Source organism: Cajanus cajan, chromosome 8, assembly GCF_000230855.2.
Source record: "Cajanus cajan strain Asha chromosome 8, NIPB_CcT2T_4, whole genome shotgun sequence".
In the NCBI taxonomy this organism is placed as follows: domain Eukaryota; kingdom Viridiplantae; phylum Streptophyta; class Magnoliopsida; order Fabales; family Fabaceae; genus Cajanus; species Cajanus cajan.
This window is the reverse complement of record NC_138524.1, coordinates 8,589,045-8,661,133: the sequence shown is the minus strand read 5'-3', so window position 1 is coordinate 8,661,133 and position 72,089 is coordinate 8,589,045. Positions and strand designations below refer to the sequence as shown.

Genomic DNA, 72,089 nt, shown 5'->3' with positions numbered 1-72,089 from the left:
ACCTCCAAGTACCGCACACCCTCCAGTACATAGTCAGAGACTACATCTCTAACTAGATACTTTACTCAAATTGGTCATTCAACCATAATATGGATCGACTATTTCCATGTCGCCCACACAGTACTAAGCGATTCAACTTTAAAACAACTTTCAACTTATCACCTTAGTACTATGTATCTCAACATAGGACATATATCTTCACCATATGTCCCTAACTTTTCAACTTTACAACAATAGACACCATGACAACTTTACAACAATAAACATCTGGCCACTTGTAAATGGTATAGTTCGGCCTGGCCCCTATACCGTGGTCGCTTTGTACACGTGTGCCTCGACCTTGCCCACACACGGGATCAACTAAGTCCCAGAGGAGAACAACACAACGTCCACTCCAAGGGACAACTTCCCAAGGAGAGTTTTTCAACAAATTGGGCTCTTAGAGCACCACAACTATCTCAATCCACACAATGGGATGAGCAACTTCGAAAACATCTCCCCTAGTCCTAGTGATCAACAACTCATCATCACAGCTTAATCAGCTTAACAATTTAAACAACATACAACTTTTCAGCAATAGACATCTTAACAACTTTACAGCAATAGGCATCTTAGCAACAATAGACAACTTACAACAATACAACAATAGGCATTATATATCAGCTTGACAACTTCTTATTCAATCATACAACTATGCAACTTTAATAATTTTAACAACATGCAAACAACTTAATTAAACAACTATAGTCATTACAATATCAACTTAATGCAACTTAACAACTTTATAAACAACTTCAGTAATATACAACATATTTAAAATTCATCTATCATATCAACTTACATAATATAAACAACATAAATCAACTTAAGTACCTAACAACTCAACTATTTCAACAAAAGAACACCATGCATAAAGCTTCCCTGACTCTCCTGAAATTAAACAACCTACATTCTAGCTTCCCTCACCTGAAGATTGGCTCAAAATAGCCAAAATGGCCTGTTCCGAATCCAGAACGGCCCGTTCTGCACCCCTTCATCATGTACAAAAATCACATGCAAAACGGCCCGTTCTGAAATAAAAACGGCCCGTTCTGGGACTCATCCAGAACGGCCCGTTCTCCATCCAGAACGACCCGTTCTCCATCCAGAACGACCCGTTCTCCCTCCAGAACGCCCCATTTTGGGATTTGGAACGGCCCGTTCTCAACTACGTTTTACAAGTCAATTTAATAGTTTGGAACGGTCCGTTCCAGTTTGGGAACGACCCGTTCTGGGTTACTAAATCACCCATATTGGGCTTTTGGGCCTTCTGAAACAACTTGCTACGTTACAGTAGTTCTTTTCATTGTTTAATTTAAGTTATTAATAAAAATAATTAATTTTATATGTACATACATAATACACAATAAATCTTACATGCATTAAATTTTTAACAAATAATCTCTTAATTAATGATTTAGTTTACTTATTTTACCTTCCTCATTTCACTACAACAAATGTTACATATAGTGACATACAAAAAGTGTCACTATAGGTACAATATATATATGTATATGTATATGTCTATTTGACATATAGTTACACACAATTTTAGTGTTGATTTTGGATGAGATTTAACAACATATTTTGTATGTCACTATAATCTATACCCATATTTTTTTAATAATATACTAACATATATTGTAGTTATTGTGTGAGTAAAAATAATTTTTAGTAACATATATAATGTCACTGTAGGGTGTGTATCACTATATGCCAATTTTGTTGTAGTGATGGTTTTTATCCACACATGAAAGTTTAAAGAAATTAACCCCATAAGGAATTTTTATGAGGCTGAAAACAAGTTAATATTGTAAATTTATTCACCTATACTCGTATATACACATTCTTTACAATAAAGTTAATTAAACACACAACTTGTGTCGCATGTTTCGTAGAAATTTAATGTACAGAGTTTATTTTTCACTTTCTCTCCCATGTTTCGTAGAAATTTCACTTTCTCATCTTAATTATTGCGAGGTCTAACGCGATGGGCTGGTAAGACACGTTAATTATGGAGCAATTTATTTAGTAAAAAATTTGTATTTAATATTTTTCATGTGTAAAAAAATCGTTAAATTAGTGACAATTATATTACTGCAAGTTAAATTAACTTTAGTTCAATAAACTAAAAGATACTTTAGCAAGGAAAAAAAAAAGTTCTTGCCAAATTTTTTTTGCACAAATTCCACATTATAAGAACTTAATTACAAAATAAATAAAAAATTGAAGGACTTAATTAGAAATTTTTGCAGCTTAAAGATCTAATTAAAAAATCTTAAAAAGTTCATGTATGAAATGATGTATTAAACTTAAATTTTTTTTAAGTTTTCAATTATTCTTATTTTATTTTTATCCATATTTTTTTTATCACATATCTATTCAATTTTAAAATAATTTTATATAATAATTTAAATTATGTATCATAAATTTAATATATATTCCAAAATTTAAAAGTATTTATTAATTTTCAATTATAATTAAATTTATCATTTTGAAAGATTAAAATTATAAATAAAAAAAACCAGAGGGAGAAAAAAATAGAACGAGATGAATAACGAAATGGAAAGTGATAAAAAAAAAATACTAGACATATTTTGCTATCAACAATAATCAGAAAACATTAATATTTTGGAAAATAATTTTAGAAAGGGAAGAAGGGAAGACGATAAGGAATGAAATAGAGTGGACAGAAGAGGACAGTTATCTAAATGGATCTTGCTGTAACTGTATCACTTCCCTGCTTCTCTCAGACTCACACTAGTAAGATTTTTTTCTTCTTATTTTCGCAAATTAAATAGATACTATTATTATGCTTCTAAAATCTAAAATTATTTCTCATCAACCCTGGCTTCTCGTACTTGCTCATTTATTTATTTATATGAAATTTCATATACCAAGTAGTTAGTTAATTTTGGTGTGGGTTGAAGGGTGTGTTTTTACTTAGCGGTTATTCTGTTCGGTGGAACCACCGTTCCAATTCTTTGTGGGTTGGTGTAGTTCACGTTCACCATTTTCATATCAACACGAATATTTGTGCCAACTGTTAAGGGAATTTAGAGTTTGGTCTCAACTATTAAGATAGAAAAACAAGAATAAACACAACTTAATACATGTTAGAAAAACACAACATTGAGTTTCAATTGGAAACTACTATGTTTACTTGAAAAGGCTTGCTTGTAATGATCATCAAGACACTCACTGTGCTAAATTTGTTGTAGGCCCATTTCCTTTTCTGATGGCATTGACTGTTAATAATTAATATTACAGAAATTTAAAAGATCTTTGTAATTTTATGCTTGTGATGCTTTATGGCTATCTGGGTGTTGATGATGTAAAATAGAAAGGGAAAGTTGTATTTGCTAGTCTCATCACTTGATTCCTTGAATAGATGTGAAGTTACAATTGCAAAGAAGGAGAATATCCACAGTTTCCTCTGCACTGGCTGAGACTGCAGCTTCAATGGCAGTTGCTGTAACTGTTGTTGGAGCAGCAGCTACTCTTCTTGTAAAGAGATCCAAAACGTCTGAGTCAACACAGGTCAGTAACTAACAAAACCAGCTTGCTTTTTCCAAGCAAGAACATGATAATCTTTGGAATGCTTCTATTGTTCAAGTACTAATTCTGTTTTACTAAAGAAAGTTCTTGGAACAATTAAAAATTAATAATGTTGATCTTTCATGTCATTTGACAACTTGGTAATTGCATTCTCCAAGTTGGTTTATGCTTCTCACTTCATTTTTTTAAGATAGCATAGATCATTCATTGATGCCATTATTGCCAGAATTGGGCAAGAAAAAAAGAACAGTGATTAAATTGTGTTTATGTACTGAAATTCTAACTGTTTATCTAAATTAAGTTCTTCTCTTGAAATTAAAGATTCAATTCAAAGCCTGTGAAGATTGTGGAGGTTCTGGTATATGTTCTGAATGCAAAGGTGAAGGATTTGTTCTTAGGAAACGTTCTGATGAAAGTGCTGAGAAGGCAAGAGTTCAAGCTAAGAATATGGCAACTCGATTCACGGCCGGGTATGATTTTCTCATATGTATTTTCCTTTAATATCTAGGATATGTTTGGATAAACTTTTCTAAATGTACTTTTAGGAGAAAAGAATAAGAAAAAATGAAATAATTTTCTTTATAAATTAAAATTAGTTTATACATAAACTAATTTATAAAAGTTCTTCTATATTAGTTTCTTCAAAAAAAAAAAAATTAACATACATAAATAAGTTTTAACTTACTGAGAAACTTATTTTAGTTTTTTTTTATAAAAAATTTCTCCTAAAAATGTTTTTAGAGAAGTTTATGCAAACAAATCCTTAATTTTTGAGTTTAGCCATTCAACTCAATTATTTATACCAGGCTTCCAAAGAAGTGGAGCTATTGTACAAAGTGCTCTTCTGGTCGATCCTGTTCAACCTGTGGTGGCACTGGGAAGTTAAGTTACTAGTTTAGCACTACATGTTGTCTACACAGTTCAAAGAAAGTTCATCAGCATTACACATGCTCTTGTTGAAATCACTGTTTAGAATGAGGCAACATAATGAACTCAAGCTGATGAGTGATTTACATCACTTGTTTTCCTTGACCTACTCTGCATGAAGCAAATATTTTGTGTATATGAATTTCAATGGCTGAGTATAGCATACTTTTGTAGCATTTCCGGAACTAAAAAGGTGTTGAGTTTAAACGGATCATGTAGGTTCTAGATACAATAGGATTTGAATTTTATTTACGGTCAACAATATTTGTGAAAAGAGTATTGCTATTTGCATAACACCCTGATCCCATATAACTTTTTTAAGAATTCAGATTATGCAGTACCATGTTTTTTGCAAGTATCTTTTCCTTATAAAAATATTGAAGATGAGTTCTCATTTATGTTCTTATGTTTATTTTTCTTGATATTTCTGAGATTTTTCCCTTTGGGTTATCAAATAATAAACAACTGAGCATAGACCACAAATAATTACATAATTAAAGATAACACAGCATAGTACGTATATGGAAATCTACAAGTACATAACAAGAATGGATGCAAATAACAGAATAGAACAGTATACTATTCAAAACTTACGCACCAAAATTATAGGAAACTGACGCCTTACTCTGTCCTGGGATCCAAATTTCCTACGGTCGATTATTTTAACATTCTCATAGTCAGAAAATCAGAACCATTAAATAAAGCTAAAATGACTCAAATTTTATTTCAATAAATTGAACCTAAAGCCTGCCCAAGAATCTAAGTTATTTACATACATGATATATAGTCGCCATATAACCATACCCTTTAAATATATTTAATCCTCATATCTGTGTGCATAAAATAGCAAGTTGGAAGATGTTTGTCTCTTAAATGAATTTTAGCACCTCAAGGTATTATATTTCGGTAACAAAAAGTAAAATCTAAGTTATTCCACATTCATTCATCCTAAGATTTTGATGTGACGAAAGCTTCAGTTTTATGTACATAACCGAATTATTCCAATAAAATTAGTAAATAGAGGAATGAAATTTGTGAGCATTCTTATTTGAGTACAGTTGTTTCAATTTGTTAGCTTATGCTGTGCTTGTTGCGTTTGTCTTCTCTATTGGAATGAAAAAGTATAATAATTTATCTGCGTACCCAAAAACAGACAATGGCTCACAAACATATATCATACTTGTAGTTTGTCTCGCTCTTCACATTGTCAAATACTAAAGTTAGTATTTGCCATCCAAAGAACATGGAATTGATTGAAACAGGAAGTAGCATACAGCATACGACAGTTAGTGGTTACCATTCTTTTTCTATAGCAGACGTAAGCATGTAACCCATCTAAGCAGAAATAAAATTTGCAAAACGTGCAATGCAACGTATGCAACATTTTGCAGTTCACACGGAACCCAAGTCAAAAGTTTATTAATTAATGTTATATATATTATTGGCATCACATTGTGTTTGTCAGACTATGCAACTTATCTTAAACAAATCTACAATAATTGAGTTGAGGAATTAGTATATCAATTTAATTACTGATTCCATTCTACTAATCAAACGTCATCAACTTAAACTAGAATACCCACCATCGAGATCTGCGTTGACGTATTCGTAATGAATTATGACATAATCACCAGCTAACAACTCCCCATCCTGAATCTGCATTTTGTTCTCTATTGTCCACGCCGAACAAGCCAGAATATTCAATACGTACACATCATAAGATGAGTGTATATATATATATATATATATATATATATATCAATTGCACGCCAAAATTCAAAACACAATACATTATTATTCTTTTACATCCTATTTTTTTTCGATAATCATAATTGATTCTTGCATATATTAACCACGTATAAACCAAATCCTACTTAAGTATAGGAATTGGTGTACATTAAACTACACCAAAATTCTAAAGTGCAAGAATCATTATCTTTCAACGTTTTTTTGTTAAAAGAAAAGTAACTTATTCAATCTGAGATTCCATTAGGTTGTGCCTCATTATTGGTGGTATTTTCTACAGCAGTAGTTATACCTTATAGTCATGCATAGCCTTAAAACTTGACTTTTGTGGAGAATTCTTCACTTCTTAAAGTGTTGAAGCTAGACATGGGATGGAGTTGTGTTTGGTGGTGTAGGGGCTGAGGCCACACGCTTACCTCTCTCAGAACGGCTATTCTCAGCAAACTTGAGACTATTCTGGTGCAAGCCCTTTTGCTTCTCTTCCTCATTCCACTCAGAGGTGTAGTAGTATTCCTCAGTGGACTTGTTGACATCTTTCGAAGGAGGGAGGAACATGCTACCCCACTGAGGGAAGTGAACAAGAGTGACAGGAAGAGTGCAACACACGATCATGACACCCATGAGGGAGATACCTGTTGCTGTGGAGAACTTCGAGGTTGAAAAAAAGATCAACTGGGTCAAGCCAGACCCAAAGTTTCCACCTGCACCAGTTAGGCCTGATATGATCCCCAGAGAACGCCTTGAGATGAAAGGAATGATGCCAAAAGTTGCACCACATGCAGCTTGAGCACCGATGGAGAAGAGGATCATGGCCAAGACTGCAATGGGAAGTGAGTTGGCACGTCCAAGCCATATGCAGAAAACACCTCCTAAGGTTTGGAGGATCCACAAAGTCCATAGCCTGCCCCTCATGCCGAACAATCTGGCTGCAACATCTGAAGTGTATCCACCGAAGGGGCGAGCCAGCAGATTTGCCATTCCAAATGAAGCAGCAATGATTCCAGCAGTGTGTAGATTCAGATTGAACCTGTTTTATATCAGTTAACTGATTAGTTATATTGTTCATTATAGCCAAAATCCTTGGTATAAATAGAACAGGACTCAGTTTCCCAAAGAAAATTTGGATTCAATACTTATGGATAAAAAAAAAAACGTGATTGAGAGGAAGACTTTAAAGTAACTGACTAGGTTCTGTGATGAAAATTAGTTAAAAGTGATGGATTATTTACATCACTAACATGCTTATCAATTTCTTTGCAAGTGCGATGTTATATGATTATGTACGTAAAATTAAACTTTGAGGCCATTAAGTTTGTTAATCATGAACTGAACTACCTGTCATAGAAATACTCAGCAATGACATTGTCGGTGGTTAATTCAACTCCCATAGAGTATCCATAGAGGAGGGCAAAAATCCATGTCCTGTAATTTGTTATGGCATACCATAACACCTGTACACAAAATGAAACCAAATGAGTGAATGAGTTAATAATTGCTTTATTTTGTTTTCTTCCAAAACTTTGCCTGATTTAATTTTTGATGGTCCTGGAAAACAAAGGAAAAATTTCTTGTGTTTTCATTTTCTATTTTAATAATAGATACTAAAAATATCACATTATTTTCATTCAATCTCCAATTTGTAAATATTTACCGAAAAAAAATAATGAGAACAATATTATTATTTTTTCTATAACTACTTAAAAAAGGGAATAAAATAAAAAAATGTAATAAATATAATTGTTAATATGAATAATGGTATTTTTAGCGTTGACATTTTTCTAAAATTGGGTTTTTATTCTAAATTTTTTAAATCAATAGCTTCTGTTCCTATAACATCTAAAGCTAACACTTTTTCCTATAGAGAGACCCAAATTTTAATATTGATTTAAAATAATATAAGAATTAAAACTAATATTTTAAAAATCATTGACAAAATAAAAAAATTAATTGTTTTGGGAACTAAAAACATCATTGAAAACATTTTCACAAATCATTTACATCTCAAGAAATTTAAGACATTCATTGTGCCCTCAAACACAGAAGAATTAAGGAGGCTAACCTTGGAGAATTTATCTTTGGCAACATCACCCTTCTTCTGCAAGGCACCAAGGTTGCCATCAGGCAAATCCTGGCCTAGGGTTAGGACCAAGATCCCCATGATGACATGCAACCAAGCAGGTACAAAGAAGGCAATCCTCCATGCAGTGAAGGGTGTAGCCCCAGCTCTCTTGATCAACTCATAGACCAAAGGCATTATGAGCTGAGTGGCCCCACCACCCATGTTCCCCCACCCTGCAGCAGTCCCATTCACAAGCCCTATGATCTTACTATTGAACATGGTGCTCATCCAGTACTGGCACGACACAAAGGTGGCCAAGGAGAACCCTATCATGAACCTCACCGCTATGTAGCCTGCAGCATCGTTCACAAACGACATGCAGAACACGGTGGGCGCAGAAAGCATGATGAGGAAGGCGCAGCCATAGCGAGGGCCGAGAAGGTCACAGACTGCACCCATTGTGAGCCTGGAGAAGATGCTGCCGGAGACGGAGGCCACGCCGGCGTTGCCTATGTCGGCTTTGGTGAGGTTGAGGTTGTCGCGAATGATGGGGACAAGAGGGGCTGCTGCGAAGGTCGAGACAAAGCATGTGAAGAAGGATATCCATGACAAGTGGAAGGTTCTCATGTGAGGGTTGGCGAGGGAGAAGAGTTTGAAGACCTTGGCTTTGTGCTCAGAGTCCACTGGTAGAGCGAAATTTGCTGTGGTGTCTGTAGGGACCGTAGGGGAAGCCACTGAGGCTACGAAGGTTTGTTCCCTTCCTGTTACTCCATGCATGGAGCTTCCTGGAGATCCCTCAATATCACCCATTTCGACTTATTATGTGTTGAGTAAGGAAATTAAAGAGAAAGAGCTTGGTGAAGTTGTGAATTTTCAACAAGGAGTGTGCTGTATTTATAGTGGGGATGTCGTTGACAATTCGCTAATTAGAGCCAATCAGATTCCCAATGGCTGCCTTCATTAATTTCACGCAATCCATTTCGCCGCATATATATACATATATATGACAAAGAGCCCGTGGTATATCTCAAAGGTTCACATATGATTCAGATGCTTAGTTACATATATCTGTCATTAATTATAAGGTGTTGGAATACAATCAAACTTACATTGAAAGAATTGATACGAGTTTATAAATACACAAAATGTCTTTATTGATATGTATGAAAAATTTTGGATGATAACTAAAAGTAAATTTATTATAATTTAGGTTCAAATTAAATAATATCATATTAATATGGAGATATGTATGTATAAGAGGAGTCTAAATTTGATGATGACTTAAAGAAAAATATTATTTATACTAATAAGATATAACTACTTTTTGTAATTTATTACTTAAAAAATATTATGTCTAGCTAGAAGTATGTGAGTAAAGACAATGAAATAAAGCACGGTGAAACACAGGTTAGGATTTGACCAAGTTATAAGTGAATAAAATTTTTTATTTTGTAAGATTAAGTTAAACTTAAAATTTGTTTTCTTGAGATGATATTAAAATTTATTCTAATAATTGTTGTTAAGCTAATCGTATCACCTACTATTAGATGTATGTCTAGTCTTGTCCTTAACTTGAGGGATATTAAAGATCTCATATTGACTAGTAATATAGTCATTATAATATGTAAATAAGATGTAATCATCATTTTATAAGTCAATTTTATAAGATTGAGTAATTTATGTTAGAACCATGAAAATAAAAAATAAAAGATATACTATTTATTAATTACTTCAAGATGAACATTGATGAACATCAATCAATATTAACAAATGATAAATTAAATTAATAAAGACTAAAATAAATAAGATAAGAGTTTAGGAAAATTTGAGTTGAAGTACACTAAGCATTATTTTTAAAGAAAAAATGTTCTCATTACATTGGTAGATTAATTATAATATGATTATCTCCCAAGATATATACGACAACCAATTAGATTAATTATATGCGACGAAAGATCTTCGTAAAAAAATATCGCTAAAAAAGAAGAAAACAATTTTATTACAAAAATAATTTCAAAGGTGAACAAATAGTATTTCATAGTTTGTTATATCTTTTTCCAAAGCAAACATTTATAGACTACACAGTATTGCACACCACAAGCCTATCAACGTCCAAAACAGAACATACAATGTCTAACAACTAACCAAATAGTAACATTTGAGCATTATAATGACATGGTCAAACTAATAAGCCATAACGGACTTAATCCTTAAAAACTATTAATAAAATTAATTAAAAATATTAAAACCTTAACATATTTTAAAAAGATAAATAAATAACTAAAATATTGTAACAAAAAAGTAATTAAATAAATATATTTAATTAAATTTTAAATTATAATAAAACTTTCAACGATTCTTCAATAATTTAAAATTTAAATAAAGAATCAAAATATATGAAAAAGTTAAAAAAAATAATTTTAATGGGACAAGACATTATTTTTTTTCGATACAAGGAATTTTCTAAGTTTGAACTTTATGCCTAATGCAATGAACTTTTGTCCGAGGAAAATAGACATGATTATCTTGAGTCATATATATCTCTCTTAGTCAAGCTTTGGAATTGGAACATAACACAAATAATATAGATGCTCATTTTGAGTTCTATTAAATGGTGTGCAATATGGTATTGCACGGGTATCTTGTTCGTGAATTTCATTTAGAGATTTATCTATATCTCGCAATGGTGACTCTACCATCACTCTCACTAAGAAAACCTTTCAAAAGGTGGCATGTGACCCTCACCCACACAATTATAGTTGTTAAGTTCATTAAAAAGGTATTTTAATTTGTTTTTACTACATAGAAAAAAAATAGATATACCTCAATCTTGTAATTGTTGCAGTTTAAAAAAATACACATCACCATAGTAATAGGAAGCAGAACATCTCTGTATAATATATAATTTTTTGGTGTTTCTTAACCAATGAACAACTTCATGTTTACCTGTTGAATTTCATTCTTAGGATTGTCATTCACATAGAGTCGAATTGGAGAAGGGAACTTATCCATTTAGTTTGATAGGTAGAATATGTCCATATCCAAGACTCCCAATTGAAGGTGCATCACTGTCTTCTTAACTAATCATTCCGTGTATAATACATGATTAATAAGTATTATTCATTTTTTATATAAATTAAAAATATTGATCATATGTCTCATTAAATTTGATTGGACCCATAATTAGGTGGTTGTTGAAGCATAGTTTTAAAAATTGGACCGGTCATCAAATCAGTTAGAGTACTTGATCAGTAGGTCAATGGTTGAATCGATAAATCACTAATTGAACCACATAATCCAATTTTTACTATTTTTTTTATAAAAAATATTCATGTTAATATATTTTATACTTTTCAATAAATTCATATCCTACTTTAAATTTCAATTTCCATCTTATTTAAAATTATCTTTATTTTTATTTTGTATAAAGAAATACATAACAAAAAAATTATATGTTAAATTTATATCACTTTATATGTGTATATTAAATTTTGTTAAAATTGAACAACAACTTGAGGGTAATCAAAGTGTTCATATTTTAGTATATTTTGAAATAAATATATTACGTCAATTTTATTTTATAAGAATGAAGTATCAAATCATCTTGAATTAATATAAAATTTTGTATATATAATCTAAGAGTAAAAAACTTTCAATTTAGCGGTTATATTTACAAAATTCATATTTAATATAAAGTTATTGAGCGGTGTAACACTTAGTAAAAGTTACACCGATATCATTTGAACCCTCCTCATTTATTAAATATTTGACTTTTATATTTTTTTCTTTAAAAAATGCATAAAAAAATATATATGTTAACAAATTTATAAAATAAAAAAAAACTATATATAAACTTGATTAAATAATATAACAAAATTTCTGTAGAAAAAATTATATAATAAAATTTTTTAATTTTTGGATTTGTCTTTTTTATTATTTATATATTTTTTAGTATATAATTAGGGGGAAATAAGATAAAATAAAAAACTTTGAGTGATGCAGGAGTGTGTACCTTAAATTTTGTAATGCAACAATTATAAAATAACAATAATAAATTCTATTATTATAATAAATAAAAAAATATTTAAAAAGTAAAAAACACGAAAAAATTGAATAAATCTCAAAAGTCTTGATATGTGTAACTTGTGTGACACATTAAATGTACTTAAAAAAATAAGAATTATAATTGTTAAAAGTCTTTGTTAATTGAGCTAATGAGAAAGGTATGGGATCCCGAATTATTTACAAGTAGTATAGGATAGAGAAAATTTTGAGTGGAAGAAAATTAAGTAAAATAATATTTTACTTCTTAAAAATCCTAAATAAATAATAAAACTTAACAATTTTAGAAATTAAAAAAAAAAATTCAACGGGTATGACCCCTTAGTACAACACATAGGTCCACCCTTGAATTCGAACCCTTTTGTAATTCTTATATATATATATGAGGAGGGTTCAAACGACACTGGTGTAACTTTTACTAAGTGTTATACCACTCAATAATTATATATTAATTTTGAATTTTGAAAATCCAACCGTTAGATTGAAAGTTCATATCTCTTAGATCATATATACAAAATTTTATATTAACCCAAGATTATTTGATACTTCATTCTCATAAAACAAAATTGACGTAATATATTCATTTCAAAATTACTAAAATATGAACACATTGTTTACCTTCAAGTTGTGGTTCAAATTTAACAAAATTTGACATATATGATCTAAGAGATATGAACTTTCAATCTAACGGTTAGATTTTCAAAATTCAAAATTAATATATAATTATTGAGTGATGTAACACTTAGTAAAAGTTACATCGGTGTCGTTTGAACCCTCCTATATATATATATAAAAGATGAATTGATTATTAATAATTACCGGGAACATTAATTAAAACCTTATCATTCTAGCGTGTTGCTTTTATCTCACTCCCATATACAATTTTTTAACTCAATTATTTTAATTAGCTCTAACATAAAGCAACGAAAAATTTAAATGCTGTGTTTTGAGGATGTTATTTTCTCACGACTAACTACTATCACAATTCACTAAGAAATGAAAAACGAGAACAGGATTTGGAGCAATCAGATAAACTTATCCAATAGTGGTTCTTAAACTTATATAACTTTTAATTTGTTTTCTATAAAATAAATTCCTTATTTTAGAAAAGTCAAATTCAATAATTACATAATATTATAGAAAAATCCATGCAATTTGTTAGAACTTAGTAATGGAAGCAAATTAATAATAATAATAATAAAAGTAAGATTAATTTTTTAAGATAGTGACACGACACATGGAGTTATTTACTTATTATATTGATACATTATTTGCACTTGTGCTTCCAAGTGTGTGACAACATTTGACGAAATTTGTTAATTCATATTAAAAAACAGAACTTAAGTGATGTAATCCAGATAGTTGGCAAGTTGTAGAGCAAAAGTTGTTGCTCCTTTGCTAACAACTTTGGGTCTGGGCCCTTATTTGGGCCTGCCAAAGCAAAGCAAGTTGCAAGTCAAACAATAATATTAACATATATAATATAAAAGTGGCTTTCACATTTACCAAAAATCATCCCTTCAAATTCTTTTAAATATACACTCATTTCAATTTCTATTTTGTAGTGAAATGAATGTAGTATGATTAATGGGGACAGAAAAGAAAGCATTGATATATGAGTTAATCACTTATACATTGTCAATATAAATTTTTTTTTATAGTGACACTAACAGTTAATTAGAGTCGTTAATAGTACATTTTTATCTACTTATTTATTAAATTAAAATAAAAAAAATACTATTAACCGTTCTAACTAATTATCAATATAAAAAATTTTATACTGACAATATATAAATGATTAACTCTTTATATATACCGTACAATACATAACCCACCCTTTAAGGAGATCCTAGGGTTCTTTCCATTATTCAAGACCATTATTACCTACCTTCCTACACTAAATTAATTAGCCTATAACTTTTCCGTACAACTTTTTATATTATTAGGTTTTCACTAGAGTATACTATATTTTTATTTCCGGTTCGATTTTTGTTATGGTTAAAAATAATTAGTAGCTATAATTTTATTTATTTTATTTTATTAGTCTTTATAATTATTATAAAATAAATATTTTGTCCTTATATTTATTTATTTTAATTTTTTTAGTGTTTTTAGTTTAACATAATTTTTTTAATCACTATCGTTATTGCATTTTTTAAGTCATAACTCTTATAGATGTCTCACAAAAAAGAATATAATAAACAGACTTATAACAATATTCCAGACTCAACTAAAATATCATGTTATTCATGTGACGACTAAATTAAAATAAGGGCCACTTATAAATATTAAAAATATACTCACAAGAACTTGTAAACTCACCGTACATTACAAGACCTTTTCAATTTTATAAGAACTTGTATTTATCAACCTTATTACAAGGATCGACAAGAATGTTTATGCAGATACTTGTGTACTTTCTTCCTTTTTCTACGGCCAGAAATACGTAGAGAATAAATTAAATGTAAATGATTATGAGAAATAATCTAAGAGAAACTCATGTGGACCCTTCTTTAGAATTTTGATAAAATAGCTACGTAAGCATCCCTAGTTCTTGTATTTTAAATCCGAGACTTTATTTTTACTGTACTTAATTACACTTTTGTCTTTTTACTATTGTCATTTTACCAATTTGGCCTCTCCAATTTTCTTTTGTCTGCGAATTTGGTTTGCTACTATTTTCAAGATAAGAAAGAGACTAAAAGAATTTTTTTTATTAAAGTGAAAGCACATGGCCTTCAATTTACACACTTAAATTAAATGATGTATGTTTAATTATTTCACTTCAATCATGTACCAATTTAATTTTAATTGTATAGTTCAACAATAATACTTGTTGATTATATAAAGAAGTACACGGTATCTCAGTTTTCTTTCTGTATATCATCCTAGCATTATGTTTAACTGTACGAAATACAAGTTTGGTTAAAAACAATTAATAAAGGGACGTATTTAAATAAAAATAGTAAGTTGGGTTAAAGTTGTACATGAAATCAAAGCACTATCAATTAAAAAAATTTATATATAGCACATTTAATAGCAATTTAATGGAAGGGAAATGATTTAGATATATTAGCCTTTAAATTCTTATCTAGTTATCCTAATTCCGAGGTACTTTAAAAATACCAAAAATTAAAATAGAAGCAATTAGCACATGGATAATGAGACAGCACTCACACAAACGATGCCCATTTAAATATCAATTTTCTTAAACAAAATTTGATTTACCTTTTATTTTCGCAGAAATGCATTTCGATTTGCTTTTATAAGTTATTAATTTTTGAATATGATTAAAAAAACTTTTGCAAAAATTAGCATTTCGGATTTTATAGATTGAAATCCGATGTTAAGCAATTTGTAATAACTAAACATTTCAAAACAATAGCTTTCTATTAATAAAATATTTATTACATAAAAAAGATAGTTTTTAAAAAAAAAAACCTTATTACTTGCCATTCTTTTTAAGTATGTAATGCAAGTGTCTGAGTCATTCTAAATCCCCACATTACCATCCTATCCATTTAACCACCACCCAAAACTCAAAATGTTTATAACCTGTAGACACAACGTTAAAACAAATTTACATATAAAAGTACAGCTGTCACCAGAATTCCAGAAACAATCTAAAGTTCATTAAAATATCATATCCAATAATTGGATTATGGAGTCTACAATAAATCATTACAAACCATCGGTGATCAAGGTTTTTAATATGCACATTAAATGCTTGTATTTCCCCTTCTTTGAACTGGTTTGTAAAGCACGACTGTAACATATTTAGAACGGAAACGATGAGTGAATCCCAAAGCCACCACAGATCTTGGAGGCTCTCTATTCTCGATGTAAAGATGATTTAGAATCACATTCTGAGGCAATGGGAGCGTTCCTGCAGTGTCTCTACTTGCAGGATAATTGAGCAAAGTGTGTTGCAGATGTGAGGGGACCACAGGTGGATCCCTTGCCTCATCTTCATTTCCAGGGTAGACATTATTGTAACTGGAATCAGGGGATTTTGGAACTTCAAATCCCACCACAGTTGCTTCATCCTGCAGGTAGATTGTATCTTTCAGACCAACTAGGCTACTACTGACAAGTAATTGATGAAATTATAAAGAATGAACCACTTGCATGATTTGCAGAGTGAGAATTGCTCATCTTGGAATTGGGGACCAACTGCTAACGGTGTGAATGCATCAATTAGAATCCAAGTGAAATTCCAATATACCTGAAGAAAGAGTAGCTTGATGTGAGTTTATTTTTCAATCTATGGAGGCAACATAAGCAAAAATACACTCTACATACACACACATACTAAATCTGCAACCAAATTAGTACTAACTCATACAACAAAATGAATTATTTGTTCTCACATGTGTGTCAGAGGGCATGTGTGCAGGGGAGAATGCTTGTGCTTTACTAAAACAGTGCATTTGTGCAAGGGGTAAGATAATTATCAAGATGGACTATCAGTATTTTATGGACAACAGATCAAATTAAGTCATTCGGTAATTGCAATCCTAACGGTAAACTGAACTACTGTTTTCATTGGTCTTAACTCTTAACACAGTACAAAGTGAATGCAGGTTAAGTTCATGATCCATAATTATATCCTAGCATAAATCTTCTAGACTGACTGACCACCCTTCTTAATGTCCTTATTGTGTATTAAAGACTATAAGGTCAGGCAAGCTCCATTCTCCCAAAATGGATTGCATGTTCAACTATGTAATAAGGACCTGACCAGTAAAATTTTCCCTAGGGCTCATTTCACTATGTCAATGATATTAAAGAAACAAGAGATTAGGTCACGGACATGCCAAACTGGATCAGCACTACAGCATTCGGAATGAGAATTAGCCAAGTGGTAAAGTGCATTATTATGAACTTGTCTCTATATCATATCATGTACATCTGTACTTGTAATCATCAACCAAAAACAAGTTCCATGTTCGCATCTTTGTAATATCCTTTAGAATTGAATCTTAACATAAATCGTCATATGCCTGACCATTGGTCAACCCCACCTCAAATAACTATCCCTCCCAAAGGTTAAAGAAATTTATGATACTCATGTACACATGAGAAAAATAATTTATTAATGGCACTACTTCAGGTGCTAAATTAGAGGCTGCTGATCTCCACTGCTTTTAATCATCCAAAAATATTTCAAAATATTACTGATTTATTAGCTTGTCTGTAACTTAGACCAAAGACCAAAGTATAGAAATTAAAATGAGGATCAGCTCATAAGAAACTCATAACACTTTAAATCAAGGAAAGATATATCATAGTAATGCAAAAACTTACAGTGTCCAATGCTTGCAAAAATTTTAAGGCAGCACGCAATTATTTCAATGCAGGGAATACATATTTTCTGACACACTCGTACAAACTCCACCTTTCCTCAGTCTATTAATACACTTATACACATTGAGTGGAATTTGATGCAGCTATAATATACGACACATTTACTCACAACATACTCCTCAGTGAATGAACTGAATCCCTAGTTACAATTTTAGTGAATGTAACCCACAATATATTATCATTTTCAGCTGAAATAATACCAAAAGTATATTAATTAAATGCCAAACCCAAACTTTCATATAATTTTAGATATCACTTCAATCCAGCAAAGGAAAATTCAGAAAAGCTAAACTCTTTAACAATGGCATATACTAAAGGCTTCACTGCAATTTTACCCTTTAAATAGGCATTTGGCTGAATGACGCTAGCATTAGAATTCTCACCAACAACGAAAACTGACCATTTGCAAATAACAGTCTGATGAAGCACCTTGCTCCACAACTAAACAAGTCGAAACCATGCAGGGAACCAATGCCAACGCAGATGGAGTTATCCAGATTCAATTCAACCACAATCCACTCAAAAGGTGGAAAAAAAAAGGAGAGGATCCGATGCACTCAATTAAAAACACAGGCAAGATACTTCATGCTAACCAACAAACAAACTACAAGAGCACATGAAAATAGCAAACCCTCCTTATAAAACAATAACAAATTACTCAGCTAAGCCTATAATTTAAAACAGCATTTTTCCCCCCAAAACGTTACTTCATTAGCAATCACACTACCAAGAATCATAAACCAAGATGCAGCTCCCACGTTTCCTTCTATTTCCCACATAATCAAAAGAAAACCAAACCGTCCCACCCATGAAGCAAAAAACAGAGCACACAGCACACATTACATAACTCATTAATATTATTTTTCCTGAAAACAAAATCCCCCAAATCGAGCATCCCAGTTCCACCAAATTCCTAATTCACAAAAACAAGAAACCCGAAAAGCGCATGAATAGTGCAGAGCACATTAAAGGGAGAAACAAGATAATCATACCACGTCGCACGAACGGTGAGATTACTGAAAGGGAATTGAGAAAACGCATGAATCACACGTGCGAGGAGAAGAAGGGACCTGCAAAGTGCAAACCCTAATGGCGATGCAAAAAGAAAGCAATGTCATGTAAATGTTGTCCGGTCACGAGGAATTTTGTTTTGTCTCTACGAGTTTAATTAAATAAATATTATACTATTAAATAATGGGTTCGGTTTTCGAGTGGTAACCATAGCTAATTTAATAATACCCCCTTTCACATCTCATTTTCTTTTTTTAGCTTCATTTTCATGCATTTATAATGTCAATCGTTAATTATTAAATATAATATCAATTTATAACCCAATGGTTATATTTGTTGCATAAATCACACGTTGTGTGAATACAGATATGATATTAGTACTAGGTACGAGTGCGGATACTGAATACGATATTAATGTAAATTTTTTTAAAAGTATATATTATACATAAATAAATTATATAAATAATAAAGAAATATAAATACACTTAATAAAAGTAGTTAAATTCTTCAATGACAAAAGAATTCATAAGAAAAAGCTACAATATATAAACGTTCATCGATCCATGTTATAACATTGATATTAAATTTTAATTTATTTTAATCTTATCATTTATTTTCATCAATTAATATATGAAAAAATTATTTGTAAACTTAGTTTATCAAGAAAAAATTAGTAACTTTTAGAAAGTTAATCCTTAAAATAATTTCAACCATTTTTTAATAATTTATGATGATCGATTTAAAATGAGTTATACTTATAATGATACATTTAAGATGTTAATAATAAAGTATACAAAACATTATATTTTTAGCATGACACAAAGATATTCAATTCGCCATTACTTAATATTATTTTACTTCTATAATAATATAATTATCGTAATTCAACAACAAAGATAAATTTATAAACAAGAAAATATTAGAATTTTAATGTACAATATTAATATAATATTATAAAAATATAACATTGATTTTTTTAATTTTTGACATGATATTTTTAATATATTTATTAACATTTAATATTTTGTATTAAATAATGACCTCCTATTAATTAATACAATAAAAATTGTTGAACATATTTTATTTGAAAGCATTAAATACATTAACTTTGTATTCAATAACTCTAACATCATTTTTTTTCAATTATGTATATTTGTAATATATGTGATAAAAAATATTTTATATTATTTTGCTGTTTTTAACCTTTATGGAGTGGGAGTTAGAATTGAGATAACTCTAATCTTAAGTTATAGATCGAAGATATAACTTAAATGCGTAAGAGTTGGTCCGAAGAGGGTTAAGGTATATGAGACATATTCTGAAAAATAAACTTCATAAGTTCATAACTCTAGAATCCTAGATGCTTTGGAACCAATAGAGTACGATCTTTGATTCAATTCCAACAAAAAATCTATTGTCTTCCCTTAATTTATAGTTGGTGTAGTAGAAGTTGATTCAAAGCTTAGAATAAGTTGAGAATCAAATGCTAGAGTTATCGTACAATGAGAGTTCAAGAATCTTGTTCTTCACCGTTTTTCCTTTATCTCCCTTTTTTTCTAGGAAGATTCGAGGTAAGGGAAATTTATAAATTGATTCTTGATGTGTTGTATGTGTTAGTTATTGTTTGGATTCCACCCAATTGTGGTTGTGTTGATTGAATTGAGAAGTGGAGTATCTTTATCTTAGGTTATTGGTTGTTGTGAATGTTTTGAAGTAAAACTGATGATCCTAGATCGTGTAACTGTTACATGTGGAATATCTTTTTTATTCTAAGTTGTTTTGCATGTCTATATGTTGATTTACTAATTGCATGTTGAATTGGCCTAAGATATTGGTTAATTTGGTTGAGAGATATGGATCTCAAGGGTGTGGAAATCACCTTCATGTTGAGCACAATTTCATGATGTCAAGCATGATGCAAGTTAGAGGCTCTTTGTCTCACTAACATAAGGCACGAAATAAATAGCACTAGGTGTGAGTTAGTTAGGGACTCTCTGACTTTGTCATGTTGGGTGTGGGATAAGGGGTGTTGGCATGAACATATCAGAGGCTCTATATCTTAATGACATCAAGCATGAGTAAGGCAATGACTCTCTATTTCATTGTCACTAGGTATGGAAGGATTGATGTTTGACATGATTAATCCAAAGGTTCTTTGTTTCATTGATGTCAAACATGGGAGAATCGCATCGAGCATAAGTTGGATTGAATGAATATAAGAAATGTATTGTTGTATGTTGCTTGCTTACATGAAGGTTGATGATGATTGAATCTAGTTCATAGTATGTTAGTTTATGTTGATGTATAATGATCAAGTATAATAAACTTGTAAAAATCTTAATTTGTTTTAAAGTTGAAAGTGGTTTCTTATTTAAAGTTGTAAGATGTCAAATATAATAAACTTGTGAGACATGTTATGTTGAGTTGTCCAGTGATATGTATAATAAACAAGTAAACAACAAACATAATAGTTGATTAACGGAACATAACACATAGAGTGTATAATGCCGATGATTAATGAAAGTGAAAGGGCAATAAATTCAGAGCGACTAACTACCATTCAAGTATTGAGCAATCAAACTTTTAAAACCAATTTCTATGGCATTAACTTGGCTTCACAATAAACCGCACAAAATAATCCTTATTTCAATTTTTACATTCTTAATTCAAAAAGGTACCCACAAAAGCATGGTGTAAAGATATTAATTTTTTCAGGTCCATACTCATTATGGGCTTAGTTTCATCCCACACGGAAACTGGTTCATTGCCCTGGACAAAATCAAAACCCACCCAAAAATTGAGTTTCAGCAAAACTAGTGTACATCACCCTTTATTAACATATTAAATTTGAAAGAAAAAAAAATACACTATACAATCATTTATAACGATTTAATTAAAAAAAAATTTATTGACTTCATTCTTAATTAAGAATTTTGAAAATATATGTGGATTACAATTTTTGGTCGAAACTACGATATCCCTTACCAGAAGCAATCCTGACAATCTTATTAAAACTGGGTAGAAACACTGAGGCAACACAATTTTCTTTCAAGTATTTGAATTACAATTTAATAACAAAAATTTGCCCATTTTTATTTATTTAATAATAGATTTCGTATAAGTTATTCTTAACTGAGTAAGCACATTATTAAATCCTAAACAAATTAAATGTGATTTTATGAATTGAATTCTAATCCCATGTTGGTTGGATTATCGGCAACGATTAGAGTTAGAGATGTTAATCGATGGAGAGTGATGAGATTCCAATCTTGCCCATGTTTCCATTAATTGCTCGCCTCTTGTCCCTTTACCGGACCTAATTAAGGAAAACTGATTTAGTTTTATTCTCACAAAAAAAAAACATTTCTTGATGATAGTTTTCTTAATTTATATAATATCTACTTTTCATCAGTTTTTAAACATATATGTTGTAAATTTTGTTGTTAAAATAGACCACCTCAACACTCAAATCATTGTTAATTTTATTGGCATGGAGCATTTTTAATTTTAAATATTAGTTATTTTATGATTGTTAATTTTTAGAGTAAAATCTAATTTTACACTTAGAACATTTTACTTTTTACTCTAAGATCTATGAGGGTTTTAAAAATGCTCTATTTTGATTTTTATTTGTCTATTTTGCTTTCATTCTCAATAGAGGAAGCCAGTGGCCTCCCATTTTTGAAAGGCAGCACCTTGAAAGTTTAGGGAGAGAGAAAATTGAATGTTGTTTATAATAATTCACACATTAAGGGCTTTGAGAGTTATTAAAGGTGAAAAAGGGTGTCACTAAAAATTGAGAATTTAGAGTTGAGAGAGTTGTCGACCAAGGTGTGAAATTGGATATTTATGAACATGGTGATATATATATATTGTAACGATCTGCCAAGTTACTGTATATAATGAATCATTACTAGTAACGAAAAAAGAAAAGCAAAATTAACTTATCTATGATTCACATGATTATATAACCTAAATATATATGCCATAATATTTACACAATAAAAGATCTGAGCATAGTATATAAAGTAAATCCTAGTTGTTGGTCAAGCGACATATTACAACAATACACAAGGATAGCTCCAAAAGATCCTCACTGTCATCCATCAATATGACCTCAAAATGAGCTCTAACAGTAATTTATCCATACTTTACTCTCATATCAAGTATGATCATAACAGTCCAACCACATAGAAACGTGCAAGAATAATCTAAAGTTTGAAGAATCAACATAATCAGTACAAAAGTAAAAAACAACAACACTATCAATATAAATAACCCAAATTTCTACAACACAGTATTAGCTTTACAACTTTCAACACAATACAACATGTTTTCAACTTGAACAACACCACATCAACACCCCAATTCATAACACAACACCACATCTCATTGCAAGTTAGCATTGCATTTGAACAACACAAACTCAATTCACGTATCATATGCACAACCCAACAATTATATGCATCATCACATATTTCAACAAAGAGATCTCTTATAACACATGCGAGCGATTTAAGTGGTTTGATCATAGTGAATCAATAATCCAATCTTTTCGATCCAACTAGATCAACAACCAATTGGATACCAATCCCTAATAGCATGATTTCTCGAATGTCACCATTTAAACTTGGAAGTCTAATATTCTTATTAGGGTAGAACAACTTGAATGTGAGTCTACTACGAAATTAGCTAGCATAACTAAGTCACCTATGAAATTAGCTCGTTAACTACTCTCCAAATATTATGCCCTTTCAATACTTAGCTAGGCATTTTAACCTTGACCTTTTATCTTAATCTAATTAAATTGCATTATATACATATGCCTCGACCTTACTCATATATGGATCAATATTGGTCGCTTATATCTGATATGTCTCGATTTAGCCCACAATTAAAGTTCTAGAGAAAACTTAACTATCCACTTCAAGGGTCAACTTCCCAAGAAGGATTTTCTAATAAACTGGGCTCTCGGAATACCACAATATACTATCCTCACAATGAGATATGCAACTTTAAAAACAACTTCTTTAATTCTAGGTCGATCAACACAATACAAATTTAATGTTAATGCATTCTTAACATAGATACTCAACTACACAGCATGCAACTCCTCTTAATTATCATCCATTTAATTAGCTATACACTATCCTAGATCAATGTATAAATATTCAACATCATAGATCAATATATAATATATATCACAACTTAATCATCATATAACACGTAATAGATCTAACTATCTTATACATGTTCACCAATTTCATCATAAGACAACCAGCTAAATTAAGGCAACCTACGTTTGATGTTATCCAAACTACGCCAAGTGCCATCGAGATAACTAGGGAGCCATTTGCCTCGTCCACACTTGACATCATACAACCTGTCCTATGTGGATTAGGTAGAGACCCCTAGGCCCTCATGTCTAGCGTGACAAAGTTCCACATCTGACCTAAGTCCAATCCAAGACGATTCTCTCTCCTCATGCTCAATGTCACTCCTTTAGTGCCTAATGCCAATCTTGGCGAATCCAATTCTCTCACCTCACGTTGGGTGCCACCAATCTTGCACCCAACGTGAGCTAGACAAAGTGCTCTTGATTGAATCATGTTCAATGCCATGAAGGCGTGTCTAGTACAATGATGAGTTCTGCACTTGCAAACTCACAGATTTTCCTCTCTACACCTGAAACTCAAACAAAGCAAACATGCAATGGTAAAAATAACCCCTACACATCATATACATCTAATTTCTAGCCACAAAAACAATATGGAACAATTATTTGATCAAAATCATCAATTTTCTTATCTAGAAAACTAGCAACCAAGAGTTCAACCATTCAATCTTCCTAATAATTCAACACAACAACATAAATGCAATCACTTAGCACTATTTCAATCACAACTTCAACAATTACTAAAAAACAAGATTTTAACTTCCCTTACCTCCAGGTCTCATAATCCAAGAGAGAGAAGAGGAAGAAGAAGGTGAAACTTTCCAAGGACTCCGCACAACATTGCACTCACTCTGATTTATCAGCTACGAAGCTTCAAATCATTACTCTAACCCTCAATAATGAGCTCCTATATATAACTCTAAGAAATTTGGGGACAAGAAGAAGTTTAGAAAAACCACAGCTCCTCTCACTATTATTTCTTTAAGTTTTTTTGAGAATTAAGTTTATGAAACTCAATTCTTAAAAAAGATCTTATATAACTTGCCCTTAGGATTAAACTGAACTTATGCCTAAAAAAAACTCTTTAAACACCTAAAACTCATAAGGAATTACTTAATTCCAAAGTTTGATAACAACTTAATAACAAATCAACACAACACAATTTTTTTAATAAAATCAACAAAACTTAATAGAGATACACACAAATATAGATATTTAATTTTCTTGATTTTAAAAATACACAAAGATGTTCTACCATTAATTTAATACATTGAGCATTAAGTTTAGATGGTGATTAGTGACGTGAAGAATGTTATTTAATTTAAATTGCTTTTTAATTGAATAAAAAATATTTTTAGTAAAATAAATGTGCTGAGAGCCTTAAAAATATAAATACAAGACATCGAGGCATGCTAAAAATAACTACGGATTCATAATATAAAATGCAGTCATTAACACCCAAAGAGCCATAGATGCATTAAAAGGTCATGAAGACACCAAAGCTTCTGAAAAAAATAAACCCAAACCACGTAACATGTAAAAAGTTAAAATAAACGAAACCACTGGTTAATATGAATCAGTCGGGTGAAATGGTTAACGAATTATGTCTTTAATAAGAATTCTCAATCATTTTTTTATAAGCAATTGTCAATCTATTCTAGAAAGGTTTAAGTAGTGGTGCAGTTGATTGAAGTTATGTTACTTTTAAGTGAAAAAGTCGTGAATAGATTACATTAAACAATTAGAATGTAAAATATATATAAATGAATGAGAAAAAATAAAATGTTGTATCGATATTCAAGGGCCCTTTTACACATGATCTTCTTTTATTTACATTAGTAATAGCAGAACCTATATATGGGAAAATCAAATCCATTTGCACTATTCTATCTTTTTAGACAAAGTTGAATACCGAAACAATAACAAACATATAAGATAGAAAATATATTTATCCAATTTTACAATGAGTCAAATTAAAAGAATACATTGATATACTCTAATCGTCCATATCATGTGGAAAAATACTTTATTTTTTATGATGCACGTTGGAAAATTTGAAAGGCAAAATCAAGTTTATGGAGCAATAATCTCATGTAGAAATTGAGGAGACTGTGGAATATCAAAGTGAAGTTGGTATAAAAGAGTGGAAGGTGATCTTCTATACGAAATGAACAAAATAACCTATATTTTTTTATATACTTTTTTTATTAAAGATATATATGCTAGTTTATATAAATACTTTAGTTTATTTTTATTAAACAACTTTCAAAACATTTATTTTTTTAATTTTTTAAACTAAACATATATGTAAAGTAAAAAAAAAAAAGATAGATAAAAATAATAATATAATAAATGGTTATAAAAGCAAAGAAAAAAGACAAAAATGTGATAAAAGAGAAAAATAAACACATATTTATTATAATCGTAACCCTATGACCGAAAGCAAGTAAAAAGAAAAGGAAAAAAGAAGAAGAAAGAAAACACGTTTATTGAAAATTTTTCTTTATTTAATATAAAAATTATTTATTCTTTATAAAAAAATATTATTTTATTTCAAAGAATGAAATAAATAGTTTTAAATTTTATTAATATTTTTAAATTTGACTAAAAATCTATCTTGAGTTTTTATTATTTTACTTTTCCAGTTAACAATTTATTTTTATATTTTATTATACACTATTGAAAATAATATAAATAAATAAATAAATAAAAATAATTTTAATTGTCACATACTTTATTTTTATTTTACTAAATAGATGAAATAAATATTTTGAATTTATCTTAAATTTTGATATAATTTTTTATATTTTTATTTAAATGTATATATATATATATATATATATATATATATTATTTTATCTCACTCTTTCCAATCCTTTTTTTTTCTTTTTCTAATCACGCAATTATTTCTTTTTCTTTTTCCTCTCACTTTCTTTCTATTATTTTCTTTCCTCAACCAAACATAGTATAAGATGGAGAACATATTTGTGTTTGGAGCAGTGTCACGTCATGCAAATTCTAAGTCCAAAATATACGTCAAGAGAGAAGTTACATACATTAGCTTATAATTTTTCAGGTTTATATATAGATCCACGTTTGATTGCTGTGACGCAAAACAAAAGAGAGGTTAAAGTTTATCTATCTATTGTCTGTGTGTATTTTAATTACCTTTGAAACCCTGGTGAGAGAATGTAGCATTAACGTTTATAAATCTATTTGAAATTAACATGCAGGGAAGATGTTTGAGTTTAGGAGATGGAGAGGAAAGTTGAATGATGGGTGTGGGGATGGTGTTAAAGAAACTGTACGGAGGGGACCACGCTAAGGGTGGAAGAAGGAGCACTCTCCATTTCACTTCACACTTGTCTTCTAAAGTTTGATGCTATGTTAAATCAGTCACCACATGGTTCGGTTACATTCACACTATGCAGCAAAACACTATGCTTTCGTACACACCAATACCATCTCATTCACATATCAAAGAAAATATTCATTCATTCATTTAAACTACCCTTCTCTCTTTCTTGCCCAATAATTGTTCTTCTTCACAAATCACAACAGTCACAATTTGGAATTGGATAAAAAAGTGAGTGTGACGGTGGTGGCTGTCAATGATCAAATTCAGCTAATCCACTCCTTAATTTTAGCAATTCGAATGCCTCTGAATTGACTAAAGATTTTATGTTTGTTTGATCCAATTGTTCTCAGATGCCAGATTTTAAGTGGTTGAATATTCGTTTCATGTATCTCCTAAGTCGTCACTTGGATGAATTATTAATCAACAGTTGTTGAGTAGATTGATGTAAATCATTTTTCTTTTCTTTTTCAAACCACACATACGTATAACAGACCACATGTTCAATCATGTAGAGGTTGGTGCTCTGCTATTGCTTGTATGTATGTATACATGGAAATTATAAAGATAACGATTCAGGTTATGTTTGTTTACGCGTAATCGCAGTTAGTTGATTTTCAAACGCCAACCCTCCATTCTATAAAGTGAAAATCCCAACCGCGAATGAAAACCGTGAGTGTTGTTTTGTCTATAACTTCAGCTTAAAAAATTAAGTTTGTAGTTACAGTCTAAACAAAAACACACTCAATCTTAAGGTTTATGTCATGGATGAATTTAATTTAATTTTCTAATTATGATTTTTAAAAGAAAAATATAGTTGTTGATTCAAAAAATTAATATTCATAAATTGATGTTGTATCTTTCAAAGCTTGCTTATATTGAAAAGTCTATTTTGACTAAAGTTGTCAATTTGGATCCGGTCAACTCGTAAATAAAGTCCGATTGAGACTTAAAAAAGATGGCTTAAATAAAATCAAGTCATTTTGATTTAGTCCGCTAAACTCAACAAGTCAAATGAACCTAAATCGAACTATACTACGGGCTTATAGATTGACTTGTTAAACTAATAAGTGAAATAATTTAAACTGCCGTCAATATAAAAATATGTAATATATATATTATAAAATAAAAGGATAAAATAAAATATAGTAATAATTGTTCATTTTTTGCGTTCCCTTATAGAGTTAAGGTTACAAACTTAAAATTAAGTTAATCGTTATGAAACTTTTGCTACTTTCGTTGCATCATTGATGACATGACCCTCATAACACGTCATCTTTATTTCTTTTGTTGAAGAAGACGAAGGCACAGTCACGCTCGTGCTTACTCACAGAATCACAATTAAAGTAAGAGAAGAGGCATTAATTATGAAGACCAAGGTACTAAAAAGAATAAGAAAACTAAGTTTAATACTTCTAAGGTATGAAATTATTATGAAAATGTTGGTCTAATTGATGGGGTGAATAAATACAAATGTAATGATTGTGAAATTGTATACATGTAAAGGTATTAGGTGTTTCATGACAATATATAGTATCAATTAATTATGTTATAATTTTTTCTTCAAGTTAGGCAAAAAAAATGATAGCCCAAAAAAATATAGGTTGGGTCAATTTATCCTAAACTGACATTTGACCTATGCAAGTCAGATCAACTCGTCATATTTGACACTTCTAGTAGCAATAGTGATGATAGTGACAATGATAATGAGAGAAGTGACAATAATCACATGCAATGATGGTTGTGACAACCACAATAATAAAGGCAACCAATGGTGTCGGTACATAATAATTTTATTTGTAATCTTTTAATCTAAATTATGTCTATCTTAATATAAAGGTTATTATTAGGTTTTCTAATATTCTCATATAAACAAATATTTTCACTAGAGTTGTTTCTTATATATATTTTTTGAAAATTTAAAATAAGTAAATTGAAACAAAACTTGATTATCACTAAGTGTGCGTAGTTGTTTTAACTTGACCAACATATGTACTGATATGCAACATTAAATATTCTAATTTTAATTTAATTTAATTTTACAAAATTAACTTATAACAACAAAAAATATTCGTGAAATTTTCATCTACATTAACGATATCATTAGTCAGTGTAGATTTCCATTATGCATTTTGTGGCACGCCTCCATATCTCCTGAAGCCCACCACCTCATGCTGTATATATATAACTAAATTGTGATGGAGCGATCTTTTACATATTTATTTATTTTGTGTGGAGGCATTATTAGGAATCATTTAGGTGCTCTTATTCTTGCATTCTCATGCAAACTATGAGCTTGTTGAGTCCTTCGAGGGGAGCTCTGGGTAATTTACTATAGCTTAAAGACTATTAATTAGAGATAATGGCATTGTGAATGAGGTGCAAGTTGAATTTGATTCAGCGGTGGCAATGAAGTTCTTGGTTACAATAGGAGTTATGTAGCCATGTGTTTGGAGAGGCAAATCAGGTGAGTGACTCTCTAGCAAAGTATGGGATGCTTAAGTATATACATGATAATTTTCAAATTTTGTACACCCTCATGCATGTGTTCAGTTTAGTTTACTTGCATATGTTTATGCTATCTCAAACTTAAATTTTGCATGTGAGTCTCATAACGTGGGTTTACACTTTATAGTGTGTAAAAGAAGAAAAAAAAGAAGAAGAAAGTTGATCCGAAAATAATGTTTGTGTGTTGATTTGATGGATGTGGGAAAAGGTAGAAACAGGAAAGGCCCAGTGGCAGCATGGGACCTGAGGTAGGCTAGGAATAAGATGGGTCACAAAGTTAGTGAACAATCATATCACATTTACTCATTGCTTCAGCCCTTGGGGACCAGGATCTGCCTAACAATTGTTAATATACAACGTAACTCCACTTTCTCTCTTACAAATTACTAATTACGTTCACCACCAATCACTAACTTTATCATCGTTATAAAGTTTTAATTCATTACCTTTGTAACATTAATTATTAAATTCGTTAGTCACATGAATTAAGTTCATTCATCATTAATTCTTAACGTGAAGAGTAATTTTTCTTTCATGATACTAAGAACTAGATTAGTTAATACTCAAGTAAATATTATCGATTTGAATAAACTGGATTCAAATATTTTAAAGGAAAGTCTTGAGTTTGATGAATTTCTTTTTATTAAGGAAAATTACCTCATCAAATATAGTTAACCATTTTTTTTATAAAATCAATAAATATTTTATATCATTAATATGATAATTCACAAAAACTAACTGATGCTTATAACTTTATATATATATATATATATATCACTTAAAAAACTACCGTCATATATTTATTTTATTTTATTTGTACTTTATACATAATTATTACAATTCTTAGAATATAGGTTTAAGCTTAACTGATATAATTTCTAGTTAATATAAAACTAGGTTTTCTTTATTACACTCAACTTGTTTAGCACTAATGAATCATATTTGAATGTTTTTTAATACATTTTTTCACGATTAAAAATATTGAATTTGGTGCATATATAACTTGTGAGTGATATTTTTTTCAATGAATATAGAATAATTAAGGTATCATTTTATATTATAAATTTAAGCTAAATTTAATTTTATAAAATTAATTTAGAAGATAAAAATCATCTCTCACTCGTATATTATTTATTAATTTTATTTTTAGATGAGGTGGAACTCAAATTTTTCTTATAATAACTATATTATAAATAAGGGTTGGGATCAGTTGAAGAGGTCATCCTCACAAAATGACTAATTGATTCACATTAATACTTATATATGGACTGCGTAATTATATCTCGAATAAATTAGGGTGGGATTTGCTAAAACTTTGGATTGTTTCTCTACTAATAATATTTGTAATAAGATTGCATATATTTTATAAGCTTTGGCAAAAGAAAAAAGAACAGTGAAAAAAGGGTCCGCAAGGTCAGATTGTACGGACTGGGTCATCCCTGACTGGAAGCTTTTCACTTTGATGAGTGCATCTGTCACACAATATTTGCAATTATAATGCTACCAGCGTCGTTATAAAATAAAGTAGAGAATAACTGACACAAAGCAGTATCGTAACTATTCATACATTTTTTAGAACTAGTTTAACATAAGTTAATCATAACTTAACAATTAAACAATTGGGTGTATAAATTTATGAGTTAATTATCTATATATTACTCGTATAAAATTTATTTATATTAATTAATTATATTTTTTAATTGTGTTAGTCTATAAGTGATTAATTTTAAATTTATTATTAACATATTTTTCTTGTATTTTATTAACATATTATTTTATTAGTTCGAACATCAAATTATATGCTTTATCAATCAATAGTAAATTCTTCTCCGATTGATACAAAACATATGATAACAATAACATTTAAAAAATATTTTTATAAATTAAATACCTATTTTATCATATATAAAATATGTAAATATATTAAGCACTACAACAATAATGAGAAGTATTTAGTTTATTAATAGGTTAGTCAGAGTAGAAGTACAATATTATAAGTTCTTGTTTCTCTCATTTGAGTAAAATTTTACTTCGTCACGCAGTCAAACTCCTTCGAAGCTTGTCGTTGGATAGTCAAGAGATTATTGAGTGCTCTAATTTTTTTATGGATATTATCATCGAGAAAACATATCTCACTAGATGACCAAGATCCTTTGTGAGTCCTCACACTAGAAAAATTTAGCCATAAAATTAATCTCTCGTTAGGTAACACATTTGTTGCTAAGTGAGATCAGAATATGAGCTACTGTTCTTCAACTCAAGAACACATTTTGGGAGCCATAAATCGATCCTGGGAGAAAGCAGGGGTTTCACCCATGGAGTAACATCTTCTCATTGGAAATGCAACCATCAATCTCTACCAACTCAACATCCAACCTTTAAATCAACATATATACATATTAAACAACTCAGATTCGCTAATAATTACAACAAGCAACATTAATACCTCTCAAAGTCAATCATTCCCCTTCCAACCCCAAAGATTGTAAACAAGGTTCAATCTTTCAACTTTCAACATCCATTCTATCCCAAACATAATCAACATGACAAAATCAACATATGCAACACAAAAAATTAAATTACAATCTTTAATGACCTTGAATCCTCTATAGATAACGACAAAAAGAAGGACGACAAATAACGAGACTTGTTGAGAGTTCGTCGTATATCAACTTCAATCTCTGATTCTCAGTTCCTTAGCTTTAAATCTCTAAACAATCACCACAACACTGCTATAACGGAAGGATTGGAATGCTCCTATAGATTAAAAAAATAAAATAATTTTTTTGGCTTCAGAACCTATCTTTCTAAAACCTATCTTAATATATGAAATTTAAGTCTTCAGAATGTTGGGATGCAAGCAAAATCTCACATCATTCAAACAAGAGGTTGGACATGAGTTTATATACACATGATTGTGTGTGGTAATCTCCAATGCATAACAAGTGGTATTAGAGCCAATGGTCTAATCAGGTGATTGGCTCGACGAGTATGATGGTTGGCAGGTAGATCCAAGTTTAGAATTCCTTGTGTTGAAAGTCTTCCTAACGGTGGGTCTATGTGAAAGAGAGTCTTCTCGGTAACATGGAGGATTAGGAGACATGTCTTGCTATCGTGAGGTCACGATGGAGCGACGGTGCAAGCACTTAGAGTGTGAGTGAGCACTATGCCACCATCGGATAATACTCGTGGATCAATAGTTTTCGCTACAAGGGATAAAGTGATTATATACTCGTGGATCATATCTGAGGATACGGTGAAAAGCCTTAAGATGAGCGGTGGTGGGAGCTGTCATGAACTGACTAAGTTGTTGTACAGCATAACTGATGTCAGGTCTGGTGTTTGTGAGATAAAGCAAGCGACCAACACCGCTCATCTTAAGGCTCTTCACTGTATCCTCAGATACATCAAAGGCAAACCAGGCCAAGGTTTGTTCTATCCTGCTTCTTCTCCCTTACAGCTTAAGGCATTCAGTGACTCTGATTGGGCAGCTTGCATTGACACACAGAAATCAATTTCTGGATATTGCATTTTTCTGGGCAATTCCCTTATTTTTTGGCGTTCAAAGAAGCAAAGCACTGTGTCTCGTTCTTCTTCCGAGGCAGAGTACAGGGCCTTAGCATCAACATCTTGTGAGATCCAATGGTTGACTTACTTGCTTACCAATCTTGTTGCCCCCTTCACTGCTCCAGCCTTACTTTTTTGTGATAGTGCCTCAGCTCGTCACATTGCTGCCAATTCTGTATTCCACGAGCGCACCAAACACATCGACATTGATTGTCATGTGATTCGTGAGCATTTGCAAAAGCACTTGCTTCATCTACTTCCCATTTCTACTATTGAGCAGCCTGCTGATCTATTTACAAAAGCTCTTGATCCATCTCCCTTCCCGCACTTACTGTCCAAGCTTGGAGTGCTTGACATACACTCCAGCTTGAAGGATGGTATTGGATGATAGCATTATTCTCAGCCCTCAGCAACCACCTCCCTTTTCCACTTAGAAGATCACAGAGAATACCTTTTCCACCTACCTATCTCAAGGACTTCCATTGCAATTTTCTTACATCATCACCTCAGTTGTCCAAAGGTATTTCTCATCCTATTTCTTCTGTTATAAATTATAACACATTGTCATCATCACATTTGCATTATGTCTTATCTCTTTCCACTCATGAAGAGCCTAAGTTTTATCATCAAGCTGTCAAGTTACAAGAATGGGTTGTTGCAATGAAGGCTGAAATTGATGCTTTGACAGCAAACAACACCTGGACCATTGTTGATTTACCTTCTGGCAAGCATCCCATTGGCTGCAAATGGGTTTATAAGATCAAATACAGATCAGATGGCTCAGTGGAAAGATACAAGGCAAGATTGGTTGCCAAAGGGTTCACGCAAACTGAGGGACTTGATTACTTTGAGACCTTTGCCCCTGTTGCAAAATTAACCACTGTCAGACTTTTATTGGATGTTGCTTCTTCTCAGAATTGGTTCTTACACCAATTAGATTTTTATCGGATGATAGCATTATTCTCAGTCCTCATCAACCACCTCTCGCATGTGCTGCCCCACGACCCGCGTGTGCTGTCCCATTCCGTACATCATTCTGTTATAAATTTGTTATAGGAATTCCGTACATCATGACGCATGTATTGCATTTTCTTTTCTTTCTTTTCCCTTTCCTTGTATATAAAGGGCCTTTTGGCCTCTTTGTTAATTGAGAGAATCTTTTCATATTTTTCACGTTCATTTTATGGTACCAGAGCTACTCATCATGAGAGCTTTGTTGCGCTCCTAACTTTTTGTTTTCACCTCCAATCTTCTGACGATGATAGACCTTGATTCTGGAGATGTCTCTTATGCTATCATCCAATAACTGAAATACAGAAATTGGTTATATATGACATTTATTCAAAAATTTGTTCACAAAATCTTCAACCAGGATTTTCAGGGTTCTAAGAAGTGGAGATCTTGACTCTTATTGTAACGTCTAGTCATATTATTATTAATCTCGATAATATACGTATATATATATATATAAATAATATTTCTAGCTAGAAAACACATGTATAGTAATAATATTATATATCATACCGTACCATAAATATTTACCATTACGTGCGTAGTTGCTTACTTTTACATATATAATACATATTTTTGGAAACATTTACAATACGTGCCTATTTACATAATCTAGTTTTCTTTTCTTTTTCTAATATAATATTTACATGGGTGGTTGAAACAAATTTACAATTAGGTTCACATGGTTGGCGAGCGGTAAAAAGAAAGTGACTATTATGGGGCCGTCGATCACGGTAGGGACTTCTTGATTTGGAGAGAAGGTAAAACTCGACACTGCTACTCCATTAAATGTGACTGCATTTGCTACCGCATCAACACTCCACGTAGTCCCAGAAAATACTGCAGAAATTACTGAAGGAAAAGGAGCTGGGATCGCTGGAACATCCATCTCTATTTATTTAATTATTTTTATGATTATATTACACAAGAAACATAAGGAGTGAGAACAATTTTTAAATAAATAATTTTAATCACATAATATGCGTAGCAATAATTAATACAAAAAAAAAATATAATATATTAATGATGATTAACATTAAAATTTGAATTATACTTGTAGTGACTAGTCAGGATAAATGAACATTATCATAATATCAACCAATAAAAGGATATTTCACCTTAATCAACAATAGGATATTTCACTTTCATTTCTTACTCATTTAAATCCCCAAGGTCAAACCTCCAGCTACAAATAATTCAAATTTTATCTTCTATGGCCATAGAATAATATTTATCTTTAAAACGAGTCAAAGACATTTTAATATAATTATGTTATAATCAATCATAAAAATAAGGCTAAAAACCTATTTTGGTCCCTTATAATCTTTTTTTGTTTCAATTTAGTCCCTCATTAATTTTTTGTCTCAATTTGGTCCTAAACTAATTAATTGGTTTCAATTTAGTCCCAAATTAATTAATTGGTTTCAATGTGGGACTTTCCGTCCAAATTGCTTTAACGGTGTTAACTTTTGGCCACGTGGACGCCACGTAGATGCATACGTGGATGCCACGTGGAGAATTTTTTTGAAAACACCTGGACCCAGAACGGCCCTTCTGAAACCGGAACGGGCCGTTCTGGGTGCACTTTTGGTGTGTTAATTTTGCATCCGGAATGGCCAGTTCCAGGTGAAAAATTAACACACCGAAAATGCAACCAGAACAGCCCGTTCCGGTTTCAGAACGGGTCGTTCCGATTTTATTTTATTTTTTTATATATAAAATATTAATAATTTTATAAAATATATATTATTAATTATATTTTAATTATGTTATTATATCTATTAAAATAAATATATTAATATTTTTTATATTTTATTTTATTATGTTTATCTTATTAATTTTTATCATTTTATTCTTTTAATCTTAAATAAGTTGCAAAAAATTATAAAGTGATATTTAAATATTTTTTCAAACAGAAAGAGAAAAAGAAAAAATTATTACTCTATTTATAAGACAATTATATTTTATAAAAATAAGTAATTTTAAAATTTTTACCATAAAAAAATATTTTTCAAAATTATTATATTTTTTAATAAAATTAATCAAGAATATTGGTTTAATTGCTTTTTTTATCACTCAAGTATTACAATTGTGCAGTTTTGTGATCTCCAAGATTTTAATTGCATAATTTTAGTCCTTAAAGAATTACAATTGCGCGATTTTGGTCCTTCAATTTTTAATTGAACAATTTTAGTCCCTCGAATATCATAATAGTATGATTTTTGTTTCTTCCATTAAAAATTAATAATTTTAATATATATATATATATATATATATAATGTTTTAAAATTAAATAATTATTTATCTATTCAAATTAACGTATATTATAATTTTCGATATTATATCAATAATATTATTAATATATTTATAGATAAACTAATAATTTGATAAATATAACTTGTTATATATTAATATACTTTTACAAAAATATAAATATATTAATTAGAAATATATATCTGATCTTATATATTTATATTTTTGTAAAAGTATATTAATATATATTAAGTTATATTTATCAAATTATTAGTTTATTTATAAATATAGTAAAAATATTAATGATATTAATTTATCAGTAATATTAAAATACTAATAATATATAAATTTTATTTATTTAGTAATAATAAATATATATCATTTGATACATTAAAAAAAATATACGTTAATTTAAAAAAACAAACAATTATATAGTTTTAAAACATTATATATATATATATATTAAAATTTTAAAATTATTAAATTCTTAATGAGAAAGACTAAAATTGCACAATTATGATATTTGAGAGATTAAAATTGTTCAATTAAAAATTGTGAGACTAAAATTACACAACTATAATCTTTTAAGGACTGAAATTACTCAATTAAAACCTTAGAGATCAAAATTGCATAATTGTAATATAAAAAACACAATTAAGTAAAGAATATTTTATTTATAGTTTTGGAACGGGCCGTTCTGAAAGCAGAACGGGCCGTTCTGCTTCACTGGTGGTGTTTTAATTTTGCAACCAGAACGGCCCGTTCCGGTTTCAGGACGGGCCGTTCCGGGTCCAGGTGTTTTCAAAAAAAATTATCATCCACGTGGATGCCACGTATGCATCTACGTGGCATCCACGTAGCCAAAAGTTAACTCCGTTTAAATTATTTGGACGGAAGTCCCACATTGAAACTAATTAATTAATTTGGGACTAAATTGAAACCTATTAATTAGTTTGGGACCAAATTGAGACCAAAAATTAATGAGGGACTAATTTGAAACAAAAAAAGATTATAAGGGACCAAAATAGGTTTTTAGCCTAAAAATAATCACGCTAAATATATTTGAGAATTTATCATTATTTAAGCTTTAAATAAATGACATATACGTAAATAAAATATATTAAGAGCACTAATTAATTAAATGACAATGATAATCATTATAAAATAATTAAACAATATAAAATATGAACATATTAATAATTATTATGGATAACAATAATCATAGGTTAAACAAATAAATGAGGTTAGGGACACCTCACTAGATAAATGTACAAAGAAAATAACATAAATAAATAAACATAATAGTAGATAAAATTTTAAGGAAACAAAGTTCTCCTCTCCCTTACCTTGGAATGTAGATTTATCGAGACTTTATTTTCTCACTTCGCTGCTTTCTCTTTTTTCTCTCTTCTCTTCCTTCTCTCTTGTTTTCTACTCTACATTCGTTACTTTGTGCCTCTCAATTTACTGTAATCGAGGCCTATTTATAGGTAAATAAGGGCTCACTCAGTTCACTGATTTGAGATAACATTCTTATCCCCGTAATAATTTAGTGTACTTGCCTATATACGTAATCAGATGAGGTGAGGTAATTCTTATTCTTATCTCTGTGCTGCTCAGTAAATTCTTATCACTGGGCTGTGCAAATTCCTTATTTCTGTGTCACGTAAATGCTTACGTTACTTTGCCACGTAAATGCTTACAACACATGCTCATTACTTTGCCACTTAACTGCATATATATTATTTTATATACATAACATTGAAATCCGCTGCATACATAACATTGAAATCCGCTGCACATTCTCAATTATAACTCGTAGCACATTCTTTTTTTTCTCCTAATTTAGGTTATATACATAACATTGAAATCCGCTGCACATTCCCAATTATAACTTGTAGCACATTCCTTTTTTTCCTAATAAATTATTGCAAATATATATATACGTTACATAGAATTGAAATCCGCTGTACATTCCCAATTATTGCATATATATATATATATATATATATATATATATATAGTTTACTAAATATAAATAAAAATAGCCTACTAGTATCTACCTATTCATTTTAAATATACAAACTAAAATTTTAAGAGTTTGATTTAAAATAATAATAATAATAATAATAAAATTATGAATATTAGATGATTCTATTTTATTAATTAGATCATAATAATTATGTAATTAGGAATAAATATTTTATAATTTTATTTCAATAAAAATTTGATATATATATTTATTCTCTATTACACACACACACACACACACACACACACATATATATATATATATATATATATATATATATATATATATATATATATATATATATATATATATATATATATATATTATAATAACTAAAATTTCAATTACTATTTTAAGAAGAGTACACTTAATAATAATATTGAGAATATTGTTATCTAAAAATTTAAGACATTACACTTATCTTACAACAACGTTATACTCCTCCATTTTTCCTTGTGAAGCTTGTGATAGTTGTAAACAACTATGTATTTATTTAGATAAATTTTTCTATAAGCAATTACATAAATTAATACCAGAGAGTTTCTACATCAGCTTTTCGATACTTGTAATGAGGAATTTTAAAATTTTAAGAAATTTGAAATTTTCAAAATTTAAATTACTTTGATTTCAATTTTTTTTGTCATTAAATATTTTATTTGAATAAATCAATTTAAATTTTTTAAAATTAATTTTTTTTAGTTTGGATAAAATGATTTAATTTTCATCATAGGTAAAATTGATTTATATATATATATATATATATATATATATATATATATATATTTTAAGATTAAACTTTATAAAAATAAATCTTTATCAAATTGTAAATATTTAATAATAACTTTTGAATATTTAATAATTTAATAATTAGAAAAGCTATTAATACTTTTTATGATACATTGAAAGAGGTGAGAAATGGAGAGAAGAAAAAAAGAAAGGAAGACAAGCAAGAGAGAGAGGGAGAAAAATAAAGTCAGAGAAGATAAGGGGAAAGGGGATAAAAAATAAATAAGTGAGAAAAAAAATTAGCTTTTCCTATTTTATTCCTATAAATGTTTCTTTTTTTAAAAACAATTACCCAAACAAATATTATAACAATAATCGTTGAGTTCTTACTGTGTTCACGGTAGCAACTTAAACTTATATAGAAGAACTGAACAAAATTTAGAAATTTTTATGCTCGGATCATTTCATAATTTCATCATAATCATTTCATAATTTCATCATAGTATTAGGTATATCACATCGTCTTTATTGCCACGTATTTCATCACCCATAAGAAGAACAAAACTAAAATGGTCTAACACCTAGAGGAAAAAAATCAACATCGCCCTCCTTGAAAACTAATGCTCATTGAAATCAATATTGGACCACTATGTTTAACATTAAAACAATGTACTTAAATAAATAAATAAATAAATAAATAAATACGTGTTGCTTCTTAAATACATTAAAAAAAAAACTATTTTCAAAATATATTAGATAAATACATGCAAAGTTCTTAATCTAATGTCGAAGTTCCATTTTCGACTTAGATATGAAATTATGATTAAGAATATTTATTTTACTCCTATAAGAACCAATTCGATAAAAAAAAAACAACAAAAAATTACACTTTTTTAATAAAAAAAGTTACTTACTTTATGAAAAAAAAAATAGTATTATTGTTATAGTTATTAAATAACATGTATTTTCAAGTTGGGTTAATTAAAATAATATAATAGTATCACGTAATATTGTTAAATTTATAAATCTTTTACAAATAATAATAAATTAAATTTATTTTACATATATATTACTTTATAATTGTGTATATGACTTATTTTTACATATTTCAATCCATTAACTGTATGTAAATTATATATTTTTATATATTTCACTATACCAGATTAACTGTGTCAATTAACTTATTAATTGAGCCTTAATGAAACCATATGTGTAACTGCCTGAGGGTACACTCGTAATCTTCAGGGGAATATGAGGACCGAACGAGAGCTCTAGGTGGATTCTTCGGAGGGGGAGGTACCTGCAAAAGATACTCCGATGCTTAAGTCAGTGTGGGCACGATTTTCTAGGGTAATGAATGAACAGTGACATACCTTGTTACGTGTGACCTATTTATAGCATCTGACATGGGCCTGAGCGTGATGGGCCCTCTCAGATATTTACCAAATTAGGTAATACGATACTAATTGGTCGTTTGGGCTTTAATCATGTACTTACCTTTCTTGATTGTGATTACTTGTTATGACTTGCTTAACCCTTCGGCAAGAGGCCGAGCCGGCTAATCAATACTAGTCGGGACGGCAAATGACCGAACCGTCTAGTCCGTATACGGCAGCCTGGATACTTCCGGTATGTTCTATGTCGGAACGGTACCTGACCGAGCCGACTCGATGAATGATGATGGTCCATATTTGCATTAACCAGACTGATGTCGGTTCTCGGCCTCATGCCGAGCCGACGTTGATGGTGATGCTTGTTCGTGGCTATGCATGGGTGTCTGACGAAATGGCACGTGTTGGCCCACGTGACCGATACGGTCTCTCCGGTACAATATGCATATTTCAATGTTGAAAAATTTGGTTTCATGTGACAATTGGACGATGTCTATCTCATCTATTTGAAGCCCTTAAAAATCGTTTACTTTTAAAGTAGATGAAATTAATTTTGGAATAAATAACATAAATTTTGGAAGCCCTTAAGAACTTGCCGCCCGAAACTCCAAACACACATTTCTCGGGGTTGAGTCTCATCTGATGTTGCCGAAGCGCCTGGAACACTTCGGCCAAGTTATGCGTATGTGCCGATACATCACTTGATTTTACCACCATATCATCAACATAAACTTCCATGCTTCGGCCGATCTGGTTGTGGAAGATTTTATTCATCAAACGTTGATATGTGGCCCCGGCATTTTTTAATCCGAACGGCATCACCCGGTAACAGTAATTGGCTGTTTCGGTGATGAATGCAGTTTTTTCTTCGTCTTGGGGGTGCATCCGGATCTGGTTGTATCCCGAGTAAGCATCCAGAAAAGACAAAAATTTGTGGCCGGATGCCCCATCGACGAGCCGATCGATGTTCGGGAGTGGGTAGGCGTCTTTTGGGTAGGCTTTATTTAAATTGGTATAATCGGTGCACATACGCCATTTCCCATTTGACTTTTTAACCATGACCACGTTAGCCAGCCAAGTCGTGTAGTGCACCTCTCGGATAAACTGAGCGTCTAGCAACTTGGTCACCTCTGCTTCGATGGCGGTTTTTCTTTCTTCCCCCGTTTTCCGGCGCCGTTGAGCAATCGGCCTAGCCTCTTTGCTAACGGAGAGTTTGTGGCACAGGAAATTGGGGTCAATGCCAGGCATATCAGATGGGTGCCAAGCGAACAAGTCTCTATTCTCGAGGACCACACGCTGAATGGCTAGGCGCTCCCCTTCGGTTAAATAGGTTCCCAAGTAAGTAACTTGGGATTTTGTCGTTCCTACTTGGAAGGGTTGTTTATCTTCAATGGGCTCTACCCTTTCCTCCTGATCGATTCGTGGATCGAGGTCGATGGCCGACTGCTGCGAAACTGAGTGCACCCTTCTCGGTTCGGTTGGCTCCTCCATTCTCGGCAACCTTAAACTACTAAAATAACATTCGCGCGCCATTTTCTGGTCAGCGTGTATGGTGACGATTCGTCCGGACTCAGCCGGGAACTTCATGGCCAGATGAGGAGTGGAGACTATGGCTCCGAGCCGATTCAAGGACGGTCGTCCTAGCAGAATATTATAAGATGTGTTGGCATGCACCACTACGTACTTGACTGGGATATCGCGGTGATCAGCTTCATCAAATCCGAACCGTGTGGACAGCTTGATATACCCCTTCGTCTTCACTCGCTCACCAGAGAACCCCACCAGTGGCTCGTTGTAGGGGACCAATTCGGATTCTGGAATACCCAACTGTTTGAACGTGTTCCAGTACAAGATATCTGCCGAGCTTCCCTGGTCTACCAACGTTTTACGCACAATGCAGTTATGGATTTCTACACTCATTACCATTGGGTCGTCTTGGTCCGGATCAATGCCTTTGAAATCGGCTTCGGTAAAGGTGATAGTAGGTAATTGCTGACGGACTGTTTCAACGGCGTGAACATGCCGAACGGCCCGTAGATGCCTCCGTTGCGATGAGGAAGATGAGCCACCGCCAGCAAATCCTCCTGCTATGGTATTGATGACTCGCCGAGGCTGTGACGAGGGTTCGACATCTCGTCTTTCTCTGGACCGGCTCCGTTCTCTATACTGACGTGGTTCCATTCTCCTTTGCTCAGGGTCATGCCGTCTTGACCGGTCTGCGTGCCGAGTTGTGTGCGGTCGGTCGATGAAACCCTGTAGCTGGCCTTGTTTGATTAGGTCTTCGATCTTGTCTTTTAAAGCCGCGCATTCTTCTGTCGAATGCCCCCGATTGCGGTGGTAGCGGCAAGATTTTGTTGTGTCGGCCCTGGGGGGGGTAGAAGCTCGTTTTGGAACGGCCAACACGTCCGAGGCCAGCGCTTGCTCTAGTATGGCTGCTCTGTTAGTGTTAAGTGGTGTGTACTGGGAATGCCTTGGGCCACGAGGGGGTCTCTCCCGAGGTACCAATTCTTTCGGGCGACCTCGGAAATTATTCTCGACTGGCCTTTCAGGCTTTGCCGCTACTTCTGCTCTAGCTTGGTTGCGGAACTCAGCTAGCTCCTCCATTTGCATATACTTATCGGCTCGTCGCCGAAGGTCATCCATGTCGGATGGTGGCTTCTTGCAAATACTGTTGGCGAAGGGACCTGGCTTCAAGGCGGTAGTCAGATGATGCAGGGCGACGGCCGGGTTTAGGTCTCGGATTTCCAGTGCCGCCTTGTTGAATCGGCTCATGAATGTCCGAAGGGATTCCTTTTTCTCCTGACGAATGCTTACCAGAGCCAACGAGGTCAGTTGGTGAGGCCTACTGGTAGCAAACTGAATTGTGAATTGGGAGGCCAATGTACTAAACGAATCAATTGAGTTGGCCGGAAGCCGAGTGAACCAACTCAGAGCTCGTCCTTTTAGCGATGTTGGGAAAATTCGACATAAGGCGGCATCATCGGTTGTGCTTAAAGTGACTTGAGTCAAGAACACATCTACGTGTTCATCGGGATCAGTGGTCCCATCGTACTTGTCGAGAGGCAACGACTTCCAATGATCAAGAAGCGCGGTGTGCATGATATTTGATGTAAAGGGATGCCGATGTGCTCCAGCCGGCATCGGCAGTATCGGCTTACTAGCTGAAGCATGAGCGGCTGGGGTGGCAATAGAGGTGTGGTTGGCAGGGGTGTGGTGTCCGTGTGAATGAAACGACCCGAGTATGGGTCGTCTCGGATGGTTTCCAGGTGGGATCTCGGTATTGGTTTTTCAGGGCAGCATTTTCTTCTCTCAACGCAGCCATTTCGGCGGCATCTCTCTCTCGCTGCTGTACCGGAGAGACCGTATCGGTCAAGTTTGTCTCCTCTACCGTTTCGGCCCCGGACTGATGCTCCTCCTCGGACTGGTGTTCAGCGTTAGTCTTCCTTGTCTTCACCATGACGTCGAAACAGTGCTGGATACGTCTTTCTCGAGAGCTATCGGTTCGGCCCCACGGTGGGCGCCAAAATGTACCTGCCTGAGGGTACACTCGTAATCTTCAGGGGAATATGAGGACCGAACGAGAGCTCTAGGTGGATTCTTCGGAGGGGGAGGTACCTGCAAAAGATACTTCGATGCTTAAGTCAGTGTGGGCACGATTTTCTAGGGTAATGAATGAACAGTGACATACCTTGTTACGTGTGACCTATTTATAGCATCTGACATGGGCCTGAGCGTGATGGGCCCTCTCAGATATTTACCAAATTAGGTAATACGATACTAATTGGTCGTTTGGGCTTTAATCATGTACTTACCTTTCTTGATTGTGATTACTTGTTATGACTTGCTTAACCCTTCGGCAAGAGGCCGAGCCGGCTAATCAATACTAGTCGGGACGGCAAATGACCGAACCGTCTAGTCCGTATACGGCAGCCTGGATACTTCCGGTATGTTCTATGTCGGAACGGTACCTGACCGAGCCGACTCGATGAATGATGATGGTCCATATTTGCATTAACCAGACTGATGTCGGTTCTCGGCCTCATGCCGAGCCGACGTTGATGGTGATGCTTGTTCGTGGCTATGCATGGGTGTCTGACGAAATGGCACGTGTTGGCCCACGTGACCGATACGGTCTCTCCGGTACAATATGCATATTTCAATATTGAAAAATTTGGTTTCATGTGACAATTGGACGATGTCTATCTCATCTATTTGAAGCCCTTAAAAATCGTTTACTTTTAAAGTAGATGAAATTAATTTTGGAATAAATAACATAAATTGTTGAACATAATTAGAATATATATATATATATATATATAAATTATTTTTAATAATAAATTTGAATTAAAATAAGAGATTTTTAACAGCATGAGATTTTTTTAAAATCTGAAAACAATTTTCAAACGTTAAAAAAAACGGGTTTAATTTTTACATATTGTATTTATAGCCTTGTCGTGTGTGTAAAATAACTATATTCTTTCTTTATATAATTCATACTTATTCTGATTTCTGAGAGTATTTTTCGAAAAAAATTGTGAGAGTATTTTGTAAGATTTTTTTTAACAAAATACTTTTACAGATTTTACTTAATTTCTTATATCTTTTAATAAATTACTTCTCTTTTTAAATTAAATTCTAATATATTTTTTTAATTATCGATAGTTAAAAATAAATTAATATTAAATATAAATTAAATTTAAATATATTTTTAGTCCCTATAAAATGAATGTTTTTTTTATTTTAGTCTCTATGAAATTTTTTTTTTATCTTTTATCTATCTACAACTGAAAATTATTGTTTTTGGCTCTTGTAAAGTAAAAAAAATTTAGTTTTGGTTTTTCTATAATATTGTTGCTTAATTTTTATCCTTCTAAAATTTGAAAACATTGATATTAATTTTTAATCTTCATATTTAATATTTAATTAAAACATATTTAAAATACTAATATAGCCCTACAAAGTACAAACATTAATAAATATATCCTATGTTGAGTTAATCTTTTATCAATATATAAATATTTAATAGTGGTAGTGTGATATATAATAGTAACGAATAAAACAATGTTTCTAATTTCGGAAAGACGAGAAATTAAAAAAAAAGAAATCTTTATAAAAATCAAAACTAAAACTCTCACATTTTACAACTAAATACATATTTAAGATGAAAAATTATGTATTTTAAATGTAAAATATATTTTATATATTTCAATATCTATTTATTAAATTTTTTCATTATAATATAATTTATATATTCAAAAATATTTATTTATTATAATTTTAAATTATATAAAATAAATATTTATTTTGTAATAATGGTACAAAGTAAAATACCAATATACTAATATATTAAAAAATATATAAGAGTTAAGTTTAACTAATTATCAATCTCGTATCAATATTTTTCTACCAATAAAAAGATATCCCTTTATTTCCTTTATTTTATGAGTAAGTTTATCTTAACTTATTTTACTTTTTAAAAAATTGAAAGTTATTTGTTCGTTTCATTAATTAAAATTGACAGATAATTATAAAAATATTTTTATATGTTAATTTGAATTAATAAAATGAAATATTAAATAATTTTTAAATTTTAAAAAAATTTACAAATTTGATCAATAAAGTAAAAATTTTAAATTCAATTATTAAATCGTTAAAATTTAATATAAAATATTATCAAAGTAAATCTATTTAAATTTAATCACTATAGGAAAATGAGAAAATAGCATTGAGAACTTATTTGGAATTCGGAATTAGATGGTAATACGAGCAGGTTGGGTGAATATATATATATATATATATATATATATATATATATAAAATATTAACTATATGTTTTATTTTTTTAGGTATTATTTTTATATATAAATACTTGATTCTTCTCATACTTGAGGCACTTCATCAATTTTTGCATATACCTTTATATATTTCTTTAAAGCACTTCTCCTTCCCCTTTACCTATTATGTCTCTTTAAGAGGGATTGATATGTTCAGATTTGGTTCACAACTGCGTTTCCTTTTCTTCTCCTAAGGGGAAAGCCTTTTCTTTCATTAGCTGGAATTGAAAAGGATGCGTTTCAATCCGTACGTTTGTTTCAGCTGTTTTCTTCGATCTAGAGTTTCTTAAAGCATGGTTTTTCTTGTTCTTTTTGGACAATTTTTTTAATTTAGTTTTTTGGTTCTCGAGGAATGAGTTCATCTGGGTAGATTCCTTCACCAAAGGGGCCTCCTAGTCGCTCTCCTTCACACAAAATCTCTTTTTTTCTTCCATCTCCTCTCCTTCATTTTTTTTATATTATTTTTTACTTTTCCGTATTTAGTATTTCATATTATTATTCCCTCTTTCCAGTTTCTCTTTGGACAATTTTCCGTTAGATTTGCCTTTTCCCTTTGTAACTTGTGGCTTTATTGAGCTATAATATGTACTTTTGGATGAGAGAATCAATATACCTATATACATAGGTTCTATATGTACATATTATAAAGATTGTTATCAGAAGTAGTTCAGTTTCGACATAAAATTTTAACCCAAATATCATTTTATTCTTATATTCATAGATTGCACTAGCATATATTCATAGATTTAGGTGTTATTATAAGTTTAGTTGCATGGAGAGATTGAGATATACAGTCGTTTTTTGCGGATGTAGCATCATCAAGATTCACATGCAAACGCAGGTGGGTGGGACTGTGATGCAATCTAAGGGATGTGCCAACCGAGCCATAGGTCTTTTGAAGTGAGAATCTTGATGATGCTGCATCAGCCATAAACGACTTGCTACTTTGAAAAGTTGGATAAGGACTATTCTAACATCAACAAGTGGCCCAAAATATATAAAAATCAAAAACTCTAGTTACATACATAGATACAACACAGACATCCTCTGATCTGCGCATTTAAACCAAGAGGCGACCTTTCCCAGTATGCTTTTTGTTGCTGTCAGGTGGGTTTTCGATTTATGGTTTTGTTTACCCTTTTGTTTTCAATTTATGGTACTAATTAATTTTTTATTGTCCAAAGGTATGGCATGGCCTTGCTTTGCAGTGCTTTTGTTCTGTCTTTTATTATTATTATTATTATTATATATCACTGTTGGTATTATTATTACGATATTACTAGCTATCGATACATTAATTAGCTCTTCTGTGTGTTTGCAGACAATACTAGGTTTTCAAATATAGGCTATTTGGAGGCCGAGTGGAGGTCGTTCATGTGCTGACTTCACAGATCTATGAATATTCCTTTTCAACAGAAATGCTGGGATCTAAATGGTGTCTTTTCAGTTTCTAAATATAGATGGAGATATCACTTTATCCAAATCTGGATACAATGTTAGAGAGAGAAAATTCAAATTATACACTAGTATTTGTGGAATTTATGGTACTCAGTAGCTAGTGTTGATGCTGATATTGTGACGGTTTTAACTATTTTTTTGTGAGTATTTGGCATTCATTAGATCTATTTCATACCTAGCTAGAATGCTATGTAGAAACTTTTTTTAAAAAAATTATGTGTTGATCTGTAACGAACTTCGCCAAAGCATGCAGTTCCTATAGTGTGAGTGTTTAAACGTGATAGGAAAAGGATTTGTTGATTGTCACTGATCTTGTGATTTTGATATTACTAGTCAAGTAGTGTTCTTTTGGGGTCCCATTCCCACATGCTTTGGCCTCGTTGGTCACTAAATATTAGAAATACACAAGAATTAAATTAATGTATATGTATATTTGTAGTAGTGGATATTGTTCCTAGTTGGTTTGCATCTCAGAAATTTCGCAGATTATTGAGAATGGATTGGATTTGGGAACATGGATATACAAGAACACGGACATAGGTCATGTCTTAGTTTCATGGTCAAGGTTTTGGCTTTAGCTGGTTGGTGGACCAAGGACCTCTTACAAGATGGACCCTCCAATAAGGTACTCTATCCCTGTGGGAGAGATATTTCAGTCCATCTATTACTTCCCGCCCTTGTAATAATGCTCGAAGTTAAATAGTAGAATTTTTAGAAGAAAATAAAGCAAATATATTCTTATATATCTCCATTATTCATGAAAGTGATCATTCAGTATATTCAAGATCTTATCACACATGGAAATCTGTGTGCCCCCGTCACTGTCCTACTCTTGGTTTCACATATTCTCGCTGCTCCATCATTATGAATCTTGGGTACCCGAAATTAACCAAAGAAAAAGGAAACAGCTTGCCCTATTTTCTTTGTAGAGAAGACTTTGGACCATATATGCATTTGGATATTATAACATTGTCCAGCTACCATGTATGATTCTGACATATCTTCATTTGTAACTAAGTTTTATTATTTATTATTTTTTCTTTTTTGTAAATTGAAACTATTGATTATATATATATTGGTTGAAATCATATACATGTAGTAATCTTGGACCATATAATAATTTCTCGTGTATTAGTTAGGCCCATTGATCTTCTTGTTTTAACTCTTCAATGGTAAAGCCACATAGTTTTTGTGGGCTCTCTACATTGGCTGTTGATAAGGGTAGTAACCAACAGAATCTTTGTTTGCAGGTGATCATTTAAATTAAAAGAATATTATCTTCTAATTTAGGGAGAGATGTTCTCCCACTCTAGCTTCTGGATCACGTATATTTGGATCTACTGTAAGTACCTAGCTATTACATATTATTCTGGAGTAACTTGTTCCTTACTTGTACAATTATTCATCAATCATTTCATTGCATCCCTATAAACTGAATTAAGTTATGTAGTTTATGGTTTAATTTTCATTGGATAATTTGTGGCTATCTATTTAGTTTGCTAAACTTGATAATTGATTGAGACTGTTGTTGTGTGAAAGAACAATTAATGATAATAATGGAAAAGAATAAATTCAAGAAATAGCTACCAAAAAAGAAGTCTTACTTGCATATAGGCATGATGCATCCATTTTAATTTGTTCTGGCCAATATATAGATAGCTATATTTTAAAGAATTTGTCTTTCTTTTCTTCCTTTTTATTCGTCTGAGCTGTTATTTCTGTCAATAAAAGTGTTCATATATAAGATTCATTTTCGTTAATTAAGGAAACCAAAATAAAGTTTTTATTAAAGAGAAAATTATTTATTATTTATTATATTAAAGATACAAATGCCATGATACTATTTCTTAACCTATGTATATGGACAAAAGAAATTCATATATATTATTGTCTTATGTACTGGTACTACATATGTGCATCTGTAATTGTCTGGTCTTGTTTTGATTAGTAGTATTAATAGTTTAACCTTCCACAATGTATTTTGTTGATCATTTGCTTTTTCTTATTTCTACTGGGATGTATACATTCCATGAAATTTCGTGGTCCCTGCCTGCTATTTATTATTATTTTTTTGATACATGTCCCTGCCTATTTATTCATATAATATATAATATATAATCACAAAGATCAAATAAATTGTAAGCAAGCATAAAGTCATATTGTAAATAATTTTTTGCCATATTGTGATGTTTACTTTTTAGGCAAACGTAAATTTTTCCGTCAATTCTAAACTTTTGTGAACTGTACGAACTCATGTGCTCAGCCTTACAGAAATTATTGTGAACTTGTGATGCTAATTAATGTTGTGTTGAACATCATATATGATGCTACAACATAATACTATATTAATTATATATATGTTTTTGCCTTTTAAACTTCATACCAAAGCTGAAGTCTAAGACCATATTTGCTCATTGGAAACCCTAAGTATAAGGAAAAACTTTCTACCTTTTCTACACAGAAGGATAGTTATCATATATTTGGCTCATAGTATTATTACATACTAATTTTGTAAAATACATGTATATTAATTAAAGGAATGGTTGAAAGTACAATCAAAGTTTCACATTATTTAAAAATAAAGAGAATCATAAGTTTATAAAATACACATATGTTATATTTATATGAGATGATTTAGAAAATTACTAAAAGTAAAATTTGAACAATGGCATATACTAGTGTGAATGTGTGAGATCTCCTTGGTGCGTCCTAACAAGAGTAATAATAAGGAAACTTTCTCTACTTGTGCCAACACTTTTTACTTAGGTTAAATTTATTAAAAATCACAAATTTTGTAGATGTACATTTCATTTAATGGTTATCCCTCTTAATTAAGTGGTAGAAAATTCTACTAAATTTTGTAATTTTCAACTAATAATAAAAAGAATATTAAAAGAGTATTATAATGAGTGTCACTAACATTTTTCTATTCATCGTTTCTCTACTTGGGCTTCCTTTTTATTCTTTTGGCTGAAAAGGGCTAGCATCCTAAACAACATGATTGAGTAAAGAAATTCTTTACGAATTAGTTGACTTTTTAATTAATTATTTGGTGCAATTTCCTTATGTTAAATTCCTTGCACACATAATATGTTAACTTAATTTTACATCTAATAGTTTATGTGCTTATTAATTTCTTTATTCATATCCCGTAACTGTGAAATATTATTTTTTTGTTCGATTTCTATTAAATGTGGAAATTCATGAAAGCAATGTTAGTCACAGTACTGTAAGTGAAATTAATCTAACTCAGTAAACTAGGCGATATCCGTGATGGGACCAAAAATCTATCTCCATTTATGAATGTGGCAATTTCCATATTTTCAGCCAAAAGTAGCACATGTAGATAACTTGTGCGTCAAAATGGACATAATCACATGCCTCTGCGTAGTACTGCAATGGCACCATCATTCAGTGTCTGGTTATATCTCCTTTGGCAAAGGAAGAACGCATGCAAATACAAATGGAATCCATTCAGTCTAAACTATTATAAAGGGATTCATTCGTTTTTAAGTTGCTCACTACTGTTTTGTTTGACTCTATGTTCTATACTTTGATGTTTGGTACAAAATGTTCTGAAGAGATTCCCGCATCACGTCATGTTGGGATGTTGAGGTATACATTGATTTCCATGCAAACACATCTGGAAGGGAAGAACTGATATACGGTTCTAGCTTTTACTATTTTCCGCCTTCAATGATTTGCTGTACACATATATTTGCCCACATTTTTCTATATTCTTTTTCATACTTCTTGGTTGGTGAAGTGAATCTTCTTTTTGAATTTGGCATCACCAATATTGGGAAGCTTTCACTGAAACTGTGACTGGTGACTCGATTTAGATGGTCACATTTTGTATATACTAATTTTATAGCTCGAGTTAAACTCTAACTCATTTTATTTTGTCCAAATAGACGTATGATGAGAGATTCTTAGTAACTCAGTTCATTCCATTATTATTATTCTCTGTCCTTCATAAGTTCATAGTATGTAAATCGAGCATGGTTCGTATTAATATAGTTCTGTTTTGATGAAATTTACTATAAATATTTGTAGGTGAAGAACCTATAATGAATTAAACTTATCTTGTGAGTTTAAATTAACTTGTATATTTTTGTTTTTTTAAGAGTTAATTTTACATTATGAAAAAGCTGCATCTTAATGAATAAATATATATATATATATATATAAATAGATTTTAGTTATTTTGAGGATTAATATCTTTAGCTAATACTTAGACAATATAGATCTAATTCCTACTTTATAGGACATACTTATTAATCAAGAAGGTCTTTTGATATTATAATTAAAAAAAAAATTGGTGGAATTTAACTAATTTTTAGTTAGACAAGTAAAGTTTTTGGTTAAATTGAATATTGTTGAGTTTCAATTAATCATTAAGTGAATAATGGTGTTTAATCTAAAGATTTTTAACATATAATTGACTTCTTGTCTATTAATTTTAAGAATGTTATCTTTTATCTATCATTTTAATAAATAAAAAAGAAAGAAAGATAATATTAATCTATTTTAAATTTTAATATCTTCCGTTATTATTGGCATCTATAGAGAAAATTAAACACAATGTTGATGAAGTTATGTCTTCAGATCAAGTTGCCTTTTCTAGACACGATTTTTTTTCTCTTTCTCTTTTTTTTTTTTAAACTACAGCATTCACCAGTAAAGATATATTAAAAAAGTTGATTTTATTTAATAAATATTTTTCTATACACATAAGCTAAAAAGGGAATTCTCAATGTATATTTAAGATAAAGTTATTTACCTTCATCATATTTATATTTTTTCTCACAAAATAATCAACTTAAATATATGAATTTTAGATAGAGATATATTTAAACATATGATATCATTTGTGAGAAAATGTGAATTTGATAGTCACTATAATTCCAGATATAGATATTCGAACGAAGTACATTAGATAACATGCGCGGTAACAAATATAGTAAGAATTGGAAGAAAAAAATCCATGTTTTATTTTTTGAAAAATCTTTTTAATATAAATTTATCTTGAAAATGAACAACTAAACGTGTATTGACTTTTATATTAAAGAAATCTGTTTTTTTTTAAGTATATGAAATTTAAGTATGTGTTTTGAAGTGGTGTTATTTATTTAGATTATAATTTATTTTCATAAAATTATTTCTTTATGTTTTATTCTTTTATTGGTAATATTGTGTATCATACAAAAAATTGTAAAAATATTTTCTGTCTCTATTTCTCTCTATTAATAACTTATTATATTTTATACTTTCTTATTTTTAGTTATAAAACTTGCATAATTTATTATATAAATAACATTTCTTTTATTTAAATACAAAATAAAATAATGTAACTTGTGTAGTCACTAGTCAGACCACAATTTTTGTCACAGAAAAATAAACAAACAAAGGTATTTTCATTTTACATTTTCCGATCTGAAAGTTAGAAACCAAACCATATTTTAATCAAAATGAAAGGGAAAAAAAAAGTTAGAGTTGTAAGAGTAATGCTGAGTTCACAACAATTAGAGACTGACAAAAACTACATCAGCCTCGGAGTTGTCGCTTACAGGACAGTGGTGCAATGGAAAGCTTTTGTACGACTCACCAACACATTAATTTTTTTTTTTAATCATCAATTAAATTTTATTTAGTTTAGGAGAATGCAAAATAAATCTAAGCTTTAAGTTCAGCGGCGAGATTGATCCACGCTTAAATAAGGTAAGAGGTTCAAATTTTGTCTTGCATATATAGTTGCGTTAAATCTTGGAACCTGCTATCTCGAGTGAAAAAAAAAAGGAGAATGTAAAATAAGCAAAGATGATTTAATATAATGAATTTGCATAACAGCATCAATGTTCGTGTTCACATCATGTACGCTTTTTTTTTTTTTACGAGCAAAATAGGGAAGAAATGGAGTTGAGAGAAGCAAGATAGTAAAAGAAATTTATAATCATTTAATGAAATTTATCAATGAAGAAATAGAATACTTTTTTAAAAAAATTAACACATAAATGAATAGTATATGTTTAGAATTCACTTATATTCAAATAAAATATAATCACATTAATTCAAATAAAAATCGTTATTCATGCAAAAAAAATATTTGTTTAAATAAATAAAACTTTTATTTAAATATATTTTCTTTTGAATATATAAAAGTAAAATTTAATTCGAATAAAATTATGTTGAAGGAAGGTTGAGAATTTTATTTATTTATTTAAAATGTTTATTTTATTTATTTATTTTAAGTTTATTATTTTAATTAAATTTTAATGTAAAAATATTATTTTAAAATTCTTTACTTACTTTTAATTAGTTATTTATTTTATTTCAAAATATTATTTATTTAGTTATATAATTTTTTATTTAAATAATTAAAATAAAAAAATAATTTTAAAAATATTTGTGTTCTATTATTTATTTATTTATTCTTCTCTTCTTTTTAATATATTTTATTTTTTATATCTTTCTTTCTGTCTTACTAAACATACATAATATTATTTTTTATCTATTTTTTTAATTAAATAGTCAAATTTTTACTTTATTTCTTACATATTTTTACTCATATGTTTCTTTCTTACTTACTTTTCTATTTTCTTCCATTTTATTTCTCATTTATTTCTTTTCTCTTTTCCAAATACTCTAATAAAAATATTCATTTAATATAAAATTTTATTTCCATCTTCTGTTATGTGTAAAATCTGTTTAGATATGCAACAATCGACAGTTCCATGAATGATAGATAAAAAAGTAGAGGATTATTTTGAAATTGAACAAAAATAATTTTAATTAAGTTAAATTTAATTGAAATATATATTTAAATTGAATTTATTTATCATTGTGAAAAGTAACTTTTAATAATAATAATAAATAAATAAATAAATATTTTCTGTAGTACTATCGTGAGGCCTATCTTACTCTGCTTGCAACAGACCAATCAGTAACCAAATTTTGGAAGCAAAGTGTTTCTTTGTGAGCAGATTTGGCACTATCATGCTCAGAATTTCTACTTGTCAATAATGCAAGCTCAGAGATGTTGGAAGATACTTTTACTTTTTTTCTTTTTCTGCTGACACACAAATATTTAACTATAGGGAGATTATTCAAGAACTTCTTTCAAAATTTTATTACCTAGTGTTTTTAGAATTAATTAAATTAAATTCGAAAACTTGTGCTGGGGAATAGTTTCTTCCTTTTGGGGTTGATTAGCTTTGGAGTTAAGTTAAGCTTAGTTGCTGCTCAATTAAAATATGAATAACCTTGGTGGTAGGTCATTTATAACGCATCATAGGAGAGAAAAGAAAATATGAAAATGAAGAGAAGAGAAAAAAGAGTATGGTAGAATGATACGACGTGTTCTTAAAATTGAGGGCGAAAAAAAATTATATTTTCAAATGATTTTATTTTATCATCCAAATAAAGTTATGTTTTCTCATTTGATTTTTAAAACACCATTATTAAATACAAATTATTTTTCTCTAATACTTAAAAGTTAATCATTTCAAAAAAAAAAAAAAAAACTTCTTCAAATCATAATAATCGAGGTTTTATATCATTTTTAAAGACTCTAAAGAATTTAAAAATTACAAAAAGTTAAAATCAAACATAGGAGTTTTGAAGTCAAAACTGATTGTTAATTTTATAATTTATTTTTAAGTTTAATTTTTCACATTTGAATAATATATTCTTTAATATTGAAATTTAAAATATATAAGAAATAGGAAATTTAAAAATTAAAAATATAATGACCCGTCATGCCCATTACACTTATGAATCACAACTACTAGCGGTAGAACTATCTCATACCAAAAAGGTTTATATTCAAAATAATTGGATATGCACCCTATAACATGTATATAAATATAAATAACTAAAATAATTTTATAATTATATATAATATATATGGTTATCCAATATAAAGATAATATAAAAAATTTTAAGTATCGATCAAGCACAGTTATATATCCCCATCACATGAGGGTACTCCAAAATATCCAAAAGTATTGTCATCCATCTAATGGCCTCCACTACTCACCTCTGTCAACATATCCTTGTTATGTTTTCATATAAAATATGATCATCGTAGTTCATTCACATGAAAAACTAGGAATAAAACATTTATACTCAACACCATCATGCTAACCAAGCAAATACACCACAGGATTCGCATCCCACAATAATCCCCATGTTTGAAAGCTAAAGCAGTCAAAAATCAAACATTCCCTATAATCATATAGCACAATAATATATTCATCCAATGCATATGAACAACAATAACAACTCACACCTCATCATATGCATACTCAACAACTAATGCATCATCACATATTCACCTACGGAGATCTCTTAATACACTTGAGCAGTTTAAGTGGCTTGACCCTACAAAATCAAACTTGATAACTTTCACACCATACGTGCTTACTGAATCCATAACTAAAATGGCATATTAATCCCTACTTTTAATTTTTTTAGTGTCCCCACTTACACTAAGAAAGTATAGTTTCACAGTTAGGACTAGTATTACCAAGTCACTTATGAAATTAGCCCACTAGCTATACTCAAGGAACCATGCAACTTTTTTGATAACCAATTAAGAGTGGTAGTCCTCAACTTCACACATACTCCAGAATGACTAAGAACCTAAAGGAAACTTAAAATCCACTCCAAAAATTCCACACATGTTCAACAATTCTTCTAAGATTTAGCATACCAATGCTTATTAAATACCTCAACCATGCAATTTATGGTACATCAATTATATATAACATATCAATGCTTATCACCATTTTCATTACATAAGTATAACATGTCAATGGTTATTATCATCATCCTAAATACAACATGCAATAGATTAAATAATATTATTCATGCTTACCATTCAACTCACCGAACAATAATTAATCATCAATATACATTATCCTAGATTAATGTATAAAGAACAAATAACATATGAATTACCTTCATCATACATCATGTAAGCAACCAACTTAAACAAGAAAGAAGATATTTGGTTAAGTTTTCACGTCCAGCGTCACACTCCTAAAGAGTCATAAAAACAAATGCAAGTTTTCACATTGAGTGTGAAAACTTGCACTAAGTGCCAAACTCCCAAAGAGTCAAAAGCAAATATAAGTTCTTACGTTGAACATGGAAACTCACACTGAGCGTCAGCATTCTAAAGGCATCCTCCACTCTCGACATTAAGCGTGAGCCTTACACTTAGCATTACAAACCCAAAAGGTTTTGCATATGTAAAGAACAAATCCAACAACTATAAACATCATCAATCTCCAAATTCCTCTCATCCAACCAATAGTTCATGCATGCAGTTCAATATTTATCACTTATTAGCAATATATAACTCAAATTTTGAAGAAAATAACAAATGTAACAACAACACACCAATTAAATTGCCAAATCTTTCCTTTTTCACCAAGAACATCAAAAACACCAAATTCTTCAAAATCCAACACCTACTCCAAATTAAGCAAATTGGCTGGCAATCAACCAAAATAAAGATACATGTCACACCAAATTCTACTAAAAATCAAGTTATAACTATCTTTATCTCGACTTTGAACTAATCTAATGAGGAGAAAAGGAAGAGAAAAAAAGAAGTAACTCCAAATTATTCACATCATCATGCTTTGATTTTATGCCTCAAATACTCAAAAATCCTCGCAACGGAAATGTTACTCTAAAATTCTTAATTAGGAGCCTAAGAGAAGAAGAAGAAGATTTATTAAATAAAAGTATCTCCTACTATCAACATGTATAACATTAAAAAAAAAACCTTAAAATAATTCAAAAGTTATTTTTTTTTTTTGAGTTTTTTAAACTATTTTAAAAAAAATACTTGTATTCTTAAAAGTTAGTTAATGGATCTAACTTTTTTTTTTAAGAAAAGACATCTTAATAAATTGAGTCTGACAATTATTAAATTTACATAGAATACTTTTTACAAAAAAATGTACCCATTTTTTTTATTATTTTTGTTGAATATTTGTTTCTCTGACTAACTGCAAAAAAATTCCAATGCAAATGCCAAGTGCCATCTCATGGGGCATATCGGTTGGTGTGTGTTCGCTGACTAATGTAATGATTATGATTACATGTAGGGTCTGTGGGCCCCATTAATCGTACATTGTGACCCACTCTATGCCCTTCCACTTTCTGCCAGACATGCAACTCCAGGACCCATCAATTAGATCTCTTTGTACCTCAATATCTATCTTTTCTTTTTTCACTTTAAATTTGTAATAATTATTTATTATATTTCATTTCATTACTTTTTAATCGAAACAACATAAATTATTATATTAGTTAATTTTATTAAATTAATATTGTAATATTAAGAATTCCAAATCTTTTCGCTCCCAAATACATTGTAAACGGAAAATACATAAAAATGTGTATTTATACAATTATATAAAAGTAAATTACGAGTCGCAGAATTATTTCCAGTTTTTTTTTTCACTTGTTTATGATACACTTATGTAAAAAAAAAAAAAAAAAAAACCTCCCACTTTTAACTCGTGAGATTATAATATTATTAGAAAAATTGTCAAAATAGTTATTTTTTAAAAATCACCTCACGACTCTATTTTTTAAAAATTTTAATCTCATATCCTATAAATACTCCTAAATCCTAATTTTAGTAAAAATAAAAATAAAAAAAATCAGTCTGCCAAAATTATTTTATATTTCAAAATCCAAACAAAAACGACCCAAAATACCATTAGGTCAAACACATTACAAGAGGATATAATAAGAAGTTTTGTGTTATCCAAAGAGACATCTGATAAAAGTGGAGGAAGATTAGCAAGGCCAGCGCAAGGATGACCCAGTGCGTTTATTTTTGCTTTTTTTTTTTTAAAAGTAAATCTTATAAGTAAAAAATTGTACCATTAAAATATGTAAGAGATAATATTATCATCAATATTAAAAATGATAAATTGGCATATCTCAAGAAAGAAAGAAATCCTAAGATATGTTTTCATCGTCAATAATAAAGAATAAATACTAATTAGATCATAATAAATTAAATAAATAATGCTTTTAAAATTTTAACGGAACATTATCAAATAAAAAATTAAATGCTTAAATACGTTACTCTTTGTAAAATAAGTCAGTTTTGGATTTGGATGCTAAGAAATTTTCTTTGCTTTTAATTTTTCTAAAATTTATAAATATTATTTTTGTAAAATATTTTTTTTTATTTTTATTCTTATAAAATATAAAATTTTTATTTTTGTCCCTAATGATCATTATAAAATAAATGAATAATACTTATTTCAAAGACCTATGAATTTTTTTTGAGATTTCATATGTTACCGAAGCAGAATATCATCCATAAGATAATTACTTGACATTTTAATAATCACATAAATAGTTTAAAAAGTCACACAATATTATACTAAAAACAAAGTTTAAAATTTTAGAAAAATAGAAAATAAAGAGAAAAAAAAATTATAATCCCGATTCACGTGTTTTAATGGATTAAAATAGCTAAAATTAAAATTTAAAAAAAACTAATATTTGAAATAATAAAAAAATCATGTAACCCGTAATAAATAAATAAAATAAGTCTTATAAATTATCTGACTTAATAATAAATAATACTTAAAAATTGATTATATATAAATTTATTTACTCAGCACTGAATATACAATTATTGTATCACCAAAATCTTTCAATGGAGCCTCCGGTTGCTTCATAAAAATAAAAGGTTTTTCGTTTGACAAAATCACTCGTTTAAAACGTTTCTGTGATGGTACAATAAGACCTTTCACTGTCATTCAAGTTTACATCAATGGTCCCCTCTGAACATTAATTGTATTATTTAATAACATTACCCAATCGAATTTTGACTTAAGTGTATCAAAAAAAAAATTGGCTTCACAATAACTATCCTCAAAAAGAGATGTTATATGAGGTATTGTTCCATTAGAAAATACTTCAAAAATTAAACCGTTATATAATATTGTACTAGAATAAGTAATTAAGTAATACAAATTTATTTTAAAAAACTAATTTATATAAAATTTTAAATTAACAGAAAATATATTATTTATGTAATAGAATAATAATTGAAAATAAAGTGTTCATCTATACTTACTTAAAACTATTTCACAATAAAATTAAAATTTAAAAAAAATCAATTTTCTGTATACATTTTATCTTATTATAGTCGTATTTGACTAAATTAATTATTGACCTATTTTGCTTTATCATTTCTAATTGTCTAGATAAATCTGCTGAGTGCTGACGGATTCATCCGGTGTAATTTTTGACGTGTGTTTGTTTCGATGACAATTTAATGTAAAAACATTTACACTGGTCATGCATCTTAAAATGGACTCAAAAGCATAAACATATTGGATGGATTTGGGAGATAACGGCGATGTTGCATAAGTTTAGACAATGTTGATTCCGCGAATCCCATACTTTATACAAGCTCGAAAAAAATGTTTGACGAAAATTGTCACACAACATCCATCCATACAAGCAATGAAGCAACAACTGGTAGATAAGGAAAGTTTAGGAGGCTCTATTATATACACATGGGACATCATGTTAAAAAAGAAAGAAAGAAAAAAACCCACCAAAATTTAGGGGTAGGGAATGGAATGGAATGTGGAATGGCCGTGTTACCTCTGAGGAGCACCAGAAAGGATGGGATCATTGACTGCTGAATTATGCTTTCCTAATGCAGGAATACTAAGAGAACGTGTTCTTAATTTGGCTTTCCTTTCCCTCCTTTCATGGAGCAAAGAGGAATACGAGCACAGTGGCTCCTGAACAGCCGCTGCCATTGCCACTGGCTCACTTCTACTTCTAAGGAAAAGATCAAGGTTTCGACGATACTTGTTTCCCCCATGCATTTTAGTTCCTACCTCCCCGCCAACACCACCAACCTTATTCCTAAACTCATCATCATCATCTGTCCAATACCCATTTTCCAGCACATCTTGCATTGCAAGGTCTTCGTACTCTTCATCAGATTTTGTTGATTCCTCGTCAACTGATCCTACCTGCAAACATTACAATTTACTCAAATCACTTGGAATGAATTCTTCTATACGCCAACTGTCATCACATATACAGATAAATAAATCAGTTAAAACATAAAAACACAAGTCTACCTCTTCATGGGCATGCTTGTCGCCATCATCACTGAAATCCTCATCACTGCCCACCTCTGGTTGATCGTCAATCTCTTCATCACTACCATGCACCGAGAAGTCCTCCTTGAGCTAAAAAAATACAAAAAATAAATAAATCAATAAATGACAATCCAATATTTTCACCATCGACAATAACAAGCCATTAATTTTATTGTTGAACAGAGATAAATTTATTAAAAGTGTTCAAATTTACCTCTTTTGCAGCAACATCCGACATCCTTGGTGAGCTACAGCAAGAAGATAGGTATCTACTACCTGTATCAGTCCCATCAGCTCTAGACTCGTCAACACTTCCAGCATGACTAGTGCCACCATCACTTGGCCATGCACTGATCCCATAAAAACCAAACTGAAGATTTACAGGTTCTGCCTTGCCAATTCTCAAGGGACCATACATTGGATGTCCAATTCCATTCTCTGGTCCATAGCCCCATACTGGCTTCCCATTACAGTCAATTAAGTTAACAGGCCAAGCCTTCGCCACAGACCCATCAGTATTAACAAGAGCCATCAGATTCCTTGAAGAACCTTTTCTCTGGATCAATTGAAACATCCCTTTCGAGTTCAAAGAATTGGCTGCACATTGATTTCTATATTCCTCATAAATAACTGTTACAGTATTTCTAACAGGATCATATAGTTGTTCTCCAACTTCACGCCTTCGAAGACAGCTGAAGACAGTTGCATGGATGGCTGCTACACTCTTGTCAACATTAGTATTGTTTATTTTGGGAACTAAATGCTTTTCAGCACGCTTGCAGAGATAATCCTGGATTGTTCTGATGTTTCTGATATACTTTACATACTTGTTTTTAGCTGGGTCCAGTGTCATATACTTGGCCCGTACCGCAAATCTTTCCAAGTGCTTGTCCTCATTTGTAATATGTATCATGAATGGTATGATTGAAGGATGCTTCTTCATGAGCCCCATCTGCAAGAGTACTCAAGTCTTTATTGCTAGCAAAAGAGAACATAAATTGACATCCATAAGAACACAAATAGTAGAAAATAATAAAGATCCAACATACAACAAAGTTGAGGCTCAGGTGAACACCCTCAACAACAACGGACTGCTTTCGTTCTTCCCATCCAGTAATTAGCCTATCAAGACTGTCAATCACCATCTCACTCTGTGCCTTAAATCCTTCAATAGCCATTTGTTTTGGACTTAGCAGTTCAGTAGGACCAGAGCTCGTCTCTGACATCCTAATATCTGATTTGCTAGAATTTTGACCCTCAGGTACTTCATCCTTTGGAAGTGAATGCGAAACACCAGCCAGCTTTTTTGTTTTCCGTCTAGCCTTAGCTTCTGCAACAGCAACAGGGTCCAAACACTCTCCGGCATGGTATGTAGAAGCCCACAACAAGGGGTTTTCTTTCTCGTCAGCAAAGCTTCTCATCATGTGCCTAATAGAATCAGTTGATACCACAGTTGTGATTCCCAACCTACTACCCTGAAGTGGAGATATAAATGATGGTTATTGAACTGTAAGGTATAAATATTACACCATTTCAACATACATACATATCCTACCACAAAATTAAGGAAAAACTAGAATTTTGTATTTGAAAAACAAAAAATTGTTTCTATTTGTCAAGATACCAGCAATGCAGACAATGTGGATTTGCCACAGCCACTAGTGCCACACAATAGAACTGTCACGGACTCTTTCCGTTCACGGATCCTGCAACCAAAGAAAATAATCATAAATGTAAGAGGATAAGTTGTACATATTTTGGAAAATAAACTCCTCATGATAAGTATAAAATTTAAGTAAAATATTAGGGTCCTACAGATATCACAAATCAATATGCTGTATGCTGTACTTCATAATAAGGCTCAATAATTCAGTAAGAATAGAAAACATTTCTTCCAAAACAACTATTAAGGGACAATTGAATGCTCAGTTCATAGATTTTTTTTTTCCAGCATGTAACCAGAAGTGGAAGAAGAAAATACTTACAAAAACATACAATAGAAAACAAAGAGGTATTGTTTTAACCTGGTAACTAGAACCAGATCAGCATGCAAGTCATTTTGAAAACTCAGAAATCTACAATTCTCCATGTGTTTCTGGAAAGGAAACTCAGATTTCTCATAAAATCAAAAAGTTGTATTTCAAACATGTCAAATTCCAAGAGTGTGCCAACAATTTAGAGAAGTTAGGAAGAGCATATTTTGGACTAAGGGTTTAAAAAGTGCATCAGCATATCTTGGACTTCCATAAGCCTTGAACAATAATACTGATTGCTCTTTTAGGTATAACTCACATATTAATTGCTAGTAAATACATGTAGCTTGAACCCGACAAATGTTTAAAAAAATGTAGATTCAAGCATCTAAATTGATCCCGGTCAGCATATACACAATTTGCTATTCCATGATGGGCAAACAAGTTATAATAATCCAAGTTATTAGTATGAAAGTTCATGAAACCAGTATATCACAATTTTTTTACTACTAGATATATATTGACATTTCAAAATTCGTATATAACACCAAAAGCAAAATGCCTAATCAAATTAATGTCCAGTTTCTATAAATGCATCAAACTAAGTATTAACACGGTAACAATTACTAGAAAAACTTGATCAATAAAATGGAAAGCATGGCAAATCATACAAAATCAGATAACTAAATTTTAAATAGTTTTTACTACAACGGAGCATGTGCTACAACCAGTCAGCATTATTTTCCCCTCTTCGATTAAGGCTAATGTAGATCATAACCCTCATAGGAATAAAACAGGGCAGTACCTGCAGGCTAATACCAAGTCTGCTCTCTGGTTAGGACTCACATACTTGTACTCTGCCAGAGCATCGCAGACAATATCTAGAAAAATTTCTCTCCGAACAAATGCAGATGTGCGTCTTTTGTACAACTCAAATGGTACACTCTTGATTCTAGAATCTTTCCCCAATGGTATTTGGTTGCCTAAGTCTGCTTTACCTGGGTAAACATCAGCATGTTGACCACCTTTCTTCGCTAAATTCACCTTGAAAGCATCAAAACCTGATAAAGCCTCTGCTTCAGGCAGCAAATTATCGGTAGAACTCTCTTTCCTTGTGAGTTCAAAAACTCTTTGACTGATCTGTTCAGAGGAAAATGAAAAACACAGTCAAAATAATTTTGCACAAAAATTATGAAGATATGCGCTGTCTCTGTCCAAGACATATAAGAACTACCCAATAAAAATCCATTAAAAGATGCCATCATAAACTAATCACCAAAAAAAAACATCCTATATCAATTTTTCATGACTACTATACTAGTGTTGAACGTGTGTCCATGTCAAATGCTCCTCAAACATCATCAAATACCTCTAATCTGCATCCTAAAATAATTTTCACTAATTTTGAATATTTGTTTCAATAATGGTAGGAACCACGATAATAAATTGATAAATAATAGTATTTCTATTTCTTTAAATATACGCAATAACTAATCTCATATTATATTGATTATATACGTAGCAGCGCCCGACTAATGATGTAACTTATAATTTTCAGAAGTAGACAAATCTCAATATCCATGTCATATCTCTGGCTTGTGTCGTACCCACACTTGATACCAGGTTGATGGTTCTCAACAAGGAACAACATTCCAAAGAACATAAAGTTCCCTTCATAACTGAATAAAGCTAACCCACTCTGATCCACGAATTCGGACCCTTCCCTATCGTTAACTAACAAGATTCGATCATGTTAGAGAGATAGAGACACGATTTCCATCAAATAAGAACCCAGCATAACTGGATATTGTACCGATCCACAGATTATGCATCACAATAAGCGCATCTTTTCTCTCCAACTTGTCCGCATCTCGTTACTCAACGATTTAAATCACGAGTGATAAATAACCTACAACAGCTCCTCGCTTCGAATGCATCATCATTCACATCTCGCTAAAAACCTAATTAAATAAAAAGAGGCTGAATTTCACGCGCGTGGCGAGGCGAAACCCTTTTTAGTCACCAAATGCAACGCGGTCAAAGTAACGACGAAGCGAAAGGAAGAAAAATCTGGCAGAACGCTAATCACATCGAATGTGAAAGGGACAAGGAAGAGGAACAAAACAGGTCAAACGAACTCGGTCAACAAAAAAGAAGAAGAAAGTATTGAAAATCGAACAGTGTATTCGATGAAAAGGAGAAGGTGGAGAGAGGAAACCTTGAAGGCGTGACGCGCCTTGCATCCCATGAGCTGGAGCGTGCTCTGGAGAAGGGAGCGCGTGTAACGGAAGGAGTCTTTGTTGTCGGCGTCGTCGTGCACGACTATGTAGAGTATCTTCCCCAGGTCGGCCATGGGAGCCTGCAGATTGAGCAATAATGGATGAGTTGGTGAGCGAAAGAGAGAGGAGAAGGAGAAACTAACTTCCGCAGTAGGCAACGAGGGAAGGAAGAAACAAATGTGTCCCGCCGAGGGGCAAAGGGACTTACGGCGCGAAAGCGGAAGCACAATGCGGATGAAGCAGCCAGAGGATTGCTGCCTTATTGGAGGAGGAAGAGATAAACGGTTGAGTGGGAATGCGCCTCTGCCATTGTTTCCATCGATTCAACGCTCCACCGCCTAAATCCTAATTCTAATTCTCTATTTAACTCCCCACCCTTTTTTTCACGACACGCCCCTCTCTCTCTCTCTCTCTCTAGCTCCAAAATTAAATACCGCTTTCGCTTTCGCTTTCTTCAAATGACCGATTTCGCCCTTCATATTCCCACAATTTCATTCCCTCTTTTCGAATCACCCTGCCTCCCAATATAACTGATTATGTTTAATACATTACGTGAATTCTATAAATATAAATAACCTAAATTTGGTTCAAACATAATATCTTTTATAAACTATAAAAGATAATCGTGAAAATGTTTAAATAAGATAATAGAAAAATATATTTAACATGTTTTTATTTTATTTTATTCCTCAGTAATAGTTTTGGGTACGAGTGTAAGCAGGTACGGGTAACTCGCGAACCTAAACTGACCCAAATCAATCCAATGAATTTAGATCAAATTCTTTTAATGTCTAGATCAAACCTAATCCAATCCAATTAAAATCGGGTAGTGTATGGGTCAGATAACGAATTTTGTATTTTCAACCTGCTAGTAACCTAACCCAACCCAGTAATATATTATAATAAATATAATAATAATAATAATAGTATTTGAATAATTATTTGTTCAAGATAATACTCATTATTACTTTTACTTAATAACAAGTTTTATATTTTAAGTTAATAATATGATAATAATATAATATATTTATTTTAAATTTTATTTTATATTAATTAATATTAGTTTTTTGAGTTAATAATAATATAACAAATTAATAAATTTATAACATTAAATTTATAATAATATATTAAATGATTTACATCTATTTTAAAATATTTAAATTTTTATAAAAATAAATAAATATAATTATATTGATCTGATTAACTCAATCCAATTCATTTGTAATTAAGTTAGATTATATTAAATTTTAAAAAAAAATATTAAACAAATCCATCCCAGTTTAATTTATTAAATTTTAATTAAATTAAATAATAAATTTATCTAAATCTTATCTAACTCAACTCGCTTACACCCCTCATTTTAGGCACAGGTCAAAGGAAATTAGAGGGTTAAGGAAGGGTCACCCCAAATCAACGATGGTTAATTGCGACGAGGGGCAATCACACGCATTGATTGTGTATCGAATAAATAGTGATTTGTCTGGAATAAGTTCCCAATATTCAATTGAACGATTTTAATTTGATGACAAACATCACTGATGCTCCTAATTAAAAATTGCATGATTTTAACGGCAATATTCAAGTGTACAAGGCATTCAACATAAACCATACATTAGTGTCATAAAAAATAAAATTTGACTATTGCGTACTTTCCTCATTGAGTCTCTATATACTAACTTGAATTCAAGGCCTTAAATCAATTCATTTATTTTCTTGCACTTTTTATGTGAAGCATTGTGATCGGGCCAATAATAATTTATTTAGGATATGGGTACTCATAACTTTCCATTTATATATTTACGATATTAGTTCACTCATCATTAATCAACATATCACTATTATCTCAAACAAAACAAAAAATGCTGTGAACCATCTTTGTGAGATTAGAATTACCAAAATAACACATGGGTCAAACATGTTAGTTGTAATTCAGTTTTACGAGTTTTCTATACAAGGGAGTTATTGCAATGTACAAATATGTGTGAATAACAAATTTTCCTTCTTTTTATAAAAAAAAAAAAAATTAAAATTCAAGAGATGAAATATCTCATTACTAATTTAGATATATCAGATGAATTGTACAATGCTAGTTTCTTTTTTAAAAGTAATCATATGAGTGATTATCATTAAATTCAGGTAAAGGGGAGGTAAATGAAAAACAATATTTGAAATTAAGTTTTGATTCTACTGTACCAACTAAGTTGAGTATTCAATATATTTAACTTGTAGTTAATGTTATTTCTATAGAATATAACATATTATTAAAATATATAGTTTAACCTTTGAAAATATTAATTACAAAATTATATTTTATAAATAGTTAATAATTTAATAAATAAAATCTCATGAAAAATATATATCATTACTAAAACTTAATGAATTAACGATCAAATTTAATAACGAAAAATTATTCTACCACTAATTCTAATAATTTTCTAGTAGTATATAAAGAAATTTGATACTCACAATAAATAAAATTTAAACACACGAGCATTCTTATTTTAAAAAAATGCTAATAATAAGTATGAAATTAAATTATAAAAATGTTCTTTTATTACTTTATGTTTGGAAATATTCTTGTATCTGTGTTTGAAGTAACGTTACCTTATAGCAACTCAGAGAAGTTGACTTGGTAAGTACATAAGCAAGTAAAGAAAGAACGGTTCAAAAGAAGAACGAACATTTCTTTCCAGGGCTGCTAAAAAAAGCAATGCTTCAATCTATTACCCTAGCATCTTCATACTTTTTCTTTAATATTTTTTTTTTTTGTTTTTAATGCTATTTGAAAGTTTATTATTATTTTCATCAATTATATTGTAAATAACACTCTCTTTTTCCCTATATATATAAAGTGCTTTTGCGTACCTTCCAAATAGCATTCTCCAAACTTGACTGATTTTAAAGAAAACCTACCATTTGAAATTCTTTCATTTTTCTATATTTGTGGATTATTAATAAACCATTTAGACATGCATGCGGTTGATTTTGACCGTAGATAGCGATATAGAAGAAGGTCTATGCTAATTTATTATTTTGTCTTTTTTTATATATATATCTGAAATTTTTTCTTCTTGTTTGTTGTTTACTTGCATTGCAATATTAATTGCATAGTGTGCACATTTTTATTTGTTCAGTATGAGAACGCGGCGTCGGACTTTGAACGAGCAAGAGAGGAAGAATCGTCTTTAATTAGGATGAGATAAAATAAATGAAAAAGAAAAAAGTACATATAAATTTATTTTATATTTAATATATTTTAAATAGAAATAATATTAAATTTAACATAATATGTTTCGGTTTCATCTAAAATATTAATATATTTATACTAACAAAGACTAAAAAAAATTGTGGCAAATGATATTTTTTTTAGTGATTTTAGACTTTTTAGTTATGTGTCAAACTTCATCTATTCGAATTTTGCGGACGCGACATGCAATGCAACGACGACTTCTACGACCAACTAGGATTTAATAACTTACTTTTAGGGGAATACATGTTATTAACTAATATAATATCATCCATTTTTTCTTAAATTATACTCCGTCCATTTTATTCCATTTGACATTTTACTAAAAAAAATCTTTCATTGTAATTATCATTTTAAACGACCAATGAAGCATTAAAATATATTTTTAGTACGTTGTTAATTATTTATTATAGTTAGAAAATATAGAAGGAAAATAGATGGTGTTGATAACAAATTTTTTTCTTTTTCTATAATGTAGAGAACAAAGAATAAATAAATAAATTATACAAATATGTTTAACGTGATTTATTCTCTCAAGCTTACATTCATACTAATATTTTATAAATATATAGTTTTCTTTTAAATTTGTTTAACGTAATTTAATTTATGGTGTGTAGATACATTACACATCTCTCTTATTTAAAATAATAGAGAATTGTTTTTGCAGAAAAGAAAAGAGAATGTTAGATAGAAATAAAATAGAATTAAGCGGTTGTAGTCTTGTAGATGAAAAAAGAAGTAGGGATGATAATGGGACGGGTCAAGTATGAGTTTTATGATATTCGTTATTGTTCTTGTGAGTTAAACTCATTCTCGTCCCTGTTTTTGTACCTATTAAATATGTGATTTTCATTTTCGTTCCCGTTCTTGTTATGTATCGAGTATATTCATACTCGTGAATACGAGTATATTTGTCGTCCCTAAAAAAAAAAAGTGTGTACATTCTGAGATTGAGACGGTGAGATGAGACCGCTGGCATGGGCGTGGGGTTGGGGTTGGGTCTAATCTTCTTCCGAGACTTCGTCTTTTTTTTTTATCAAGTATATTTTTTTTATTAAAGTAATTTTTTTTATCACACATACACGTAGTCAAAAATAAATATCTAATAATATATTTAAAATTTTATTATATTTGAAAAGATTTAAGTATTTATTAATTTTGTTAGATATGATGAGGTTATTTTATAATATTTATTTGAAGATAATTTATTTACTATTTATTGATTTAAAAGATTTTTTAATTATTAGAATATGTTTGAATTTTATAAGTTTTGGAGGTATTGTTAGATGTTAAAAGACTTTGACCTTGACTCTATAATGTTGAAACTAATGAAATAGCATCCGTAGAGACAGAGTCAGCGGCGCAGACGAGGTGGGAACGATGGACACATTAAGATCGGCCATCGGAGACTGGAGCAATGAGTTGTCCCCAACATAAACAAATGAAATGTTACCGTTTTCTGGAATATTTAATTAAATAAAATGGTGAAAATGGCATGGTGTAATTAAAAGGAAAAATGGTGGGCATATTGTGGAAGTGGGACTGGGAAGGTTGTGATATGGGAAGAGCGAAAGTTGGCGAAGGCTGCAATGCAGCAACAGCGTGGGCATGGTGAGGGATACACGTGTGTGTTGACACTGTTAAATCGCAACACGTGGGGTAAGTAGCTCTTGACAGCCACGCTTTTTCCTCTTATTTTAATATATAATTTCAGCCGTGGGCGGTTCCATTCTAAATTATTAAATATTATAATCACTAAAAAAAATATTCATCTAATCACCTAAACACACGTTAATAAAATAAATATTTCTTTATATAACTATTTTTTATCTTTATAAGTATGAATCATTATATCCTTAATTTTTTTTTAAAATACTTTTAATAATTATTATTAATTAACTTTAAATAATTGTTCATGTTATTATATTTTTTTGTTATTTTTAAAAATATTAGATATAAAATGTCTTTTTTTCCCCTAATATATTAGTATATACCTAAAAAGTGTTAGTCTAATTTACAATTGTTATTAAATTTTATTCAAAATTAATATTTAAATTACATATAACTATATATTAAATACATTTATACTTATATATATAGTATTTATAGTAATATTTTTTTATGTCACTTTTTTGTAATATTTTTTATATTTAATTATAGTCGGTGCAAGTTAACACAAATGGTTTGGATCGTCTCAAACTTGCATTTCTTATAAAATAACTTTAAATTTTTTGTATAATAATTTTGAAAGTGTCATCTTATATCATTTTTAATCTAAAACAATATATAAATGGGATAAGTTTTTTTAATGTCTATTTTTAGAAAGATAATTATATTCTTAATTTATATTATAATTTTTAATTTATTAATATATATTTAGGATAAAGTAGAAAAATGCATGTATAAAAGAAAATTGCTCATCCATTTTTAAGAAGAAAAAAAAGTTCATCAATTTAAAAATAACTACTTTTTTTCATGGAGATAAGGAGTGTCGTTTTCTTTGGTAGTAATAATTAAAAAAAATACTACACTCACTCTAATAAAAATTTATCTTACTTTGAATTCAACAACAATATAATATTATTTATTTTTAGTTATTTTAGAATGTATTGTACGCTGAGTTTATTAAAATTTAAACCAAAAAGTTTATTTAATTCAAATATAATTCTATTTATGTTTTCTTGCCGTGTTGTTTCGGGAAATATTCTTTGCTTTAGCTTGTAGGCAGGAATTTTATTACAATGTTAATTTAACTGTTACTTTAAAAAAGGGAAGCGAAAGAGAAAGAGAATAGGAAAAAGAATCGGTGAATAGCAATTTTTTTTAATTTCAAATAAAAAATAATACAACTCTAATAAAGTAATGAAATTTCTCTTTTATTTTCTCTTCTTACGAGGGAAGGCTTGCCTCTTAGATCATTGAGAAGCCACACGACATGTATCTAATTTTGAGTTAATGATATTTTTAAGTCTTTCAAAATAAAACAATTAGTGCTTTAATATGTGAAGTGTATAAAATAAATATTTATTTGCTAATTTTGACTTTGAGGTTTGATTATATATACCTTGAACTTAAATGTGTTAATTCAAGTGTATATATGTTTAATAGAATTGTAACACTTATTTTTTTTTTATTTCTTTAATTTTACTAAATAAATAGTTATGGGAATTATTGTTTTAATGTTTTTAAAATGCTAAAGATTAAGGATATTGTGAGTATAATTGTTTAGGAATTAAGATCAAAGTTGATTAAGTTGAGGGAAACGTATATAAGATTTTTCTTAAAATTTGAATTTTATAAATTTTTCTTTTACACCGATCTTCTTCTACTTATTTTCTTGG

The 72,089-nt window shown here is 30.4% G+C and overlaps 5 protein-coding genes and 1 long non-coding RNA gene across 7 annotated transcripts; 2 read left to right on the top strand and 4 right to left on the bottom strand.

Moving 5' to 3' along the window:
• Positions 1–2,642: 2,642 nt before the first annotated feature.
• On the top strand, positions 2,643–4,922 carry LOC109798971 (uncharacterized). The gene is made up of 4 exons (XM_020359426.3): positions 2,643–2,802; positions 3,431–3,579; positions 3,919–4,067; positions 4,404–4,922. The coding sequence occupies exons 1-4, from the start codon at positions 2,751–2,753 to the stop codon at positions 4,489–4,491; spliced, it is 438 nt and encodes a 145-aa protein (XP_020215015.1). The 5' UTR covers positions 2,643–2,750; the 3' UTR covers positions 4,492–4,922.
• A 1,334-nt stretch (positions 4,923–6,256) lies between these two features.
• Positions 6,257–9,204, bottom strand: LOC109798308 (high affinity nitrate transporter 2.4). Its single transcript, XM_020358528.3, has 3 exons — positions 8,330–9,204; positions 7,606–7,721; positions 6,257–7,297 (listed from the first exon to the last, which is right to left on the bottom strand). Exons 1-3 carry the CDS (start codon positions 9,137–9,139, stop codon positions 6,631–6,633), a joined length of 1,593 nt encoding a protein of 530 aa, XP_020214117.1. The 5' UTR covers positions 9,140–9,204; the 3' UTR covers positions 6,257–6,630.
• Positions 9,205–15,911: 6,707 nt separating this feature from the next.
• On the bottom strand, positions 15,912–18,921 carry LOC109798309 (5'-AMP-activated protein kinase beta-2 subunit protein). 2 transcript variants are annotated; one of them, XM_029271356.2, is made up of 4 exons: positions 18,751–18,921; positions 18,094–18,199; positions 16,520–16,616; positions 15,912–16,437 (listed from the first exon to the last, which is right to left on the bottom strand). In XM_029271356.2, exons 3-4 carry the CDS (start codon positions 16,544–16,546, stop codon positions 16,111–16,113), a joined length of 354 nt encoding a protein of 117 aa, XP_029127189.1. In that variant the 5' UTR covers positions 16,547–16,616; positions 18,094–18,199; positions 18,751–18,921; the 3' UTR covers positions 15,912–16,110. The 2 variants fall into 2 exon arrangements, with proteins under 2 accessions (XP_029127189.1, XP_020214118.1); XM_020358529.3 differs by lacking the exon at positions 18,094–18,199 and having other exon boundaries at positions 18,751–18,920.
• Positions 18,922–41,286: 22,365 nt separating this feature from the next.
• Positions 41,287–43,929, bottom strand: LOC145950226 (uncharacterized). The gene has a single exon (XM_083061281.1). It carries the CDS (start codon positions 43,927–43,929, stop codon positions 41,287–41,289), a length of 2,643 nt encoding a protein of 880 aa, XP_082917407.1.
• Positions 43,930–46,691: 2,762 nt separating this feature from the next.
• LOC109798369 (uncharacterized) lies at positions 46,692–52,179 on the top strand. Its single transcript, XR_002239780.3, has 3 exons — positions 46,692–47,729; positions 47,944–48,705; positions 49,331–52,179. It is a non-coding gene; the product is annotated as an uncharacterized LOC109798369 (long non-coding RNA).
• An 8,334-nt stretch (positions 52,180–60,513) lies between these two features.
• Positions 60,514–65,941, bottom strand: LOC109798598 (P-loop NTPase domain-containing protein LPA1 homolog 1). The gene is made up of 8 exons (XM_020358933.3): positions 65,710–65,941; positions 65,441–65,581; positions 64,028–64,362; positions 62,874–62,955; positions 62,299–62,724; positions 61,464–62,201; positions 61,229–61,339; positions 60,514–61,117 (listed from the first exon to the last, which is right to left on the bottom strand). The coding sequence occupies exons 2-8, from the start codon at positions 65,573–65,575 to the stop codon at positions 60,734–60,736; spliced, it is 2,211 nt and encodes a 736-aa protein (XP_020214522.1). The 5' UTR covers positions 65,576–65,581; positions 65,710–65,941; the 3' UTR covers positions 60,514–60,733.
• Between the last annotated feature and the right edge of the window lie 6,148 nt (positions 65,942–72,089).

What these genes read in the sequence shown, in the direction of transcription:
- LOC109798308 (XM_020358528.3), bottom strand. Translation starts at nt 9,139, where the DNA reads ATGGGTGATATTGAGGGATCTCCAGGAAGCTCCATGCATGGAGTAACA. An exon ending in CCAAAGATAAATTCTCCAAG is followed by an intron (nt 7,722 to 8,329) that starts GTTAGCCTCCTT and finishes TTTTGTGTACAG; the next exon opens with GTGTTATGGTATGCCATAAC. An exon ending in GCTGAGTATTTCTATGACAG is followed by an intron (nt 7,298 to 7,605) that starts GTAGTTCAGTTC and finishes GATATAAAACAG; the next exon opens with GTTCAATCTGAATCTACACA.
- LOC109798309 (XM_029271356.2), bottom strand. Translation starts at nt 16,546, where the DNA reads ATGAGCAATTCTCACTCTGCAAATCAT. An exon ending in ATTCTCACTCTGCAAATCAT is followed by an intron (nt 16,438 to 16,519) that starts GCAAGTGGTTCA and finishes ATCTACCTGCAG; the next exon opens with GATGAAGCAACTGTGGTGGG.
- LOC109798971 (XM_020359426.3), top strand. Translation starts at nt 2,751, where the DNA reads ATGGATCTTGCTGTAACTGTATCACTTCCCTGCTTCTCTCAGACTCAC. An exon ending in AAACGTCTGAGTCAACACAG is followed by an intron (nt 3,580 to 3,918) that starts GTCAGTAACTAA and finishes TTGAAATTAAAG; the next exon opens with ATTCAATTCAAAGCCTGTGA. An exon ending in GCAACTCGATTCACGGCCGG is followed by an intron (nt 4,068 to 4,403) that starts GTATGATTTTCT and finishes TATTTATACCAG; the next exon opens with GCTTCCAAAGAAGTGGAGCT.
- LOC145950226 (XM_083061281.1), bottom strand. Translation starts at nt 43,929, where the DNA reads ATGCCGGCTGGAGCACATCGGCATCCCTTTACATCAAATATCATGCAC.
- LOC109798598 (XM_020358933.3), bottom strand. Translation starts at nt 65,575, where the DNA reads ATGGCCGACCTGGGGAAGATACTCTACATAGTCGTGCACGACGACGCC. An exon ending in GACTTGGTATTAGCCTGCAG is followed by an intron (nt 62,956 to 64,027) that starts GTACTGCCCTGT and finishes CTTTGGTTGCAG; the next exon opens with GATCCGTGAACGGAAAGAGT. An exon ending in CGGATGTTGCTGCAAAAGAG is followed by an intron (nt 61,340 to 61,463) that starts GTAAATTTGAAC and finishes GTATTTTTTTAG; the next exon opens with CTCAAGGAGGACTTCTCGGT.